This window comes from Crocodylus porosus, unplaced genomic scaffold, assembly GCF_001723895.1.
Source record: "Crocodylus porosus isolate Cpor-Errol unplaced genomic scaffold, CroPor_comp1, whole genome shotgun sequence".
Lineage (NCBI taxonomy): Eukaryota > Metazoa > Chordata > Crocodylia > Crocodylidae > Crocodylus > Crocodylus porosus.
Window position 1 is genome coordinate 21,698,372 of NW_017728910.1, and position 71,570 is coordinate 21,769,941.

At 44.0% G+C, this 71,570-nt stretch overlaps 2 protein-coding genes across 3 annotated transcripts in view; both read right to left on the reverse strand.

The window, feature by feature from the left end:
- Window positions 1-16,582: 16,582 nt before the first annotated feature.
- On the reverse strand, window positions 16,583-46,364 carry LOC109308479 (T-kininogen 2-like). Of its 2 annotated transcripts, XM_019532793.1 has the most exons (11): window positions 46,072-46,364; window positions 38,345-38,455; window positions 35,788-35,872; window positions 32,485-32,657; window positions 28,455-28,562; window positions 27,082-27,163; window positions 24,595-24,764; window positions 20,829-20,936; window positions 19,762-19,848; window positions 17,730-17,940; window positions 16,583-17,687 (listed from the first exon to the last, which is right to left on the reverse strand). In XM_019532793.1, exons 1-11 carry the CDS (start codon window positions 46,264-46,266, stop codon window positions 17,119-17,121), a joined length of 1,899 nt encoding a protein of 632 aa, XP_019388338.1. In that variant the 5' UTR covers window positions 46,267-46,364; the 3' UTR covers window positions 16,583-17,118. The 2 variants fall into 2 exon arrangements, with proteins under 2 accessions (XP_019388338.1, XP_019388337.1); XM_019532792.1 differs by having other exon boundaries at window positions 16,583-17,940.
- Window positions 46,365-53,784: 7,420 nt separating this feature from the next.
- The window catches only part of LOC109308480 (T-kininogen 2-like), a 21,263-nt gene continuing 3,477 nt past the window's right edge, over window positions 53,785-71,570 (reverse strand). Inside the window, exons 2-11 of the mRNA XM_019532794.1 lie at window positions 70,450-70,560; window positions 68,929-69,013; window positions 64,439-64,587; window positions 63,451-63,558; window positions 61,484-61,566; window positions 60,064-60,068; window positions 59,398-59,543; window positions 57,919-58,026; window positions 56,880-56,966; window positions 53,785-54,967 (exon numbers count right to left, since the gene is read on the reverse strand). Of these exons, the coding sequence (XP_019388339.1) occupies window positions 54,461-54,967; window positions 56,880-56,966; window positions 57,919-58,026; window positions 59,398-59,543; window positions 60,064-60,068; window positions 61,484-61,566; window positions 63,451-63,558; window positions 64,439-64,587; window positions 68,929-69,013; window positions 70,450-70,560 (1,389 nt within the window). The 3' untranslated portion in view covers window positions 53,785-54,460. The remainder of the gene's footprint in view (window positions 54,968-56,879; window positions 56,967-57,918; window positions 58,027-59,397; window positions 59,544-60,063; window positions 60,069-61,483; window positions 61,567-63,450; window positions 63,559-64,438; window positions 64,588-68,928; window positions 69,014-70,449; window positions 70,561-71,570) is intronic.

Consider the following 71,570-nt stretch of genomic DNA (forward strand, 5'->3'; position numbering starts at 1 on the left):
TCTCCCAGTTTCCGGTATACACCCATTCTATACTTATAAATTGCCAGTCAAGAATGGGGGGTGGGGAGGACGAAGCCCTGTGTTCACCCCACCTTTTCCCCGCTTCTGCCTCTGCCACCTGGGGTTTGGACCTGCTTCCCCCCCTCCCCCACCATGTCAGGCCTTTAGTTGAAGAGGGGGTACCAGCAGTGTACCATGTGGGCTACATAGGAATCCATAGTTTTAAAACATTCTGACCTGTTGTAGTCTTTTGGAGTTCTTTTCAATAAAAAAAAAATGCTCAATTATCTTTTTGTAGGCAAAAAGCAAATGAAAACTAAGAAGTGGCATTTTTTAGGAATGCCTTAAATCTACCAAGGGATGCCTTGAGGCTGAAAAGGTTGAGAATCGCTGCTCCAGCAGGGCATATTAACCTTCCACAAGGAGTATTCTGCAAAGTTTATAGAACTTAATTTCAATAAATGTTAACAATACCAGCATCAATAACTGTAAATGAACTATACAATCAGAACTAAAATAAGCATCACATTCAGGGCAAGTCCAAAACCTTACGGGATCTTAGTCTTCTTTTGGGCTTTAAATTTTCAAGCAACATGTGATCTGATAGCTTCATCAGGTACTTGAAGATCAGAACACCAGAGGCCTTTTCCTGTCCCTGTTACTGGCATAGTATAAGGTAATGGATGAGCAATTTCAACTCTGTGCCCTACTTTCACCTGTCTGTTCAGTATGGATAATGATCTTCAAACTTCACAAGGATTCCTTAGATTGCCATCCTGGTCAGACAGGGCAAGTGTTTGTATCCATGTATGTAAAGAACCTGTCCCAGTGGAACACCCGGTTCTGTCTGGGGCCTTTAACTACTACCACAATCTAAACATCAGTTAATGAAGGGATATTTATAAAAGCCTCTGTGATCCTTGGATGGAAGAGGCTATCTAAGGCTTTTCTAGCTATCCAGTTAGTGACATATATGAGTGACATGATTTGGGGCCATAGAGCCATGGGGGTTTCACTTAGGCTGTCAGAGCTGTCTTCATGAAACTATTCAAGTGCACTGTTTTGGGTTCTTTTTTGAGTGTTATTGGTTCCCTCCTAACAATGTCTGTGTAGACCAGTCTTTTTTTCCCCATTTGTCTGTGCATCCAGATATGCCAGAAGGCCATTGGTGCAGTCTTCTGTGCATGGCATATAGGTTCATTGGCCCCACTTGTTCACTGCCAAATTGGGTATAAAAGGCTATAAGGTACAAGGCTTTAGAGGTTTCCTCCACCTAGGGAATAGAGTCTTTAGTTTTCCCAGAATGGACCAATACAAACAAAGGTATGCTGGACGTGGATGCATGAACATGGCTGACACATGGTTGTGTTGAGGGAAAGAAAACCTGCTATTTGGACACACCTATGTTTTTTGTAAATGATTAAAATGTAACTGCCATTTTCTGGGTCAGACCATAGGTCTTCTGTGTCACACAGTGGCAGAGAGTGGATGTTGAAAGGGAGAGTGAACTGGGAATGATCAGGGTTTTTTTCCCCCACTGTTCCTCTCTTACTTGCACCCTCCAGTATTTAAGGTCCAGGAAGTTCTAATTCAGAAGCTGTATCTCTACCTCCCATGCTCAATAGGTACCAATGCCCCATTCCTCCAAGAATTCACCCACCCCTTTTTGAATCTGGCTAAACTGTCAGCTTCCATCACATCTAGTGGCACTAGCACAAACTGTTTACCAAGACACAGTAAAAGGGCACGGCGTTACTCAAATCAGCTGTTTAGCGGCTCAGTTTTAGACCACAGTCTCATCACCCAATAATTTGTAGCTTTGGGTTGTCAGTTTTAATCTACTTGTATCTCACATATTTCTCTAATGAGGAAAACAAAACTGAAAAAAGCTTTTGTATAAGCCCCAGATGCTGCTATGCAAACGGGCAGTTCTTTTCTCATTACAGTGTGCAACATGTTATGCCCAAACTGCTTCTAGTGGTGCAGGCAGTCACATTAACTTAGCTAGGGGTAACAGTGGCAATGTTAACACTAACCCAGGGCATGCACTTTAGCACAGCATGTCACAGCAGTCAGCAGTAACCAGAAGCCTTTGTTCTTTACACAGCAGGAACTACAACTGACAGTTCACATCGGATTACGGAAATGCATTGATTTCTGTCTCTCTGGTGTGTTATGAAAAATAATTTGATTCTAATTTAGTTGCACTTTTGAAACCAGCGGAAAGGAAAATATACAGACCATTCAGTCCAGTTTTTCCCCTTCTCTGACAGTTGTGTGCTTCTTTTGAAAGCTTCTGATAATGTGTTTCAGAGTCTCATGTAGTGTTTTATATGCAGTCAAATTTGGCATTGATTTTCACTCCATTCTGTGACTCATTGTAAAAGAGAATGGCCTTCTGGATGTTGAATAACCCTAGTCAGGGTATAGTTCTTTTTATTTCTGTGCTTTCTTCCTCTCTTCTTGGATTATCATTTCCAAATATATTCTGATGCATGATTTACTTTGGTCTGAAGCTGCAGCACCACTGTGTGGAATCATCCCTTTTCTTTCACCAGAAATTTCATTAAAAAAAAATCTCTGGTCTAATATGTCAGGTTGAATAAAGGCATGTTTAACATATGCACAAAATATGGCATTTTAAATTTCTTTCAGGATTTCACTGTGTCCATGGTATTGTATCCCATGATGATAGGATTCCCCTTTTTTTACATATGTCTGGTCAGTCTGGAAACCTAAGTGTCACAAATAAAGATGGTTATGCCTTATTCTGCAGCATGCAAGGTTTTTTCTGATTTTATTTAGTATCTTCAATGCAGTTGACACTCACTTACATGGGAGATACAGCACCAATTTCCTGAATTCACATCAAAATTGTATTCTGGGCAAGCAAGCGATGTCTCTGCTGAATGAAGGAAACAGAAGTAAGAAATACAGGGGACTGCTGCCTCTGAGCTGCTGTTGCCATACTGCTGCTGCTGTGGAAAAAGCTGCAGCATGGATTTCTTTTGCTGTCAGAGGTAAGAAGAGGGCACAATGAAGACAGAGGAGGAGGGGAAGAATGTCTGCGTCCTTGCTGTCTAAAAAAGGAAATTCAGTTTCAGTGTTTGCAAGGCAGAAATGGTGGTGCAGAAGAACAAAGCTATCTCACTTGCTTAGAGAAACAGGAATGATAAGCAAGCAAGCATACTCTCTTACTTTTTGGAGAAAACACTGCAAAATGAGGGAGAAGACCTGCTTTATCATTTAGAAACCATTGACCGCTGCTTCAGAGATAGTTGCTTGTTTGACACTCCTGTAGCATAAATATTGTCCTCTGGTGAGCAAAGGCAGCTATGAAAGAAATTCAGTATGGCGGGTTAACAGCAGAACATTGTCACCACAATTACCCAGTATAATTTTGAACACATTAATGCTAGCTAAGTATATTAAGCTGATTTAATTATCATTGTTTACTTTGGGGGGGGAATGGAGAGGGTATGTGAATGCCTTTCAGGGGAGGCAATTTTTATAATACAGTTATTATGATAGATCATTCTTTGGAGATGCCTCAAATTAGATATGCGATGAATGGAAAACAATCACAGAAATAGCTTTATGCTAAATATTAACTACTAAAAATACTTCTGTCAGCTGTTGAGGATCAAGAAGTGGCTTCAGGCTTGCAGAGGGCAGAATCCTGCAGAATGGCTGAGTCTTGCAGATTACGGTCCTCAGTGAGTCTACGGAGGTAGCTGTAGAGTGAGCTGTTGCTGCTGAATTTAGTATGTATGCTTAGCTGTTGTGCCGTACATTGCTCTTCCTTGCTGTCTTCTCTTTGTGTCTGGCTTATTGTTAACTATTTCTGAGATGCAATGAAGGCAGGGGCAGCCATATGTCTTCTGCAAGAGATCCTAAAGAGATCCGACATGAGAATTGGTAAGGTCCATTAACAAGAAAGGACATTAAAAGGAGCAACTCCAACTTTTTTAGAGAATATTCCAGGTGCAATGGCATTGTTTGTCTTCTTTTTTCATTTGCAGTCACATGTTGATAATTATATCATTCAACCACCTGACTGCTACACTGTCAAGAATGGCCAGGTGTTACAGGTCCTCTCTGCAAGCTTCTGAATTTTCAGTTCTCCACCACATTTGACAATCTGCACTGTTGCCTTGCAGTCACACAACAGACTGGGCCAGACAGAATTTCTGCTTTGTAGACACCACTCTGGCCATCTTAGTCAGCAGCCTGTTCAACCTGATCCGGGTTTTGTCATTCAGATTGCAGACTAGCGGATATAAATCATGAGTTCTGAATTCTGTCAGCAATCCAGAGCCACTGATCTTCTGCGAGGACATAGCTGTTGGCTCTGATCGCTTGTCTTTTAGCCATGAATGGTACCAGACCTCCTGTATTAGTCATGAGCAGCTGCCACAAAGGGATGTTGAGAACTCAGCTGAAAGATGCCAGTGTGAACTGCATAGTTGGGTTGGACCACTCTTTTTCTGAGAGGTTTACAGCTTATCTGCACTTATTGGAACCATTGTCAGCAAGCTATTTTCATTTCTGAATGGTTCTCCACGCAGTTTCAAGGGTGATGGCATCTGGTCAGTGCTTTGGAGCGGCTATTTGAGTTATCATGCAGGAGGAGATATTAATGTGCGTCTGAGGCAGCCCATAGTGATGCGAGAATCTCTACATGTTTCCAAGTCAATATGATGTGTTTATCATCCTCTGTCACAGACTGCTGCACAGCACTGCTCTGCATATTTGTCCCTAGACTGAACTTTGTAGGACAGATTCCTCTGCACTCAGGAAGGTTCCTGTGAATTTCCACATCAAGCCATCAGGAGAGGGGATCATTCCCTTCGTATGTTCTAATGAGGCCACAAGGTTAGTCCAGGATCTACTTTGGCTCCTAGATATGTAACAGCTAGTAACTCTACGTAAGATACTCTACTGGTTGGTGGCAGGTTATAAGCATATGCATTAACATGGAGTAGAACTAAACAGATCCTTGCAGTAGTTTATTAAATAGATGCCCCAACCAGCTAATTTTGTTTCCGGCATGTAAGATAAAACTCTGATCCATTACTACAGTACATCCATAAGGAACCTCACTATATATCAGCTTACAGGCAGCATCCTGCAAAAACATAGTGATCAGCCCCATGTGCAAAACTATGTACTATGCATTGCAATCAGAAGCTGTGCCAGGTCCGCTTTGCTGCCCTTCTCAAAGGTATCTTTGATGTCTCGTGTGAGGTGGAGGACTTGAGCACAAGTACACTGTCCTTATCTAAAGCCATATTGAATAAAAGTTGGTTGTGGTTTGATTAACCTCACCCATGTATTGGATCCAATCTCTGCAGAGCTTGTATGGAACACAGTGGGAGAGATGGGTCAGTTCCCCCAAGCACAGGGACAATGCCACAGTAGTGATCAAAAAAGGCACTGTGGAGCAAGCATGTGTGTTGCTAACCTGGGGGTGGAGATTGCAGTGCTGTGTGGTCTAGCTATTATGGCTGTGGAACGGCCAGTTGGCATCTGTAGGGGAGCTGCTGTAAGTTAGAAAAGCTTCTATGGCTGCTCTGACTAATGGAGGGGGCTGAGCTAGTGCCCAGCACATCCCAAACCCTGGCAGCTACACAAGCAGCTTAAAGGCGGCTTTGCACATTGACTCCTGCTACCCAGGCAATGCAGCACAGCACAGAATTTGACTCTGTATCTCTCTGTATATTGAGTGACACCAAATGTGAAATGATCAGTAGTAAAATAGCATATGGCACTGACATTTAAGTTCTGTTTTAGGTTTTAAATACAAAGCACTACTGAGATGAAAGGGGGTTGTATACATTTGTCCCTGCAGACTAGAGGGACCGTGCTGCCTGGTTACATTTGGAATTTTTCCTTTGTAGCCTCAAAAGTTAACAATAGAAATATGCCATGGTTTGTTGTTAGCATTTGTTTGCAGTGAAAGCTTAAATATACCATGTGCTGAAGGGTTCTCAATGGGATTTCAAAAACTTGTTGGTGTTCTCTGGATTGTGCACTGCAGATGGTGTAGTCTCTCCAAAGAGCCTGACTGCCTCTTTACAAATAATTACCTGTTTCTCCACAACTGTCTCAGACTCAGTCAGTTCAGGCTTCATTTTGAGAAGTGCTGAGCATCAACAGTTGCCACTTGAAACTAATCAGAGTGGTCTTTCAGCACAACTTAAAATCGAGGTCTTATTAGTTCCTGAACAAGATTTTATAGTTTAGCTGCTAAAGCAATCCTGGCTGTGTTCTCCCTGGACACAGCCTATAACCCAATTTTTTCATGAGGTAAGCATTTGGTAAACGTAGCAATACCTTTTATAGTCCTAAGAAATGGGGCAACCCCAGTATGTCCTTTAAATTTTGTCAAGGCTACTGATTTTTTTAAGCTAATACCAAACTAGAGGAGCAATTGGTATGTGTGGCTGTAGGGCAATCAAACTACAGTAGATTTGTTGCTGTTTTGTGGCTTTTTACAGGGTAAACCTCTTCCATTAGAAATGAACAATAGTGGATGTACTTTTGATGACACCCAGGGGTTAAAATCCGAAACAAAAAAGCACCCCTTAATTTTTTGTGTGTTTTTTTCAAGACAGTGTGCTATAACTACTTTGGCCAGACACTTTGTTTAACTGTATTACATTTCTCGCTATTCAGAACCTGTCCCAATAAGGTATTTTGGTGCAGATGCACATTACAAGTGAGCTGTTCCAAAATGTTGCTGATTGGGAAGAAGTTCACAAATGTGGGACAGGATACAGACACACATAACAACTGAACCCTTCTCAGATGCTAGTGACAGGCAGCTTTAAATTGGTGTAACAGGCTCATATGTCTGTCCTGCTTCAGGTCTCAACTACATTTAAACCAGTCTAAGTGTTACCTATGTCCATGCCCATTATGTAGTAATTTATGCATTTTGTTAAACAGTCCCCTCTAGGTCAAAGCAGTTTATCAGGTATGGACATGCAAGTCTGTGAAATTGGTTTAAAGCTGCCTAGAATGGTTCAGAAGTGTGCCTGGAAAATCAAGTACTATTTTGAACCAGGTCACCGTTATGTGTGAACACCCAGTGGCACTCCAGGCATCCCACATAGCATCCTTCCTCTCTTCCCCCTCCCCACTGCAACTGGACATTTTGATACACAGCCAAAACTCTACAGCCCCCTTTTCCTCTGTTACTGACACTTTTTTCCCAGTGAACTTAGTGTATTGCCTTGTTCAGTAAAAGCTATCTTTCTAACAAACAGCTGTGTCCTCACTCCCTGCTCCACCACACCTTCTCTTCAAACCCTGCTTCTCATCCTTGGGAACCCAAAAATGCAGATCCAAGCACTTCCCTCCACTCTCTCCTTCCCCAAGTCACACAAGCACACTGCAGGCTTGGGTCACTTGCAGGCTATTGAAATTTACTGAATTCATTTTTAGGAGAGAAGAAGAAGCAGAAATATGAAAATGCCCCCAGCCGGAGGTCACCCACCCCCTGAGATTTCCGAGTAGTACTTCCCCTCTGTCTCCCTACCTTCTGCCACGCTCAGTGCCAGGCATGTTGGGCTGGGTGCTCATACCTGTTGTGGTCTTTGTCTTCTCACCACCAGGTGTCAGAGCCACAGCACTTCACACAATTGTGAAACAGTTCCCGATCAGTGACACTTGGGTACAGCACAATTATTATGTGTGTCTACATAAGTGCCGCTGCCACCCCTGGCTTGGCCAGCTTTGTTTTCCCTTGATTTTTCTGTTAACACACAACTGCTATCTGTTCCAAACTGGCATTGTTTTTTTTGATAACCAAGAGATTCCTTTAAGGCAGGGGTCTCAAACTTATTAGACCCAAGGTACCCCTTGTTAGACTGACGGGTGTCCTTAAAAAATGTCAGCTCCTAGTTTGCACTTGATTTTTGACTACAGCAGGGGTCAGCAGCCCCTAGCACACAAGCCAGAGGATGGCACACAAGGCCATTTTGCTTGGCATGCCACAGCAAGCTCGGGCTCTGGGCAGCTGCTGCTAGCCACGGAGCCTGGGCTGCTCACAGCAGGCAGTAGGGAGGCTGCAAACAGTTAAACCAGGCTCTGGAGCCCCAGCCAGGGTCAGTGGTGGCAGTGGCTGCACGAATACCTCAGGGCATGTGGGTGGGAGAAGGTGCCAGGGCTGCCTCAGCCCCTCACCCGCTGTCCACCCAGAGGCATGCATGCACTTGCCACCAGCAATGAGGATCAGGCCCTTTGCAGCTCCCCACACTGTCTGCCTTTGGCATGCTAAGTCCAGGTGTGGGTCAAGGCTGGGCTGTTTTTGGCACTCCAGCAGTGACTTGGTCATTAATTCATTTACGGCAACACTTCACAAAAAAAAGTGGTTTTGGTTACAAGTTCTTCAAGTCTTTTTTGGCATGGATTTTGTCTACTCAGTCCTGAGGCTCTGGACTTTGAACAAAAATGTACAGACTAAGCAGGCTTCTCTTTTTAAAGGGCCCTACAATTTCATGTCTGACCTTCAACTCACAGGTCAGCTTTATCACACTCAGCATGAGTGAGTGAAGAATTAGTGCTAATCAACCTTTGCGGATAGGAGAGGAAAAAGGGGAGCACCTGGTAGGCTGATCTCCATCGCCTCACAACTGATAAGAGTTGCCTTCCTTTGAAGCTGCTGTTCAGTCTTTCACTGAGCAGCAATAACATCGGTACTGATCATGACAACATACCTTATCCAGTTAGGAAAAGCCTTACTCTTAACACCTTAAAGTGACCTTTCTCTTATTTTAAAAGAGTGGCACTCAACATTTTAGCCCTGTAGGCCAGATAAGTGGCATGGGGCTGGTCCATGGACTGAATCAGACCCCGCATACCAGGACTGGGCCCTGCAGGACCCCCACCTGGTCCCACGTGTACTGATTGGGCTCTAGCACCTGGCACTGTCTCCACCCAATCCTGCATGCCCAGATTGGGCTCCAGGGGCCCCACACCACCTCTGCCTGGTTCTGCATGCAGGCCACAGCTCACAGAGTTCCCCATGAATCCATAAGGGCCCCAGAAGCTAGCTGACATGGCACTGGGGGCCAGATCTATTCCACAGGCTTGGGGTTGAGCATCCCTATCCTAACACATTAGAATAATCCTGTTAGATGATTAGATATTAGAATCAGTGGTAAGCTCAGTTTTTAATAAAATACCTTTTTCTTTAGGCACAAGTGCTGTATAATTGAGAATGAACAGAATGGGAATCAAGGGTTCTGAATGGCCTATATGAATAACCAGATACTGGCATGAAAAAACATCTCTTTCCAAAATGTATTTAGAGTATTTGAGATGGCGGAGCACCTGTCACTGAGGGCTGGCGTGTCTCTGCAGTACAGGGGTGTCTTGTTCCTTGGTAGCTTTTTAAACTCAATTTTGTCACAGAGAGCTGTGATTCCTGAATGAGGGGTAGGCATCAAACTTGATTTGTGATTCATAGATGTTGTTGGGGGCTGGAAGGAAGCTCTCGAGGTCATCAGGTCCTGCCCCCCACCGCTTGGGCAGGAAAAACTGCTGGGGTCAAGTGACCCCAGCAAGGTGAGTGTCCAGAGGTTTTTTGAAGATCTGCAGAGTAGGTGATTGTACCACCTCTGGGGGGAGTCTATTCCAGACCCTGGATGCTTGAGTTGTAAAGAAATTTTTCCTTATGTCTAATCTAAAGTGGTCTTCTAGTAATTTATGACCGTTAGTCCTAGCTATCCCCTGGGGAGCCCTGGTGAACAGATGTTCTCCCAGTCCCTGATGTGCACCCCTTATATACTTATAGGCTGCCACCAAGTGCCCCCTGAGTCTTGTCTTCTCCAGGCTCAGCAGACCCAGTTCTCTCAGCCTCTCATCATATGGCCTACTCTCCATAACTCTAACCACATGCGCAGCCCTCCTTTGGACTCTCAAGCTTCTCCACATCTTTTCTGAAGTGTGGTGCCCAGAACTGGGCACAGTACTCCAGCTGCGTTCTCACTAAGGCCGAGTAAAGCGGGAGGATGACATCCTTAGTCTTGTTTGAGATGCATCAGTAGATCCATGCCCATGTTTTGTTTGCTTTCCTGGCTAGTTACGGCATCACATTGGTGGCTTATATTCATTGTATGGTCTATAAAGACTCCCAAGTCTCTTTTGGTTGTGATGCCAGTAAGTGTAGCACTGCTGAACCTGTAAACACGTTGTGGGTTGTTTCTCCCCAGGTGGAGCACCTAACACTTCTTGGTGTTGATCATTAGATTTTGATCCACCCACCTTGCAAGCCTGTCCAAGCCAACTTGTATCCCCAGCCTATCCTCCACCATGACCACAGTCCTCCATAATTTCGTGTCATCTTCAAACTTTGCCGGTCTATTTTTAACACACGAATCCAAATCATTAGGACTCAAACATCTTCCAAGGTCCCTTCCAGCCCTAATGCCTATGAAATCTATGTTAAAAAGCACTGGTTTGAGTACTGAACCCTGAGGGATGCCATTGGTCACTGAGCACTATGTTGACTGAGTTCTATATATTATTACTCTCTGGGTCCTGCCTTGGAGCCAGTTTCCTAGCCACCAGACTGTTGGGTTATCGAGGCCACAGTTCTCCAATTTTACCATGAGCATGTTGTGGGAGACCAAGTCAAAGGCTTTTTTGAAATCCAAGTATATGATGTCAACCTCATTTCCCTTATCCAGGTGGCGTGTTACCTGATCATAGAAGGAAATGCAGTTGGTCAAGCATGACCTGCCTGGAATGAAGCCACGTTGCTTATCTATTAGAATGTTGCTTTCTTTTAGCCTATTGTTAATGGATTCTATGATAATTTTTCCAGGGAGTCAGGTCAAACTGATTGACCTGTAATTCCCTGGATCTTCCTTCCTTCCTTCCTTGTAGATAGGCACCACATTGGCCCTCTGCTAGCCTTCTGGTACTTCTCCCAAGTGCCATGAGTTCTCAAAGTTTTGCCATAGGTAGTGCAATGATGGCCAATTCTTTCAGCACACTTGGGTGCAGTTCTGCTGACTTGTAGATATCCAGCCTCTCTAAATGTACCTGGGAGGGGGACTAGAACAGGTACTTAGCAATGTGATTTCTATGAGATTCCACTTGGGTGGAATGTGAGAATGTTGTCCCAAGTCAGAGAACAATTCAGAATCCTATCCAGCACTGGGTTAAAGCATTTTTTCAAGGGGCAACTAGAATAGATATTCTGCCTCATTACTGGAATGAAAAATACAAGAGGAGAAGAGAGAGAGCATTTTTAATCCAGATAGCACCAAAATGGCCATGGCATACTCCTGGTTCTCAGAACCAGCAGATTTCATGAGTTCTTCTAGCGCCCTTTCACACAGTGGAGACGCTTGAAAAAAGGAGTATGTTCAGCTGCGCTGGTCACTAGTTTAAACCACAACTGGGGTACAGACTAACTCTTAATATTTGTATTTGTAAAACACCTATAACATTTACACCCAAGATAGGGTACTTTGTACATACTGGGTGCATCTACACATGCAATTAATATGTATGAATAAACTGTGGATCAAATTGCACTGCAGTAAAATACTTCTGGGTGCAACATCTACACGTGCACCCACGTCAGGAGCAAATTGAGCCCAGGAGGAGCAGGTTAGGCCAGGGCTGCTCCTGCCCTCCTCTGGACTCCTGCAGTAGCCAGAGAAAGCTCCAGACTCTGGCTACAGCTGCCTGGGTGCCAGCCTCAAGCTGGCAGGGTGAATGGGGGTCTGGCCCAGGCTGTCAGGGGGCACCAGGGTCAGCCAAGTTGGTAGGGAGTACAGGGACAGAGGGGGGTCAGGCCTGATTCCCTGGGCTTGAGGGAGAGGGGCGAGTTGGCACAAGCTCTGGGGGCAGCTTCTGGCTAGCGTTGGGTACAGGGGGTCAGGCCTGGGCTCTGGGGGTGGGTAACATGGGGCTTAGCTCTGGGCTCTGGGATGCAAGCTGACTGGAGGCACAGGGGTCAGACCTGAGCTCTGGATGCCTCTGTCAGGTGGCCTTCTGGTGCCTGGGTGGACTAGGATGCTCCTGAGTTAGCATCTATAAGTGTGGTGCTGCACAGTAAAAAACCTTCCTATTTACTATTTATAAGTACTATCCATCTGCAGAGTTTATTAATCTACTGCACCCTCATAGCTGTGTATATGTAGATGTGAAACATGTACTACACAGCTAATTAGGCTACTGTACAGGAAACTGCATATGTGTAAGTAGTTGGGCAGGCTTTCCTTGCAGATTGAAAGAGCTTCAGCACTTAGTAAGGAGATGCACAGGTGTGGAGCATTCATCTGCATAAACACACACTATAACACACTGCAGAGGACAGCGCTGAATGTTAAGCTTACTGACTTAACCTTAACCAAAGCCCTAAAATAGGAAACTGTAGAATCAGTTCAGAAAAACTGCCATCTGCTGGCCAAGTGAGAGACACACTCCTTCAAGGATTAAGTCCTTGTTTCATAGCTACAGCTTTACCAAACAAAATTCAGTAGTAGTGGCTTGTAACCCAGTGGAGCTTCCCATCAAACAGAATAGTTTTTTGGAATATTTGTTTGTTTGTTTTGCACTGGAGAATGCTGTTTCACTTTAACTGAAATTTTCCTTGAGATATGTTGTTTTCAGTGGAATTTCATTTTGAAGAAAGACTGAAATGTTTCTCTTTGAAGATGACAAAGCTTATTTCCAAATCTTTGGCATGGAAAACTTAAATTATTTTGGTTTCAAAACAATTCTTTGTTTTCAAATTAGTTACAAAAACAAAAACAAAAAGTCTAAATTGAAATGATTTTTTGTAATTGACCAAAACCAATGGTTTTTGACATTTTGTTTCATGGTAGATTTTGAAATTCCATGTTTTAATTGTTCTGTTTCAGAACAAAAACAAAATTTTAAATTGGGGAAATAGAGAAATTCTGGTCTGTCCAGTGTATCAACACAAATTAAGTTTGCACAACCTGAGTATAAATATTTTCTAACTTTAAGGTACTTGGCTTTTCTTAAGATTCTTTTAATGTAGCTTTTTAATTTACATTCTTACATTTTTCAAAAGCTCTAACAATGCATGAATGAAAAAATCATCTTATACTGTTTTATAGCTCCCTACTGCTGCATGGATCATCAATATGGTTGAGATCTTTAGATCCACAGTGCAGTGTCCTACTATCTGTATTAATATAGTATCTCAGCGTTGCTTGAACTTGTGTGTTTATGTCATACCACTGCTTCCCTTGCCACTAACTGCTGCTGATTCTTTCTGCTGCAATTCCCCTTGCTGGGAAGGGAAATCCTCTTGGCTCGGAACAGAAGTTACACACCAAACAGTTTAAGTGATCAGAAACCACTTTAAACCTGTAACAGAACAGATGTTCAGTGCACTTAAACCACTTTCAAAATGGTTGAAACTGGTTTAAGATAAACCTGGTTGGATGTAGTATCAGACTGAACAGATTTAGATCAAACTAGTTTATGGAACTTCTGTCCCAGACACCTTCCTAGTTCAAGTTAACTCACAGTCTCTCAGCATCGCAGGATGCTTTACAGCCCTGGGCTGGGCTGTGCTGTGCTGTGCTGTCTGCTCCAGTGGAGAAGGGTTGGTCCTGCTTCTCTGCTCCATAGCCAGAGTGCTATCATTGCTTTGGATGGCTTAGAAGGGGTTAGGGGGAACCGGGCTCTGGATCCCAGTTGGGTTCTGCCTGAATGGAAGAAGCAGGTCCTCCCAGGCTTTTTCCCCATTCTCCACTCAAGCAGAGAGCGGGTGGGTGTGGCCAGGCCCTGGCCCCAGCTGGCACACTGAGGCGGGGGAGGGAGGGTGGTTAAACCCCCTCCCTAGACAGCACTCGCCTTGCACAGGACCCCCACCCCAGGCAGACCCCATCTGGGGTCCTGTACGGTTCAGAGTGGGGGTTTAAAACCCACCCCATCATACTTAGCAGGCTTCCCAGTGCCTGGCCATGTGCCTCCCCCCACTCCAGCAGGGAGAGGGTGAAAAACCTTGGCTTCTCTCCCAGCTTCCCTCCCTTCCCTTTGGCAGTGGCTGGCTGCATGCTGTAGTGTCCCCCAGATCCCCGGCTGAGCCACTTCTGGCATGTGGCTGCAAAAGTGAATGTCTGTTCACCTGCTTCTCTGTTGAATCTATGCAGCTTAGACTGACCTGCAAAAATGCAATCACTTTAGCCTTGGGCTTTCTGACTGTCTGTACTTAGCTCTTGTAGTTACAGGCCCTTTTACCTTGGCCTTTCAGACTTAACTCTGTTACCATTTGCTCCTTTTCCCATCCCAGTCTACTGTGACTATTGCCTCAGCTCCTAATCCTTTTTCCATCTGCACCTTTTTCTTTCTGTCTGCTCCTTCCTCTTGCCTCAGGCCCATGTTCTTCAACCCCCATTTCTATCCTTTCCATTTCTGTGGCTTCTGTCCCTCTTCCTAGTTTCTGATCTTACTCCCTCACCTTCCATGATATTATTCTCCCTCTCCATTGGCAAGATCCTACTGTCTTCTCATTCTGTGCCTTTTCCAGTCTAATTCCAATGTTCTTCATCTGCCTAAACCTGTTCTTCCCCGTGCTGAATATGCACCAGCAAGGGGAGCATAGTGATCAAGAGACACAAGAGACACCCTCGCCTTCCTCTTGATTCTGTTGCAAGTGAAACAGTAGCCCCAGGAGCTGGGAAGATTAATTACCAGCAATGTCCTATTCAACTTAGGAACACCCTGGGCTCAAGGCTGTATCTAGAGGGGGTTTACTGATGTAGTTGCACTTCTTAATTCCTGCTTTACCTAACATTTCAAGCCAACTGCCTGCCAGTGGCCTGAAGAAAGGCATTCGTGCCCAAAAGTTTGCAAAAACATTTTTTTCCAACTATTTAGTTGATCTAATAAAAGATACCATATTCACCCAAAAAACCTTGCCTGACTATGTCCTTAGACCAACACCAGCACAACTACAACTAACAAACCTGGCAGTGGCAGCGGCATTGCTGTTCAGGCAGCAGTGAGAGCATCAGTTGAATCTATGGATCATTAAAATCTACCTGATTCTTTCTAAACTCTTCATTCACAGGTTTAGTGACTCTCTCTCCTTAAACAGGTCTTGATGTTCCACTAATGAAGCTAGCCTTTCTTCTGCAGTGCTGCTGTCTGTTGGCTGCTCTTGGTAATAAAGATCCTATTTCATGGCCCTGCAGACTGCTTTTAGCTCATTCCCATGAAGTTATAGTTTTTTGCTTCAAAGTTAAACTGAATAATACAGCCCTAGGCCACTAGTGTATTCATAAATTTTTCAGTTTCTTTTTACCTGGAGAAAAATAGGTACTGTCACATGAGATGAGGCACCATCTGTTCCAGTTTTCCAAATCTTAGATCTGTCCTTGTTTGGGCTGGGATTTTCATAGATTTCATAGATATTAGGGCTATAAGGGACCTCGGAAGATCATCGAGTCCAGCCCCCCCGCCCAAAGGGCAGGAAGTTAGCTGGGGTCATAGGATCCCAGCAAGATAAGCATCCAATTTGCTCTTGAAAGTGTTCAATGTAGGTGCTTGAACCACCTCCAATGGCAGACTGTTCCAGATCTTGGGGGTTCGGACAGTAAAGAAATTCTTCTTTATGTCCAGCCTGAAACGGTCTTGCAGCAGTTTATGACCATTCGACCTCGGCACCCCTTGGGGCGCTCTAGTGAACAAACGTTCCCCCAGATCCTGGTGGTCACCCCTGATAAACTTATAGGTGGCCATCAGATCACCCCTGAACCTACGCTTTTCCAGGCTAAAGAGCCCCATGGCTCTCAGCCTGTCCTCATAAGGTCTGCTTTCCTGACCTCTGATCATGTGCGTGGTTCTTCTCTGGACTCTCTCAAGCTTGGTATATGCTTAGCAGAGATGAAATCTTAGGGAATGTAGCTGGTAACCGCTAGCCAACCTCTCCTAAATACATGAAAACTGTAATTATTCAGAGTCTTCTTTCTTGGACAGGTTTTAGTGGATTTTCATGATAGTGGTGCATGGGGACCAGAGGCATCCAGCCAAATCTCAAATCCCTGAACCAAACCATGGGAATGTTAAAACCTTGCAAAAGAGGTGTAAGAATTTTTAACATGGTAAAACAATGTGTTTTCCTTAATATTATAGTTGCAAATAAGTGGATCATTTTAGCTCAAACCCTCAAAAAATATTCTGGCTTTGGTAGATACCCAGAATAGAAAATTTCTGCTGAGCTACAAGCAGTGGTTTGCAACAGAAAACAGGGACTTATGAAGGAACGTGTCAGACAACCTTAAGCATCCCATACTGTCCATAAGCCTGTTCTCGGCTCTGTTGTACATGTGAACCTCTTCCACAGGAAAAGCTGTCATTTGCTGTGATTATTTTGTATAGCAAATATTCTACATACTGGAAATAGTTATGCTGCTCTGGAAATGCATTCTGGCTGAAACTTGCTTAAGAGATGATGTTTTATCTGGGATTCTGTGACCTCTCCCTCCAATGTCTCCTCCAAGAAAGCACCTACTGTATATGGAAAGAATTGGAGAGTATGTTAATAGGACTAAAGAAATTCACAAGTAAAACATTTATGTTTTATTGTTTTTTAATTGTCAGTCCAGCGGATGATTTTAAATACCCAAGGGAGGGGTCTTACCCTGTTTCACAGTGTGACCTCCTTTTCATCACCCTACAGATATCTTTTGACTAGGTTCCCACAGATAATTCCCAGAATTCTTTGTACTCTCATAGTATTTTAAACCTAGCACATTGGGAGTGAGTGTAATAGTTTTGGCATATGAGAAAAAGGACTCACAAATAATTGAATCAATTGACTTTACTGAAAGATTGGAGAGAGGGGCCCTCAGTTTCCTCTCTGCTTGTTCTACATCAGTATCACACAGTTTTCAGTGGATTCACTCCTAATCAACACCTTTGTAAGGGTTGAATCAGGTACTGAGAGTTGCCTTGCGCTCTATTATGTTCCTAGGTTTTGCTAATGACTTTCTTGAGTATTGTATGTAACAGCATGGGAACCATTCTTCAAAGAAATGTATTGGCTTCCAAAGAAAATAACTGTATAATTTTCTATTTCTGGGCTGAAAAAAAATGGATTGCAGACTGTTCAAATTAAAGGGATAAAGCATCCACAAGGTCAAAATCATCCACATCAGTATTGATAGGTGAGGGTTTTTCTGATGCTGGATTGAGGTTTTCAAATGGATGAGGTAAAAGATCCTCATTTGTAAATAATTTAGTCTTTTCAGAAGGATTTGTGAGTTGCATAATTGATTTCCATGGCTTTCCAGGACACTTGGGAACAGGGGGTTCTGGGAGATCTGGAAGCTCATCAAATAAAGAAATATCAGGAGCAATTTCAGCAGTTCCAGGGCTAATAGGTTCCTCAGGGATATCAGGGGTAGAAGCGTCATTTGTTGGACCCACCATAACCCCAGGAGTAGTTAATGCATCTGACTGCATTAGACCAGGTGTAGTAGGAAACTGTGAATTTTCTGATGTCCTGTCTATGCTTGGTGACTGGCTTTCCCTTTGGCAAGGGACCTTTTCCTCTGATTCTTCAGAGGACTTGTCCTTGGAGTCTTTATGTTTGTCCTTCTGATGTTTTTTATGCCCTTGCCCAATACCATGCCCTCTTCCACGCCCCTTCCCATGCCCAGGTCTATGCTTAAACCGATGCCTATGTCCATGCCCATGCCCTACTCTACGGTCACACCCATCTCCTTGCCCATGTCCATGCCCATGCCCTACTCTACGGTACCCATCTCCTTGTCCATCCTCATTTTCTAGTCCTGGCCCAAGATTTTCTCTCAGTCCTTTGTCAGGGTCTGTTCCTTCTTCTGCAGTTTGTAAAGAGGATGTCACTGGATAAATTTCATGCAGCATAAGTGATCGGAACGGGGTAAATCCTGGAGGCCTTCTTGCTAGGATAGTCTAAAAGGAAATGGAAGATATTTAGACAAAGAAATGACATTACTTTAATGATCAGCACATGGTATACTATTTGGAACGAAATTTTGCCATTCCATTTTGAGGTTTCAATGTAAAAGTTTAAACAAAAATGTTTAAAGAGCTGGTGGAAAGAGGGAGTTTCCTGGATTGCCTAAACTATTGCCATTAGTTTCAGATATTTTAAGAACCAGCTAACTATAGCTGAGGTAAAAATGTGAGCCAGTTAATAAAAATGATTTATCAGGTCTTTTGGGCTAAGTTAGATAATCTTATCCATCTATGATCTGAATGGAAATAATATAACTATATAGAATATTCTTCCAGCAATATTCCAAAAATTTTGGGAGATTATATGTAAAGGAATCAAACCATCTATCACTGACATTTAGCTGCTTTTAGCATGGAAAAGTTCAGTACAGATGAGAGCCAATGCTTTTTGTAAGTGTGTATATTAGTTCTCATTTGTGAACAATTTTGGAACTAAAGTGCTCTTGGCATAGTCATAAGATACCATATCAAAAAGAAAAAACAATGTGCTAATTTATGTCCAAGGCTAGTTTCAATAGAGGCATGAAACAAAAACCTGACTTATTTTTTTTTGTGAAGCACTACTTGATGAATTTTGAGTTGCCAGATTGGAAATATATATGTTTTGAACCAGTGGGAAATAATAAGCATTGGTTAATGTCTACACAAAAACCCCTTGTGTTTAGTAACAGATGATCAACACAGAGCCTTGCTTCATATAGCAATACAGAATGCCCTTTATAAGAATGCCTTCTCATCTAATCAACAGAGACCGATTGCTCTTCCTACATCAAATGTCTAACATGGTTTGGTTCCTGCTCATTAGAACACCTGAGCCTTATTTAGCCACTGTTCGAGGAAACCTAGGGTGAAAACATGTTTGACTTCTAATGGCAGGTGCAATATAGTCTGTAGCATAAACATGATCCAAGTGGTCATTTTCACCCAATACATGTGACCTGGACGTTATGAAGTTACTAAGCCCAGTGAAAGTGTTGAAAACGGATCCATTCATTAAGCAGGTCTGTTAGATTTTCTGTTTTGGATTGGGTACCAGTAAACATCCTGGCCTCACAATTATAAAAAAAAATCAAAATGATTTGATATCCTTCTCTGAACCCAGATACAGGGGCTGGTAATGGTTGGATGGGGGAATCTGGAAACTGCTTCTTCAGACAAACAAGCTGTCTGCTTCCCTGCTAATAAGCACAAATTAGAGACATTTTGGAAATTTTTGAACTTGTGGAGTATAATGTTGTCTCCCATTGTCAAACATAATCAGTAAAGAAGTCCAGTGGGGGTTGACAATCCTTAGCACCTCACGAATTTGAGCTTGACAGTAAAAGCTAAGGACCAGGCATCATATCAGTAAAACAGTGTCTACATATTCTGCTGCTTTTTCTGCTCTTTCTCATGTAGCCCAGGATATCATACATGGCTTTAGTTCAGCCTACGTGTCACAAAGCCACCAGGGTCACAGGGCGAGGAAGGTTCATGACATTACTAATATGACAACACGTAGCATTTCCCTCTTATCGCTTTAGAACAAATCAGACCTAATCTGAGAACTGGATGGATAGAGGAGGGCAAATATTTTTCCACAGCACAGGGCGTGTTTATATGTGTGCCCCACTGAGCATTTGTCACTGGGCAGTCAAGTAGTACCCGTTGCTACTGTGATGTGGCATCTCATGTAGATGAGCCCCCCACTCCCCCGCTACTTACTCTGCTGCAAGTAGGCTGAAATGAAAGAATTACTTTATTTAGGATTCATACCGGGATCACTTCACTGCAGTTAACCTGAGGGATGATTTCCTGCTTCCATGGCACCACATATATATTTGCTATGCATTGTAAAGTTATCTGTGAGCAAACCAAAAATGGAACATGAGGTTTTAAAACAACAAAGTATCACAAAGAAACAGAATTTTGTGTATGTAATGATACAGCTTTTTAATGATACTTTTAAACATAATGATTAGAGATTGTATATGTATATCTATAAATGTAGTTGTTGTAACTATGGAGGTTCCTCTCCTGGAAATCATCCCCAATTTAGTTTTACTTAGCTTTAGGAAGCTTGCATGGATGTTACAGTTTAACTTATGACAATTATTCTTAGCACTTTTAATTTCCAGTTCTATACAATATTATGTAGTTAATCCTCTCAACAGCTCTGAGAGGTAAGAAAGTATTGGTGATGTTATCTTTACGTAAAATGGGAAAATTGAGGTAGACAGGGATTAAGGCCAAAAGTTTTAAATGTGTCCATTGATATTGTGGAGCTGGCTTTGCAGCTCCTTGCAGCAGCATTTTTCAGTTGGAGAAATGAGCACTATGCAGCTTGGAAGGAAAGAGAAAGGAAATAAAATTTCCCTGCCTACCAGCCCCTCCTGCCTCCAGCACCATTTTCATCAGCGCCTCCTTCCAGCAAATCCTCTCAGGATCATATGCATTCACTCCAACATCACCAGCCTTTCTTTCCACCCAGCCATGCTCTCCTTTGTGTCCAATCTATTGGAATCATACCCTCAGGAACACAATACTCTCATATCTGGGCCCTCCCACACCCTCTCTGCTCCTTCCCACCTTCCAGTTGGATTCACAACTGGGGAAACGGCCCCAAAATGTCCCATCAACTTTGCACCATGTACAGAGACTGTGGCATGAGGATTGGCTGATATTTAGTGAGTTGGTTGGCTAGCCAAAGAGGCAACTGAACCTAGAAACACAATTATGTTGCTTTACATGAGTTTATCATATACATCCTCTGGTGTTATTCTGTTTGGTGAATTAGGAAACAGGTGTTGGATGTGGTAGCCCATAGCATCCTAATTACTTACCTTAGGAATTACAATTTCACAGTCTTCATTTAGTTTCTCCGCTTCTGACTTGGAGCAGTTTGTCTTCCCAATGAGAAATTCTATCTCATAATTTTTTCCAGCAACCACCTGAAAAATCAGTCAGAAGTTTTTCTTCAATAAATATGCCTTTTTTGGTAAGGGATTCACCAAACCAAAAAACCAATGCTCTAAATAGAAGCAACTGACCTGCAGGGTTGTGAGCATTAAAAATGTTGTATTCTACATACATTTCTGATTGACTCGTTTTTGTACGCTGTTCTACCTGCTAATATTATTATAGTATTGCAACTGGAAGAGAAAGAACATAAAGGACAAAATGACATAAGGCCCACAAGTCTTGTGTTTTCCTCAGTGCCTGCAGTAATTTCACTAATAACAAAGAAAATCATTAGAGACATCTCAGGGGAGATCCAAATATGATGTAAAGAGACCTTGATTTGGATAAAATGAAGAGTCATTTTTAATCTGTCAGTGGAAAACAAATATAGCATCAGTAGAACTGCTTGCCAAAGACATTAAAGAGCTAAACTGTAATGATGAAGCAATGCACCTGGTACATGTTGCTGTTAGAGTATTACACAGCGGGCTCATCTACACAAGACTACATTGCCGTAGTGATGAACTACGCTGACATAGCTCGTCGTTATGGTGATGTAGTGTTGGCAGGCACTAACTGTGATGCCGCCACTACTGTAATAATAATAATATTAATAGTAATAATATTAATATGTAATAATAATAATAGTAGCTCATTGCTACTGCACAGTAGTGTCAAAAATGAGCTTGCACCCCCCAGACTGCCCTATACCAAGTGCAGTCAGGGGCATGTGTAGATGTGCCTAGTATTTCTTATGGCAGTAAAATGGGTAGTAAGTAATGATGTAGAGAAAACAAGAGGCAGGGTGAAATTCTGGCTTTAGTGAAGGCAATGGGGTTCTTCTTTTCATTTCTCTAGTTTCAGGTTGTCAACCGTGATACTTTTCTTGAAAGCGTTTATATAATTGTAGTCATAGCTTGAAAAGGGACTATGCAGACAGTAGGAACAGGACAGAAGAAAGAAGCACGGGGAAGAGCAGCAAGATAACTTGATTTGCTATGTAGGGTGGACAAAAACACTTCCTCCCTGCTGCTCCTCACGACTGTGAAGAGCTCCTGATACACATTTGGAAAGCTACCTTCTCCTCCTCCTTTAAATCCCTTTTCTGTACTGCCTACAGAAATCTTGGTAATAGTTAACTGGTGATCATGCTACCTGCAATTGTGTCATTGTTTCTTCATGCTTCCCTAATTGCTCTCTGGTGTCCCTTGCCTTGTATTTAGACCATAAACTCTTTGGGGTTGGTAGTGTATTTTTCACTGTATTTATACAGTGCTGCTGCTGTTTACCCACCTCTGTTAGCTGGCTAGCTTTGTTGTGGGCTTCACAGAAGAAGTGGGCTCTGGATATTAATCCAACACCCACCAAAGTCAATGAAAACCCTTCTGTGAATTTAGTGACAGTTGGACCACACCAATGAGGAGGGATGTCAGTAGGAAGATACAGAGGGCAGCCCAGGAATGGTGGCTTACAGGCATGGGGCAATATAAAAGAAGGCATGTTGCAGAAAGGCAAATAAGCAGGATGTTGTAGCTGTGTCACAGAGCTCTCAGGTGCCCTGCAACTGAGAGCAGAAACGGCCCAGGAGAGACCTCCAGTGGCGGGAAGGGGGAAGCTCAGCTGCCAGTCACCAGGACTGAGCAGGTGCTGGTTGCCCTAGCAACCAGGGAAACCTAGAGACAGGAAGGGGCGGAGCTTAGCCCTTCTTAAGCCCAGGCAGAAGGCCAGAAGGGTAGTTTTCCTCCAGCAGCCAAGGGAGGAGGAACTCAGCCAGCACAAAGGGGAGAACTCTGATAGTGGGAACATAGAATCATAGAAGTAGGGTCAGAAGGGACCTTGTAGATCCCCTGGTTCCTGCTGGGGGTTGATGCACGCTCTCTCTCTGGTAGGGATGGATTCTTATTTTTGACCAGAATGGTCTAGCTTTTATGTTTTAGCCCAGGGGCTTTGTGTTCTTGTGTTTATTGTTTTGACCGGAGGACCGGGTGAGGCTATTAGGGGTTGGAGGAGGCCTCATAGGGACTCCACAGTAGCGTGGAGGTTCCTGGCACTGGAGAGGGCACAGCATTGTTTGGGGTGCGTGGGCCCCAGCCCTGGAGCTAGGGGGCAGGGAGGAGCCCTGGAGCCAAGGGGGGGAGCAGGGAGGAGCCCCGGAGTTGGCACAGGCGAGAAGTCCCAAAATGGGCAGTGCGGGACAGGCTAGATGGCGCCGGTAGGGGCACGGGCTGTGAGATGAGCTAGAGGGCGCCAGTGAGGGTTCAGGTTGAGGGATAAGCCAGAGAATGTCCATGCAGCACAGAGAGTAGGACAGACCTGAACAACACCAGATATATCTGCGAGGCTTGGGCTGTGTTATAAGGGGAGGAAAGGAGCTGCAGATAGTGCCTCAGGCACTGAGACAGAAAATAGGCAGCCTCCCGTTTGATTAAGATCTTCCAATCAAGCAAATAACAACAAGGCATGGCAGGCAAGAAGGCGGGCGGTTGACCCTTGATCAGTGTTGCGAGACCATGAATAGACGGCCCCAGGGAGGCACAACTGTCACAAGCTGGTAGAATTTGGATAAGTGGAAAAGATGGAGATTTTATTTGTTTTAATTCTATGTAGTGTCTAAATTAATTTGTTTTGTCTTTTTTCCCAATTAGGTGGGTATTTTTACCTTGAAAATGAGTCTCATCACTCAAGGTTTTAATCAGTGCATCTTGCTGCAAACAGGAAGTGTTTGTCAACTGAAAGCTTCAGCAGTGAGTATTAAGATCACAGCTCCCAGTACTGAAATGATAACTTCAGTAATGATAAGTATTTGAAAATTGAAGTATTTGTTAAAACACCACTGAAGGAAAGGAATCTATTAGAGGGGTTAACAGAGGTTTGTATTCCTCTATAAGGCATTTAGCAAAGGAAAATATATAATGAATATTCAGTATTTCCTGACAGTGAGACCTGTTGGAGTCTGAGATAGGAATGGTTTGTTTATACAGTGCCGCAACTATGCATTCTCATATATAGACAAGTTAAAGATAAGGATCATATTTGGATACAGCAGAATGATTGAAATTCTGTTCTGAGATTTACAGTGGTGTGAATCTACAGTAATTCTATTCCATTTCTGTGAAGTTACTAAGGTGTGCTATTAAGTGCAGAATTTGGATGCAAGTAATCAGATTATCAAAGAAATCAGGAGAAAATCCATTTCTGAGCTCGCTAAAACCATTTTCAGATAAGGCGTTGGAGAATATAACAGGATAGAATGCTGAGCCTGAAGGATGCACTGAATAATCTTACCTACTTTCCATCATGGACAACCATGTAATGTTGAAAAAGGTTTGCTAAAGAAGGACATATCAGATCCTTGAATCTGTACCTATCCTTAGGATTCTGGGTCCAGGTCATATTGAAACGGTATTTAAGGAATGTCTTTTTTTTTTTTAACTTCTTTTTGGATACAACCTAAGATGGTTGCAATTTTGCAAGTACAGGTGATAGTGGTTCAAACAGTAGGACAAGTGTAGCAACTACTAGGATTCCAAAACTGAGCCTTGATTCAGCTCTGACTTGTAGATATACCACATCCTAGGACCATCTCTACAACATAAGGAGGGATGATGTTAAATAAAACTGAATTAAGAAGGAAGGTCAAATTCCAACCTGGACTGTGGTGTGGAGTACATGTTCAACTTTATAGTAGAAATCACCATCACTCTCTGAATTGTACTTCTCCATGGAAGCCTTGAGTATTTCCTTCAGTTCTGGACTGTCATTTGGGATGTGCTTTGGACAGCCAGGACAGATCTGTGGAGGAGGTACAGTTTCCTCAACTGAAAGAAACATTGAGTTACATATAAATCTAAAGAGGAAAAGATTCAGTGTGTATTAGGCCTGGAGAACCATCTATCTGGAAACCCACGGTGTCTGAGCAGAATGTGTTTGACCTTGACAGACTGAACCTAAATATTTTGAGCTTAATATGGGAGGTGTATGTGTTGCTATATCCTTGATGTATTTGAGAGAGAGGTGTATTCAGCATTTAAGGCTACGTTGGGCTTTTGATCAATAATCTGCTTCTCCTAAAAGTGAGAGAGATATACATAAAGTGAGGCCAGTGGAGAAGGCAGATACAGACTCATCTGCAACTGGATAAGGGTCTGGATTAGAGGATTTGAGACAACTTCAAGCCTTGAGGTCTCTGAGTGCACATTATAAGGCATGAACAACTGTATTTTTCAGACTATCAGTAGTATTCTTTGGAGTAAAACACAGCTAGGGGTATGTTCACATTGTACTCCGTGACTGCAGAGGAAAGTAGCTATTTCAGAATCAGGTTGAGGTGGGAAATTATACCCCTGAAAAGGTTTCCAAGGAATCAAATTTAAGAATAAATCTGAGGACATGAAATACAAATGGTGACAGCACTAGACATCTGTGGACAGGCTCTGGGAAGACACCAGCTAGGATGGCCGTGGCTGTGTAGTTTAAGGGGATATACGTACAAAACCTAGTTGTGACCATGTTGTACTATCTTTTTTGGACACATCTGTATCTTTGTGAAGGCCCTACATGGTGGACTTCTCTGTCATGTGGGAGCGTGGACTGGAGCTCCTGGGAAAATCTAGATTTTCTGGAAGCATATCTGAAAAATTGCATAGTGAAAATGAATGGTGTGACATTAATGTCTGTTAAAAGGCCCTCTTCTGCCTGTGATGGTATAAAGGAGTAAGCAAGTTTATTCTACCTGTAAATAAAGTTTAAGTTAAAAAATGTGCTGTCGAGATTGCCCTGCAAACCTTTATAGTGGGTTTGACTCTGAGATTATCCAGGTGATCGCTGTGGCAGAAAGCCACTTTGGTTTCTCCCCAAAATCTCTGCTCTGCGACAATGTGATCAAGATGGGCCAGCACAGAGGATTCACACTTCAGCCTGTCTCTTTAGGTAACCTGAGCTGGCTGCATTCCTGAGAGAGGGGGGAAACCTGCTCCCTCTGCCTACGTGACTGGCATCAGTTACCTGGGTGAGGGGTTTCTACCTGGTGAGCTGGAATCTGCCCAGTGACAGATGATGTATTTCAAATTGGTTGGCTGACAGCCAACTGGGTCTGACCTCCACTGGACCAGGTGAATGAGGTCACGGGGGCTATATAAGTTAGGATGGGCTAGGAGGTGGCCTCTCTTCGGCCATGAGGTGAAGCAGCAGCCATGCGGGGGACACAGAGAAGCCTCACCATCTGAAACTAGCTCTCTCTCACCCCAAAACTCATGAGCAAGGAACTGCCTGCCTCCAAAGGGAAACTTCACCTGCCTTTGGAAGATGCTTGTGAGTAAGCTACTCAATCTGATTAGATATTTAGCTGGCAGTAACCCAGATGCGTAATCAAAAGGCTACCTCAGCCACACTGTTTGCTCTTTAGGATTTCTAAGATATTGCTCAATCCTGTACCCTAGTTTACCCTACCCCTTGTAATCAATAAAGTTCTCCTTTTTGACTGGTGTGGGAGACTTATTGAGAGGTGGGTCTAAATTATGCCTAAGAGACCCCTTAGGTCTGCAGACTAAGGGAGACTTTACTTTTCGCCCCCTGACTTGGGGAAGTGCCCTAAGTGCCTGTACTGGGTTGAGTACCGGTTGGACTATTAGACCTGTGTTTCCCTGAGGACACAGGGCCAAGACAGTCCCTTCTCGGGGTGGTGGCGGTGACATTACCCCCAGACTAGCAAGTGTGCTCTGGGAGAGGGGTCGGCTGAGCATAAGGCGCTCCTAGGGAGGCATTCGGAGCCTGGAAGGTGGTCGGGCACAGGGAGGTGGGCAGCTCAACGCAGGAGCGCCCCCTACTGGCCCGCCACAATCCCTGTATGGAGCCCAGTGGCCAGCCCAACATGCCATAGTAGACAGAGATGGTGGACAGATCAGAGGTAATAACTTTCCCTGCCGCTCCTACATACTTGTAGGAAATGAGAAGATTGTGCATTAATATTTCCTGGTGAGAAGGGAAAAGACTTTTGATATTTCTTTTCTTTCCCAGCAGCATTTCTCCTCTCATTATTTTCTCAATCCCTTTACATTTTGATTACACAGTAAATTGTAATTGTAACATATCAGCTGGAGTTTCAACACTTTCCAGATTATGGTAATTTTCACATACCTGGAGACTTGCATTGCTGTGTAACATCAACAAGTGTGTTGCTGAGATCCACAAAAGCCTTGGCTACACAGTGACCTACATGCTGAGTTAAAAAAAAAACAAAAAACAGCTTTTAAGAATCCTAAACTCATATGTAAATGTCCCACGGCTCCTCGTCATAAGAAGAAAAAACCCCTAAACCCTGGGCCGTGCAGAAAGAGAGTGATTGAAGGGGTGATCATGGCTCTCATCACAATAGTGTTACTACATTGTTCTCACCACATTTTCTCTTGAGCTGTATTGGTGGGCATAAAGACAGGGTTCAAGCCCAGCAGTTTCTGATCAGGAAAAATAAGATGCCCTGCAGATATGTTGACAAGACCTTCTGATCCTTACCAAGGGCCATACATGGTCAGCTCATAAGGTTGTTTAACAGCCAAGGAGCTAAGGGGTTGTTATACAAGCCATGTGATCAGTCTTACAGTTGTGGTAGTTTGGCTGAATTCATGAATCATTTGACAGAGTAGGAAATGGAGGCTCAAGCAGATTAAGTGATGAGCTTCAGGTTAACTAGCAAGTCTCTCAGATAGTCCAGCAGTCACTCCCTTGTCAATTCAGAACAGTGTGGTCTCATCCCTTCTCCTTTCAGACAGCACTTCTGAAGGGGGTAGCAACATCCCATGAGGAATTTGTGAACAGCAATCAGAGCCATTCTGCAGTGACATTTATCCGCTACGCATAGATTTTGCGTACATATAAGTAGCTTTTGGTAGCCTGCTCATTACTGTCCACAATATGATTTTAGAAATGGTAGGGATGGAGAGGTCATTTTTGCTCAGGAATGCTTGCATTAGTCAGTACAGATATGCCTGTGTGCAAGCCAGCTGGTAACTCAGTGCTACATAGGAGAAATATGTGTATTTATTTATTATTTCCTTCAGGGCTTTCCTGCTTAGACTGCAGTGCAAAAAAATGGGAATTTGGCTACTTACTTTCCTTAGGAACTATCTGCCTCAGGCTACTTAGAGTTTGCCATTTTAATGACTACCTTACTGCTTTCCCATGCAGAGTTCTTGGCCAGGATCTCCTTGAATAAAGCTTTATTGTTTTGATGAGACTTTTCTGGTTGCCTAGGTGAATCTAAAGACATGTCAAGAGCCCTGATTCAGCAAACCACTTAAATGTGCCCCTTCCTATCAGTACCATCCATATGATGGCTAGATGGGTCATAAATCCAGCGCCAACACCATAAGCACGTGTTTAACTTTAAGCCTATGCTGAAGTTCCAGTTACCTAAAGCTGAGCAAGCATTTAACTGTTTTGCTGAATTAGAATCTTTGTCATCATTATTATTTCCCAACATGTTCATTCAGCTATACGTAAAGATTACTTACGCCTCCAAAAATGGGCTTGCACTTTGGACTTAAATCCTGAAATTCTTCCTTGGAGCAATTTGTCTCTTTGACCATATATTCAACTGCATAGTTCCATCCAGCTACCACCTGGAACAGATATTCAGGAGACATCTCAAATGATTCAGTAAGTCTCGAGAAATAAAACTTTTAAAGTCACCAAATGGACAGCAAGATAACAACATTTTTGTAGGACCTTCCTTCCAAGGCTTTCAATCATGCTGAAGGTTGTAAGCCACATCACACCTCAGTACAGCAGGAAAATATTATCCTTGTTTGCAGAATAGTCTCAGGGGCCAGCTGTGAAATTTGTGTCCATATCCACGTTCACATTTCAAACCTCTTGTCCCATAGCATGAGGTTTCTTGTATTTCCTCCAAAACATCTGTTCCTGGCTTGTGGCTTGCACTAACTAGAACCATGGGGTTGGAAGGAATTTAAGGGTCATCTAGTCCAATCCTTTGTACAGATGCAATGATAGTGCATCAGGGTGGACAAAGTCGTCTACTGCTTTGACTCAGTGTGTCAGTCCCTGTGTACAGCATTTCAAGGTAGGGGTAGTCATAAGAATTGCCATTTACTGGGTCAGACCATAGATCCATCTTGCCTATTACCCTGTGTTACAGTGGCAGAGAGTGGATGCTGAAAAGGAGAGTGAATTGGGTATGTCTGGGGTTTTTCCTACTGTTCCTCTCACTTTTAGCCTCCAGTGTAGAAGGTCCAGGAAGTTCTGATTCAGAGGCTGTATTTCTAACTCTTGTGATCAATAGCTACTAATGCCCTTTCCTCCAAGAATCTGTCCAATCCCATTTTGAATCCAGCTAAACTGTCAGCTTCCACAGCATGTGATGGCAATGAGGTCCATACTTCAATTACACACTGGGTGCATCTACATATGTGCTTTACTATGGAGTGGACTAATTAGCTTTGCAGTAAAGCATCACCATCTACATGTGTGCAGTATAATGGCATTGTAAATTAATTAACTCCAGTACTGTCCCTGACAGCACTATTGTACAATGGAGTAATTACGTGCACTGAAATGCATGTGTAGATGGTGACAGGGGCTGGGTAGGGCACAAGGGTGCTAAAATGTGGGAGCTGCCTGCTGCCTAGCCCCACACTTTAGCACCCTCCTGCCCTAGCCAGCCCTTCTGCTGTCCGCCACTGCCACCTGGATCTGACCCCCTGTTCATCCTGCCAGGCTGGGCTGCTCCACCCCAGATTCACATAAGTTTAGGGCTGGAAGGGACTGTGTGACATCATTGGGTCCATCCCCTCTGCTCTGGGCAGGAAAGATTTCTGGGGTCAAATAACCCCAGCAAGGTGTGCATCCAGTCCCCTTTCAAAGATCTCCATGGTAAGTGCCTGCATCACCCCGCTGGGAGTCCATTCCAGAGTCTGGGCACACAAATCATGAAGAAGTTTTTCCTTGTATCCAGTCTGAAACCTTCTTCTAGAATTTTATGACCATTTCTCCTGGTTTTCCCCTGGGGTCTTTGGTGAATAGTTGTTCATCTAGCCTTTGATGCTCACCCCCGATATATTTGTAAGCTGCCACCAAATCTCCCCAAAGTCTTCGCTTTTCTAGGCTGGAGAGTACCATATCTGTCAGCCTTTCTTCGTATGGCTTGCTCTTTAGGCCTCTAATAATGTGTGGCTCTTCTCTGGATTCTCTTAAGCTTCTTCACGTCCTTCCTGAAGTGTAGCGCCCAGAATTGGATGCAGTGCCCAGGCTGAAAGGGCTGCTGCCCTGGGTACATGTGTAGACACTGTGCCTGGGAGCAGCTGAAGCAAATTGCCAGAGTTCATTTTGTCATGTTAATTGCACATGTAGATACTCCCACTGTGTGAAAAAGAACTTCCTTTTGTTAGTTTTAAGCTTACTATCTCCTAGTTTCATTTTATGACCCCTAGCTCTTGTATTGTTAGAGAGTAAATACATCTCTATTCAGTGGCAGATTAAGATTTATTGGAGCCTTGGATTCCAGCAGGGGGGAGGGGGCCTTTCCCCATCTAGTGCTGCTGCTGCCAAGGGGGGGTGGGCCTCCATGCCTTGCAGGCACAGATGGCATAGGGGGAGCTATAGCCACCCTAAAGTTCACCTTAACTTCCCCATAGCCACTCCTTCCAGCGCCCTCACCACCCGCCCACCTGCCACACACAGGTGAGCCCGCAAAGGTCCGGCACTCCCAGCAGAGGCAGTTTCAGCCTCTTCCTGGTGGGGGAGCTCGGCTTGGAGTGGGGCAGGGTCAGCTGCATGGGGTGGGTGGGCAGAAGCAGTGGTGGTGCTGGCAGGGTGGCTACAGGGGGCTAAGATGAATTTTGAGGTGGCTATAGCCCCCACAACTCCTCGGCCCAGCCAAGCCCAGCCCTGACCCAGCCCCACCACACTGGGAAGAGGCTGGGTGGACCTGGCCAATTAGGGGCACCCGGGTTCCTGTGGGAAACAGTGGGTTTCCCCTCCCAGGCGGGCAGTATTCCAGCCTGCAAGGGGCTGCTTGGGGCTGCCAGGAGCAAGATAAAGGGGGCACCATGTGCACGTGGCCTGGAACACAGTGGGTAGTGTGGCCTAATTTACATACATCCTGCACATCTGACTTTCTGCAGGCTAGATCTGGGAATGGAAAGGCTGATTTGAAAATCCATGCCTAAACTAGTGCCAGGAAGCAAGACTGCAGCATTACTCAGTGGCTACCCATGTTCCCAACCCATGGAACAGAGTAGTATCTACAGCCTCTCTGTAACACAAACCTGATCCAAAGTCTAATGAAGTCCATGCGCACAATCCTGCTGCCTTCAGAGGGCTCTGGATTAGGATTAAAACAAGCATATCATGTATTCCTTCTTTGGTTCATCCTGGTGGAGTCCTCTGGATGGTCTGTACAGGCCTGATGTGAAGACCCTCCAGGGCTCAGAGGTGATGTGGCAGTTTCCTTTCCAGGGGCTCCATTACAGCTCCTGGAACAGTTTTCCTACAAGGTTTAAGTGTTGTGTGTGTCTCCACTCAGAGGACCAGTGGAGTTAATAAAAGCGGAGGGAATGGATTTTTCTTAATACACCTGATTTGATTCCAGATGCGGAGATGAAGCTAGCACATGACTAGAAGGCACAAAGACAAAAGCATACAGATATACAAAGAAAAGGGATACACACTTGTTTCAGGCATGTAATACTTAAACTTAGATAAGTAACTCTTTCAGATTGATTTGAGATTGGAGCCTGCACTTCCAGTCTACCCAGAATTCCCACAAAATACAGAATTCAGGTCTAACAGACAAGTTCTGTGTGGCTTTTTTCCCACTTTTCTGCTTTAACTTTGTCTAGACCTTAAAACAGGGCTGGTAAACCTGCAGCGTACATGCAACAAGTGGCACAGGCTGTCTCTGTGTGTGGCACGTGGCAGATGAGGGAGGTGACAAGCAGCACAGTGGCAGATAGAGCAGCAGATGGGGCAGGAAGCACAGGGAAGGAATCAGAAAGCAGATCAGCAGATTGTGTAGGTGAAAGGGATTGGAGTAGCACTTGGGGAGGGTGCGGGGCTAATGTGTGGCAAAAAAGGTAGCCTCTTACTGCCACAAAACATATCAATTGCTGACAGTATGCACTGGCAACAAGAACAGCTGAACTAATATTGAACACTGTTCAAACACACCATACTTACTAACAGTCCAGAGAACATAGAAGCTCTGAAAATCAGGTATTCAGATAAACCTATAACGAGGGTGCTGACAATAAGGTTATAATTGCACTATAAGATCTGATTTTTGGTTGACCTTTGCACAAGCATCAGCCAATATTCAAGAGTATTTTTCCCCCTCAAATTGAACCTGAAAACATGGATTTGGTTTATATGCAGGGTTGACTTATAATTACAACAATACAGTATAATTTTTATAGCACACAACTTAGGACTGTGAAGTATAACATAAAAATGTAATAAAAAAGAAGTGCATAGGCAGCGCCAAAGTACTACATGCCCTAAAATGAAAGAAAATTCCAGTGTACAAACCTGTCTCTTGGCTGTTATTATTTCACCAACTTCATACAGGAAGGATTTCTGACTTTCTTTATTGAAGATTCGAATGGCATATCTCAGAATGGGTAGCAGATCTAAGCTGTTGCCTGGTATGGGATGGTAGCAGCCAAGACATGGAGCATGAGAAAGAGGCACTCTTCCTGCAGCTGGAAAACAAATCAACCAAAAAAATCATGGGTTTTGCTCAATGAAGCAGCTTCACTTACTGGGGTAGTTCTGAAGGGTTGTATCCATGATAGTGAATAATACATGACAGGAGTAAGGGTTCTTTGGTTATATATTTTGTTGGATCAACTGCACAGTTGGAAAGATGTTAGACAAGCTTTTGGGCACAAAGTGCTCTTTCTAAAGCCTTGACCTGGAAAATGGCACTTTGTCCTGAAAGCATGTCTAATATCTCTCCCAGTTGACCCAATAAAAGATAGCACCAAACCCCCTTGCATTTACTAGGCACAAGTGAGCTCTTAGAACCAGAGAGAACTGGAAGGGCCCACAAGAGACCACCTAGTCCAATGCTTTGCTCCAGGCCTGTGTCTAAACTATCCCAGCCAAGTATCTGTCTAAACTGCCTTTAACAGCTTCCGAGGATGGAGATTCCACAACCTCTGTAGGTAATTTATTTCAGTATTTAATTATCCTCACAGTTAGAAAGTTCTTCCAACTGTACAACCTAAATCTCCCATCTTGCCCATTATTACTTGTCCTGCCCAAAAGAGGATAAAAAAGTAGGTTTCACCCCCTGCCATTTATACCAACCCTTTTATAGCTGAAGATGGTTATCAAAATTTCCTTTGATTTAAGGAGTGAGAATCTTCACTCCTTTCAAATGGACGGCAAAATACAGATCCAGACTACAAGTGCTTACAGCCTAGATCTAAATTCGTTGTATTTGCTAAAACCCAAACTTATGGTTCAGTACAGCAACATTGCGATCCAAATCTGGAGTCACATACATTTCTGGAGTCTAGGAATCTAAGATTTAGTTTTAGGCTCTTCTCTATTTTAAAAGAAAATATAACACATAGCTCTGAAGATGTGTGAGAAACGATGTCATTTATCAGCAGTGGATAAGAGAATGGCAAAAGCCACTGGGTACCACAGCTAGAATTGCAATAAAGTGAAATTTCCCTGAGGTCTGGTTTTACAGGATAATCTATGGAGATCTTATACACTCCACCAGGCATTAACATTTCAACTGGCAGCTTTTCTGGTGGGCCACCATGATGCAGAGCTCCTGTATAGGTTTACATTCAGGTGCTCAGCAGACAGATTGTGTGAACTGCCTCTAACTCACATAGGCAGCCAAGCGTTTAGCAGTTTTCAGTAAAATCAACTTTCAAGCACTGTCAAATTGGGCTGGTTTTGACTAAGCAACCTAGATGGAGGAGGCTCTAGACTGTGTTCCCTACCACTAATCCTATTACCCCTCTTTCCTGCCTGATAATGATGGGCTGGATTTTCATACATTAATTTCATAGTTCACTGCATAAATTAATTTCATAATTCAGTGAACTTGAGAATCAAAGTGAGTATTAGATCTCTATGGAATTGAAGTAGTGTTTGTGGGCCTGATCCCCACCTGATGTAATCTGGCTAGAAGTGGAACAATTTAAGGACACGGTAGAACTGTTCCTGTATTAATGGCTGAACAATATGGTACTCACATGTGAGAGACTGAGCTGTGAAATCATTCACCAGGCTGAACCCATTGCTATTGACCTCTTTCCACAGGAATCTTTGGATGAGATTCTGCTCTTAATGCCCATGTGGATTAACTCCAGCACACATGTTATAGTTACTTATGCTTTATGTAAGAGTAGCAGAGCAGAATCTGACCCTTCAGATTCTTGCCCACTAGTGGCATGGCAAAGCGGTTGTATTCATCACAAAAAAGCCTCCACACTCCTGTTTGCAGTGAGCAGTCAGAAACCAGATAGAGCAAGACACGGAGTGCATCCTGTTCTAAAGAGGCTATGGTTTTAATTCTTTTCATGAGCTGTGAACCAACTTGTACATTTTTTCCTCAAGTTGGTAAAAGAGCTCTGCTTCTCATGCTGCCTGGCTAAGATATTGAATTCAAATTTATATTTTTATTTTTCCAAGTGACGACTCAAATGCATACCTCACTTGACTTCTCTGTGGAACACACCTACCTCTCATTATGGAATACACATACTTCTCATTAACTTTACTGGCACCTAGATGTCACCATTGCCCTGCAAATGCATCTGAAATCAAATAGGATTTAGTTGGCAGTAAAACCTGGAGATTGTCTATCCTGCAATCACTGTACACACTGAAGCTAGTTTTAAACTAGCTGGCATGGGTATTGCTAGCAGTATAGCCACAGTCCCATGGGGCTCAGGGTAAGCTGCAAAACATGTATGTACTTGGCAGGGTAGCCTACTCTGAGCTCTGTGCTGCTGCTGCTGCATTGTTAGTAGTCCCTAAAGTTTATTAGCTGCAATTACAGCCATGACTGCAGTGTCAACATCCCTCTGGATACTTAAAGAACCCCAGCTCTGATGCATTCAAGCCTGGTAACTTTTTTCCGATAAGGGCATGTATTCCAGAGGCATTCTGTGGATATCCATCCGGATGTGTAGATTATAAGCAGACAGTGTAATGCCAATCAAGCGGACTAATCAAAGCCCTTTGAAAAGGCCTTTTTCAGATGATTTCACCATCTTTAGATGATTCCACCATTGTCAGACATTTATGCTGGAGGATACATTTTTTCATTTTTTTTCTCTCTGTGAAGCCTCTTTTTGTGGCAAGTTTCAGTAAAATGAGCACAGCCCTTTATGAACTGGAAGACAATGAAAAACTACAATTTTGTCATGCAACAAAAATTCTTGTCATTTCAGTACTCGTGGAATAAACTTAAAATTTGACAACAGGGAAGCCAATCCCTAGGTCATAGATGTGCCTTTAGTCCAGTGAAAATCCTTTTTGATTTGGTAGAGATCTAAGGGTTTCAGAGGTATGTTGGTCAGATGCTTTTGGTTTCTTTACACAAAACCAATTTTTTTACTAATAATCTGCTGGTGTACCATTGACACGGCAAATACATGCATAAGAAGGAAGAGCGGAATTTAATTTTTAATGTATGGTGGCCCATGATAAATGATTTAAGAGGTTCTGAATAGAATGATGCAATGCTCCTTTCTTTAAAATTACCAAAAAATCTCAATATAGGTTCTCTTGTCACCTCTTGTTCTTTTTTGGTTTGTTTTACTCTTTACTTATCTAAAGTCCCCCTGAACTGTAACATACCTGGGATGATTTTACATTCCTGTGAAACATTACTGATTTTCTGAGCCTTGTCAACGTAAACTTCAGCTGTACAGTCTCCTGTTTCCTGCAAACACAGATGACACCATTTGGTTTTAATCTACCTGATGCAGAAATCCAGTTAGCACCACATATTCTGCTGTGAAATATTCCTGAGGTATTTTGTTGAAACAGAATACAGTCAGGAAGTGTAACCAGTGCTTAGTGGATAAGAGGAATACAGGCTGACATGAGCAATCATGGTTGTTCATGAAGGAGTTTCAATTTTACTGTCTAAATTAGTCCAAGATTTTGCTGTGGAAGGGGCGGATTGGTTGATCACGGGAAAGTGGGAGCTGGTCTAAGCAGGTAGTATGAAAGGTATCTTTTGTTCTATGATTAACAAAAGTCATTGGAATCTCTACTATTATACTGAAACTCTCTTTCTTAATAAGCTAATGCACCTGGAATGCATGCAGGGAACACATTTCAATAAATAAAGGATATGTCATTTGCAAACTTAAACAGGGGCTAAAGCTGCCCCCTGCTAGCACAGAACCTGGATCTCATGGGGCAGCTGGGCTCACAGCACTTCACGGTGATTCAGGTGGGACCCAAGCTTCTTGGAGTAGGGTCCAAATATGAATCAAAGAGGTACTGAGGTGTACTGAATCCTACGGCTGCAAGTCTCCATTGGAGGGAAGCTTGAGATTCTTTGTAGTGTCACCAGACCCTCCTTGTGAATTTTCTGCTCCTTTTCTACCCAGGGGTGGTTTTTACTGGTACAGGAATCAATTTGCTCTGATAAGCTGGGATCCTGGTTTTCTCTGATTTAAAAAATATCCCCAATTTTCAGTTTTAAAAAGTACTTCCTGATCTAGTGCCGGGGATGGGAAGTCAGCCCAGCTGGGCTGATTTCCCCTCCCCAGCCCGATGGTTGCGCTGGGGAGGGGAAGTCAGCCCAGCTGGACTCAGTTCGTTTCCCCAGCATGATTGTTGTGCTGGGGAGGTGAACTCAGCCCAGCTGGACTGACTTCCCATCCCCAGTGCTATGGCTGAAATGTTTTGACTTTAGAAATGTTTTGACTAGCTTCATTTTGTTTTGAGGCTGTTTCGAAGCCCTTTGTTTCATTTTGATTTTTCTGTTTCAACCTCAAAATGAGTCGAAACAGTGTCGAGATTAAATGGCCGGAGAAATTTCGCACGGCCTTACTCAGCAGGTCTGGCCCTCGAAGGCATCCATTGAGCTTGGCAATGAAAACACTGTTAGATTATGTTTGACTCCTTTCAGCCCTCCAAAGGCAACTCCACTAACAGAATGAGTAGCTTCTATTCCTTTTCAGGTGCCACAAACAGAAACATTCACTTAATGCCCAGCATTTCCATCTGTGCAATCTCAATGAAGGCAACACAGGTTGTACAGATTTCACAGAGGGCAGAACTCAGTTTGCTGAATCTTTTTTCTATCAGTAGTGGCATGTAAAGAGAAAGCTCATGACTTGACTTACAGGCTAGGGACTGACATTACACATAAACAGATTTAAGTGATCAGAAACGGGTTTAAACGTGAAACAGAACAGATTTTCAGTGTACATAAACCAATTTGAGAAAACCTGGTTGAATGGAGTATCAGACTTAACTGATTTAGGTCAAACCGGTTGATGCAATGTTTGTCCCAGACCCCTTGCTGGTTTAAGATAAACCAGACACCACCAGCATTCTGGCATGCTCTCTGCACTGGGTGGGGATCTCTGTTTCACAACAGGGTTGGCCCCTCCCCTCTGTTCCCTGGCTGCAGCTCCAGTAGTCTCTGCAGATGTCTGCCTGGCTTCTGCTCCCCACACCCCTCCCCACTCTCTGCTAAGCAGGCATTCCCCCGTCCCTCACAAATATCTGTCAGCATTAGCTAGCAGCCCACATGCTGATTACCTCTGAGCTGTGGCACTCGGGACAAAGGCAGAATTAACAGATAACTAGTAATGTCTCTCTGTTGTTGTCTTAATGGGGTTATAATCACAGACTTAGGGGTGATAAACATCCCCTGCTGGGCCGTTCAGGAAAGTGGGGAATCCTCCCTAATCAGAGCATCCTGCCTGAGTCTGGCCATGCCCCCCTCAGCTCAGCACTGTAGAAGGAAAGGGGGGGGCTGCTCTAGCGCCCCCCAGTTCTAGCCTGAGCCACTGCAGCCATGTGCCTGCATTTCTTGGATGCCTATCTGGTTACAAAACTGATTTAGCCTAGCCACGTTAGACTAACCTGCAAAGACTGAATCAATTCAGGCTCAGGCTTTTTGAACGTCTGTCCCTAGCCCCACACACTAACTTGGGTTTGTAGGGCTGGCAGGTAGCAATAAGTGTGAGGGAACCCGGCTTCATCTTTTTATTTTTTACTTGCAGGAGCACATCTTTTCTGCCAGCCTATTCAAACACAACCCCACAATGCCATTGGCACAGTCGCTTTTCAAAGCAGAACTGCACACTTTCCCCAGGAGACTGGTAACTGGTGGATTACATTGCTATTTCCAGAAAAAGAATTTTGAAAGAAGAGGGCAGCCACTTACAGCTTCCACAGATTCTCTGTAATCACAGTCTTGCCAGGCTTTGCCTTCCCCAATGGTACAAGTGCTCTCTCTTATTTGATACTTCACAAAGAACTGTGCGCCAGGACCTGCCTGGGAAAAAAACAACAACATGAAGTTATCATTTGCACTCTAATAAGACAGCAGAGCATTGGAGGCAATAAGCATTTCAAAGAGTTAAGGTTAACTTACCCGTGTACAGCAAGGAGGTATAAATGGGCTTCAAATTAGCTACTGGTCTCCACTGAGCTGATCTCTAAAATCTTTCTGACCCAGTAATTTACCCTGCCAAATACAGACTTTGTTCTAGTTAGCCATTGCTGAGGCTGTTCAAAACACTGTCTCTCCGATGGAGGAAGGTTGAAAGAGAAACAGTTATGTTTTCAATACTTCTTTGTAGTCTGTGCACTCTGATTAAGAAAATGTGGGCTGCTATTTCAACGGTCTGCAGGTCTGTCATTGCAGACTGTGCTTGAGTCGGACTTTATCAGTGAAGCAGAGCTGAGCAAGTTCGGCAGAAGGATGAGAAACTTTCCCCGGTAAACCCTGGCAGCAGCGGCAGGCTGCAGAGATTGGTGCTGATAATATAGTAATAGATACTTCTCTCTATGCCCCAAACTCAGTCGCAAATCAGTGATCTTACATGGCAATCAGAGGCACTGCAACATGTTAAAACATGAGATAAAGCTTATGGGTGAGATGTTCAACCAAGCTTATCACTGGTTTTAGCATTCCCAAACGGTGGGTTGCGGCCCCAAATGGGGTATCAGCAGATGGGATAATGATAAATGTGGCCCCTGAGATTTCTGCACCCACAGTGGGTTGTGGGGCTGCAGCCAGGTTGGACCAGCTCTGGGCAGCAGCTGCCTCTGCAGCCCAGCAGACAGGACCCATTGTGTAGGGAGTGTGGCACCACCCTATCTGCCAAGGTGAGGCATGGCAGTGGTAGCAGTGCGGAGTTGTGCCCATGCTGCTGCCAGGAGAGCAGGGGGCGCCTCACTTGGCAGCCATGGTGGTGCTCCCTCCCTCCTGTGCTGTGTCCTGCCCGCTGGGACGTGGCACCCCTGGGGGTGGGCAGCAGAGTGGGGACTCCCAAGCCTTTATTAAGTATCCTGTATCCTCCCCCCATGGACTCCACTCCGGCAGTGCTACCTGCAAGGGAAGGGGCTGGGGAAGGGCGGGGGAAGCCAGGCTCTGTACTCTGCTCTGGCTGCAGCAGCTACCACCTCCCACGGGTGGCAGCCAGGGCTTGGGTGCTGCTGCTGGAGGGGCAGGGCACTATGGACCCTGGTCCTAGCGCACCTGGCAAGCTGGGGGGCTGTGGGTGGGGAGTCAGCGGCACTGGCAGGGCCAGGGAGCTTTGGGTGGGAGTGAGGGGCACCTGGGGCTGTGGGAGGCTTCAGGTTGGGGGTGAGGGGCCATGCTGAAGAAATGGGGTCATAAACGGGGTCGAGCTGAGGAAAAGTTTGGGAAGCACTGCTCGAGAGATTCTGTGGCCACTTCACAAAAGCTGAGTCTGCCCCTGCAGGTGATTACATTCGTCTTCCTTCAAGTCCTGCAGCCTCAAACTGGCAGTAGACCCCCAGGTCTGCCACGCTGAAGCCAAAGTGGCTGATAGTGGAGTGATGTTGGATTTGCACTGAGGGAGCTGAGAGGAGAATTTGGCCCAATGCTCTCTCTTATTTCTGCTATATTTTGTCTTGCATTATGAGAAAGTTGCTGCAGATCCTTGGGCTGTGGAATACCTAGCAACAGTTTTCTAAAACTGTACTGCTGATGTACATTGACTGTTAAGGAGCAAATGGACTTTTCTGGATCCTCCATTGGTTTAATTTTTATGTCAGAGTTCTCTCAGCAGCATGGGCGAGGAGCAGGGAAAATCATCTTCTGGACTGCTTGCTGCTACTGCCGTTGCTTAGCATAGTGTCAGCTCTCTTGTGCTCAGGGTTCTTCAGAGTGGATCCTGGTGTCTCGTTCACTTTCCCCTGCCCCATACACATGTATTGGGAGCAGGGCTGTGCCTGCTTTGGCATCGGCTCCCAGGCACAGGGGGAGCATCATTCTGCTTACCCTGCTTACTTCCTGCCCCCCAGATACATTGCTTTGTGTGGTACTGTCCTGCTTGGCTCCTATGACCTGGCAGGGGCAGCACAGAAGTTCCCCCAGTGCCACAAAGACTCCTGGTGAAGGTGGTATCCTGGCACCCCTTCACAGTCAGCACCCAGGATGGGTACCTCCCTCCCCTTATTATGCTACTGAATTCTCTCTTGCCAACCTTGGTAGCCCCCTCCCTTATTTTTCTTTCTACACCCTCAATACCACACTTGGACCAGGTAACACTTCAGTTCTACTTCCCATATTTTAGCCATTAAGTCAGTGTGTCTAGAGAAGGAAAGACAAGCAGCAACTGCAATAAAAATGTATATTTTAAAATAAAGTGCATATTTAAACTAAAATATAGTGAATATTAGAGCCATGCAAAATGGAAGCATTTTGTTTCAACCAGCTTTTCGATGTTTTGACAGAACAGTGTGTCATTTCAACTTTTGTTTGGAGTCAAAACAGCTGTTGCGTTTTGTTCTGTCGAAACGTTTTGACATTTTGACCCTGTTTTGACGTTTTGCCCATAGGATATAATGGGGAAGGTCAAAACAGGCTATAACTTTGTCATTTCTAGACAGATTTGGATAAAACTTGCAGTAATGGTAACACCTTCTGAAGGCATGATCCATGCTCAGTTTCAAGAAGATATGTGCAGGGGGTCGGAGAAACTGCACCCCAAACTCTTGAGAGCAAAAGTCATATTGCTTCTTTGTGTTAAGCTACAGCAGGTTAAAAACTGCAGGGGTGGTAGCCCCTGGTGAGCAAGAAAGCCTGCCACATTTCAAGGAGATAGGTACAGGGGGTTCAGAGAAACTGCACCCCAAAATCCTGAAAGAAATACTTGTGTCACGTGTAAGTGTTAAGGCACAGTGATGTCAAAACTGCAGGCATTCTAGCCCCTGCTGAGGCCGCAAAGCCTCCCAAATTTCAAGGTGATAGGTGAAGGGGTTGGGGGGGGGGAACTGCACCTCAAGCTGCGGACAAACAAAACTTGTGACATGGGTGCTTGTGCAACTGTGTCTGTCTTGGGGCACTGGAGGGGTGCGGGGCGACTACTGCAGGCCTGGCTGCTAAGCTACTGTGTTATCAGTTACCAGTCAATCATGATTCACTCAGGGACCAGCTCAATACACAGTACCTAGCTACAATATAACTTAACGAGCATGGCTTAACACCGACAAAAGCACAGACTAAGGAGAGGAATGAATCAACAGAGACAATCAATTGCCCCATGACAGACACAGTCAGTTGCACAAGCACCCATGTCACCAGTTTTGTCTGTCAGCAGCTACAGGGGCAGGGCCCCAGAACCCAGAAGCCCTGCACCGATCTCCTCGACATCTGGCAGGCATTGTGGCTGCATCAGGGGCTAGGAGGCCTGCAGCTTTCACCCTGGTGAACCTTAACACACACTGTGTCACCCATGTCATGAGTTTTGCCTGTCAGCAGCTTGAGGTGCAGTTTCCCCAGACCCCTGCACCAATCTCTTTGAAACATGGCAGGCTTTGTGGCCTCAGCAGGGGCCACACCCCTGCAGTTTTGATCATGCTGTGGCTTAAGACATACACATGACATGAGTTTTACTTTCAGGATTTTGGGATGCAGTTTCTAAGAACCCCCTGTACCTATCTCTTTGAAACTTGGCAGGCTTTGTGGCCTCAGCAGGGCCTAGCACTCCTGCAGTTTTGACTCCAGTGTAGCTTAACACGTACATGTGACATGAGTTTGGCTCTCAAGATTTTGGGGTGCAATTTCTCCGAACCCCCTGCGCCTATCTCCTTGAAACTTGGCAGGCTTTATGACCTCAGAAGGGGCTACCATATTTACAAGATTTATCCAAATGTGGCAGAAATGACAAAGTAATAGGTTGTTTTGACCTTCCCCATTATAGCCTGTGGGAGAAACATCGAAACAGCATCAAAACCACAAAATGTTTCGACTTGCCTCGTTTCGTTTCAAGGCTGTTTTGACCATATCTGTTTGATTCTGATTGTGCTGTTTTGACCTTGAAACAGGTCTGTAGCAGGACACTAAGGTGCCTGCTACTCTCAGAGCAGAGGCAGGAACCCAGGTGCCAGTTGCCGTGACAACTGGTTAAGGAGGGAATTGGCCGCACCTGCACCTGGTCAGCTGACCGGAAGGGGCGGGGCCTGGCTCCCATATGAATCCCAGGCCTGAGGCTAGGAGGGCAGTTCCCTGCTGGCAGCCAAGGGGGAAGGGAGCTCTGCCAGAGCAAGTAGAGGGGAGAGGCCTGGCTGCACGAGCAGCTCCTGATGCTGTTATGGGCTGGAGTATTCCCTGGTAGGGATTGAATGTTTTAGCCAGGCGGCTTGGATTTTTGATATAACCCAGGGACTTGTGCTTTGTGTTTCGCTTTTACCAGAGGTTTGGGTGAGGCTATTAGGGGTTGGAGGAGGCCTCATAGGGGACCCAAAGTGGCGTGGGAGCCAGTGAGAAGCCCCAGAGCATGGGGGCCAGCAAGACACCTCAGAGCATGGGGGCCAGTGAGAAGTCCCAGAGAGAGGGGCCAGTGAGAAGTCCCAGAGAGTGGGGGCAGCGGAGCACCAAGAAGGTGCGGAATGAGACAGCGCAAGACAGGGCTGTGGAAAGCTCAGGGAAGACAAGGGGAGGGCCAGATTACAACAAGGTCCGGATCAAACCACATCAATATCATCTGCAAGGCTTGGGCTGCGGTGTAGGGGAGGAAAAGGAGCCACAGATAGTGCCCCCTGGCACCAGGGCAAATAAATGGGCAGCCTCCTGCTAATTACCATCCATTAATTAATTAAGATCAAGGTGTGGCAGGTGAGAAGGCAGGCGGTTGGCCCATCACAGGAGGGCGGGATTACCGATAGACGGACTCCAGAAGAGGCACTCCTGTCACAATGTTGAAACAGCATCGAAGCAAAACCAGTGGCAAAATTTTGCACAGCCCTAGTAAATATTATCTTGTCCCTGGGGCATGAAAAAGGAAACAGGTTCACTTAGTAGGGTGACAAGATGGGTCAGTAGTAAGTTGGGAACAGAGTATCATGTTGCTCCTCAAATGGATCAATTGATTTAAAGCGAGCTAGGTAGTCCATCCATATATGAGACCTCTTCTTCTGTGGAGAAGAATTAAGACTATTTGTGGGCCAGATATTGAAGTCTTACATTAGTGAGTAGTTTCTAGCACACTTGAAGTTGCCGGCAGTATAATTGCTCAACAGTAAAAGTGTGAGGCTTCACATTTTGGCCCATATTTATTAGAACTCGAGGAGGAAGGGTCGATATCAACCTGGAAAGGTGTGGGTAGTGGAGTCCCACAAGGCTCAGTCCATGGACCAGTGCTATTCAATGTCTTCCTCAGTGACTTGGATGAGGGTGTGGAGAGCACCCTGTCCAAGTTCGCAGATGTTACCAAATTATGGAGCAAAGCTAACACATCAGAAGGTAGGGAACAGATCCAGTCACATCTGCACAGGTTGGAAAAATGGGCAGAACGAAATAGGATGCAGTTCAACAAAGACAAGTGCAAAGTGCTGCACGTAGGCAAAAAGAACCACCAACACACTTTGAGGCCAGGGGATGACCTTGTCAGCAGTACAGCAGTGGAAAGGGATCTTGAAGTCATAGTTGACTCCAAGATGAACACGAGTCAGCAGTGTGCTGAAGTGATCAATGAGGCTAACTGCACTTTATCATGCATTAGCAGATGCATGATGAACAGGTCCAGGGTGGTGATGCTTCCCCTTTTATGCGGCACCGGTCACAGCGTAGTTGTAGTCTGTGGCGGGCCAGTAGGGGGTGCTCCTGGGTTGACCCGCCCACCTCCCTGCGCCTGACCACCTTCCAGGCTCCGAATGCCTCCCTAGGGGCGCCTTACGTCTGGTTGACGCCCTTCCTTTAGCACACTCGCTAGCCTGGAGGTAATGTAGCTGCCACCACCCAGAGAAGGGACTGTCTCATGGCCCTGTCTCCTTGGGGAAACACAGGCCTAAAGTCCTATGGGTACTCGACCCAGTACAGGCACTTGGGGCACTTCCACCAGTCGGGGGGCAAAAATGAAAGTCTCCCTTAGTCCACAGACCTAAGGGGTCTCTTAGGCATAATTTAGACCCACCCCTCAATAAGTCTCCCACGCCGGTCACAAAGGAGAACAGGAGAACTTTACTGATTACAGGGGTAGGGTGAAAATAGGGTACAAGATTGAGCAATATCCTAGAAATCTTAAAGAGCAAACAGTGTGGCTGAGGTAGCCTTGTGATCATGCATCTGAGTTACTGCCAGCTAGATATCTAATCAGATCTACAGTAGCTTACTCACAAGCATCTGCCAAAGGCAGGTGAAGTTTCGCTCTGGAGGCAGGCTGTTTCTAGCTCGTGACTTTTGGGGGAGAGAGCCAATTTCATATGGTAAAGCTTCTCTGAGTCCCGCGCATGGCTGCTGCCCCCTCCTCCTGGGCAATCTTAACTTATATAGCCCCTCTGACCTCATTCACCTGGTCCAGTGGAGGCCAGCTCTGGTTGGCTGTCAGCCAACCAATTTGAAATACATCACTAGTTGCTGGGCAGACTCCAGCCCACCAGGTAGATGCCCCTCACCCAGGTAGCTGATACCAGTCACGTAGGCAGAGGGAGCAGGTTTCCCCCCTCCCTCAGGAATGTAGCCAGCTCAGGTTACCTAAAGAGATAGGGTAAGAGTGTGTCTCCTCTGCTGGGCCCATCCTAATCACATTGTCACAGCACAGAGATTTTGGGGAGAAACAAAGGTGGCTTTTTGCCACAGAGTCTGCGTCTGGTTTTGGGCATGGCACTTCAAGAGAGAGATGGAGAATCTTGAGAGGGTCCAGAGGAAGGGCACTCATCTGGTTAGAGGCCTGCAGGCTAGGCCCTACAAGGAGAGGCTGAGGGACCTAAATCTCTTCAGCCTTTGCAAGAGAAGGCTGAGAAGTGATCTTGCAACTGCCTATGAATTCATCAGGGGAGGGCAGCCGGGAATAGGAAATGCTGCATTTACTAGAGCGCTGCCTGGAGTAACTAGGAACAATGGCCACAAATTGAGGGAGAGCAGATTTAAGTTGGATATTAGAAAGAACTTCTTCACAGTAAGGGTTGCCAGAATCTGGAATGGGCTTCGAAAGGGGTGGTGCTGTCCCCTACCTGGGGGGTCTTCATGAGGAGACTGGAGAAATCCCTGGCTGGGGTCGTGTGACCCCAGCGCTCTTTCCTGCCCAGGGCAGGGGGTCAGACTCGATGGCCTACTGAGGTCCCTTCCAACCCAAACATCTATGAATCTGTGAATCTATGACAGGAAGCCTCTTCTCTGCCTTTATTCATGTGTTATTTTATTTAGAGTACTTTACTCTAAAATCCATTCCTTTCATTTCATTGCAGAAGGCAGCTATCATAGACAAAATCCTACTTCATCGGATGCTATGAATGGACCTGAAGAAAGTAAGGGTTCTAAACAGAAGAGAATTAAACTACAAAAGAAAGATATATATTTGATTTCACTACAACTGCCTGCAAAGCAAGATGCTACCTGTGCTCAGGGAGGTGGGCTGACTTTGGCATAGACAAGTAAGTGAATACATTCCACAATGTTTCTTTGCAAAGTGTACTTACAGTTCGCTGGGCGTCCATCACCATGTACAAAGCGAACTGGTTGCCATCCGCTTTGTCATCATTATATTTTCTGAGGGCTATATCCACAGCTTCGAAGACTTCAGGATGGTCACAGTCTACATTCTCAGGGGGAAGTGGGCTGGCTTTGCTTGAGAAAGAACTGCAGCAGAGCAGTAGCACAATGAAAAATTTCATATCTGAGCATAAACTTGGGGGACTCTTTCAAAAGACGAACGCAATAGAATGCCTGTTAGAGATTTAGTAACCTCTTCCTCTATTTTTCAGAGGCTTGAGGCAAGCAATCAGAGTGGGCTTGCTGATAGGCTGGTGGATTCCCATCATATCCTATTTACAGTGCAAATAGCCCCTGGGTTTATCCAAACAAAGTTTGTGCAGTCATCAGAATGACCCCAAGGTTGTCCACCTGCCATCAAGATAATAGGATAAGCCTTGGCAGCTGGTGTAACAAGGTCAGCATCAACAGTATGAGCCCTCGAGCCCACAAAAAGCCTTAGAAACCTTGGTAGGCCTCTAGGTCCTGGTTAATTTTTCACATCTAACCACCCACTCAGAATGAATCAGAACAGGAGGCCTAAAGAGAAAGACCTAAGCAGGCCACAGTGTTTCACTGAGACAATGAAGTGCTGGTGCTAGACAGTGACACCATGATTGTAAACGAGTTGTTTAATAGTCAAAATGCAAAAGTTCCAGAAAATCAGCGTATGTTGCAAAAATGTCTGCAGAAACGTTATCAGTGAACATCTAGCTCTGATGGCTCTTTAGAGTTCCTTAATCTGTAATTGAAACTGCTAATATGCCAACCCTTACAACTTAGTGGAATGTGCAGCTGGTGATAAACTAATTAATGCTCATCTCTACACAATACAGTCGATAAGCGTTAGTCAGTAATTTGGGAAACTGAGGCCCAGTGAGGTGATGCGTCTGTCCTTGATGCCACTCAGTGAAACTGTGGTGGAGCCAGCATTAGAAATAGCTGCTAATACTCATGCCAACTGCCAAACAACCTGATCTCTGAGCCCTGAACTCATTATGAATGGCTAGGCTCCAGGATTCTACTTGCAGTCCTATCATATATTTTAGTTAGAGTCCTCTGTTAGTAACACATAAAGAAGAACTATGGGAAAAGAAAGCCATTAAGGTACCAAAGTCAAGCACTAATATTTGAGGGATGCCAGAATTAAAATTGGCTATCCAGCCTTAGTTCAGCCCCTTGTATGTGCGCAGTCCGAGACGGTCTTTAATTATACAGCCATGTGCCAGTCCATGGGAACCCTGCCTCGGAAAGGACTGTGCTCGGTAAGCAGGCAGCTATTTAATATTTTGCTTCCTCCTTGTAGAGTGTGGGCCCCATGCTGTATTTACTGCATACTGCTCTGAAAACAAAACAACTCATTTCCTCATGGGACTTTTTATGGTGTTCAACAGCCTTTACAAGCATTCAACAAACTTTACCCCTGTTAGATGAAAGGGGTTTTATTGTTATCTCCTTTTTATACAGGTGGGGAACTGAGATGCAAAGATGCTAAGGGTGCTTACAGGTATGGAAAAAAAGAAAACAGTGCTTTGCTTTCAGCTTAGCACGCACTGAGCACAACACATGCCCAGAAGAGGAATTGAGTCATTTAGACCCAACTCACCTTACATCCGTATAGCTCATGGACTTAAGTGGGGCTTTTTGGCACTTTTATCTAACAGCTGGTTCAATCAGCTGTTAGATTAAAGCAGGAAAAAGCCCCCTAAATCGTGTGAGCTATACAGATGCTGAGGAGCTGTGTCAAACGGATGGGATTTCTCTTCTGGAAAAGCTCTAGGTTTTTTTCCCCCCATATCTGTCAGCAGCCTAATGTCAAAAGTGAGCACTAATTTTGAGTGCCTAATTTGAGACACCTATGATACACTATTTAGCATGCTTAGCATTATGTAGCATAGTTTCCACCATTGATTCCCGCTGCAGTTGTGAGCACTCATCATTTCTACAAAGCAGACCCAAAGGTTTCCGTTTGGGCAACTAGAAAATAAGAGCACACAACAATGAGACGTGGAAGAGTTCACAGAATGGGTCTCGGTTGCCCCTTCTACAGCAGAGGGAGAATTGCACCAGTCACTGCCATCTGTTATATCTTCCTTGTCTCTCTCTTTATTTCCAACTTTCCATCTCTGCCTTATGTATCGTAGCTCCAATCCAGCGTTTAACAGTGAGGTGGCCTAGGATTGGATACTGAATGAGGGGTACATTTTATGGTATAATTCAGGTCAATATTCCGTATATAGTGAGGTAACATGGGAGGCAGAGAGTAGCTGGACTGTGGAAACTTCCTCTGAAGGGTTATTTCTGAAGACCTGGAAACAGTGACAAGCTGCTTGAAATGGGCTGCTCTCCATTGTGCTGTCTTGGATAGAGCTTTGTCAGTGACAGGAACAATGGGAGAAGTGAAGCAGAGCAGCCATGAGTGCTCCTACTTACCTCTTGAATTTAGCTGAGGGTAGGACTAGACTGTGTGGTTGCTAAGCCCCTGGTAGCCAAACAGTTCTTTCCTGAGCCTCATTCTGTCCTCAGTAGAGTGAAATCTTTGAAACAAATGGGCTGTCCAAGTGGCAAATATTTTCCGCATCTTATTTTCTCTGAACAATTTTTCAAATGTGAATGGAGTGCTGGATTGGGCACAATATGGACAGTTGAAGTGCAAGGTTCTCTCACACTGCTGTGCAATAGTTCTTTGACTCTATCTAGAAATAAAATGATACTGGAAGGCCTTTTTTATCATATCTATTCAAAACTTCCTGTGGTTGTTAACAAGGCTCCAAATTACAGCCATAGAATTGTGTAACAGGAAGCGGGCTAAGTTCACCAAGCTTGTTTCATACAAGTCCCTGAACAGTCATTGCTTGGTCAGTCATCACAGTTCAGCTTTATCAGCCTTGACATAAAAGAGTGCAGAATTAGTGCTAATAGACCTTTATGGATAGCAGAGCAAAAAGGGGAGCACCTGGTAAGCTGATTTCCTTGTCTTCATACTTGGTGAGAGTTGCCTTGCTTTGCAGCTGCTCTTCAGTCTTTCATTGTGCAGTGCTGATCATGGTAACATGCCTTACCCAATTAGGAAAAGTTTCACTCTTTCCAGTTTAAAGCCACCTTCGTCTTATTTTAACACACTGGGCGTTGCCAGATGTTCAGGCCCACACTCTAGTTCATGGTATTTTACATAAAGTGCCATGAGTTGGAGCGGCACCCTTGTCCCAATAGACATTCTCCTGTAGGGTTCAGGTGAGGAAGAATTGAGCTCCACTTTGCAGAGGAGAGGAGCCTGCCTGCAGCCTCTCTCCCCTAGCCCTGCCCCCCACCCTCACAGCTCTGGTGCTGTCTGCAGGAAGGGAGGGGCAGTGAGCTGCGGGCTGGGATTTGCCCAGTCTGTGCTAGAGGGAAGAGGAGTGGGGGGCCTCTGTGAGGCAGGGGGACTCCAATCCACCTGCCCCCACCCCCAACCCCACTCAGGCCAGATAAACCCCAATCCACAGCTTGCTCTCCATCCCTTTTCCCTCCTCGCTTCCTGCAGGGCAGGGCAGGGCAGGGCAGGGCAGGGCTGCCTCAGCTCAGCCCCAATCACGCAATGGATTGACCCTAGGAAATGGAAGTTCCCTAAGGTGCTCCAAAGTGAAGTGTCTTCATCTCATCTCTCATTTAATGAGGGTTAATATGTCTCGCGATCAGCGACTTTTCAAGCTCTCTGCAACTGTTCTTGTGTGTCATGATGTGGCTGTAGAGTGCTTTGAAGGGGCCAATTGCATGATGAACGTAAGTGGCGCTCAACCTTTTAGCCTTGAAGTTCAGGTAAGGGATACGGGGGTGGTCCATGGGCTAGATTAGACCCCTCATACCAGGACTGGGTCCCACAACAGCTTTTCCTGGTCTGATAAGTACGGATTGGACCCTGGGGGCCTCCACTGCGTCCACCCAGTCCTGCATGCTGTGACAGGGCTGCAGTGGCCCTGCACCACCTCTGCCTTGTCCTGTATGCAGGACCATGGCTCACAGGGTTCCCTGTGGCATGGGGGACTGGATTTAGCCTCCAGGCCAGGGGTTGAGTATTCGTGGTCTAACACATTAGAATCATCCTGTTAGGTGATTAAACATTAAAGACAGTAGTAAGCTCAGTTTTTAATAAAACACCTTTTACTTTAGGCACAAGTGCTGAATAATTGAGAATGAACAGAATGGGAATCAAGGGTTCTGAATGGCCTATATGAATAACCAGATGTTGGCATGAAAATACATCTGTTTCCAAAATGTAAAGTTAGAGTATTTGAGGAGGCTGAGCACCTGTCATGGGGTGCTGATGTCTGTCTGCAGTACAGAGGTGTCTTGTTCTTTGGTAACTTTTTAAACGCAGGTTCTCACAGAGAGCTGTGATTCCTGAATGAGGGGAAGGCATCAAACGGAGTTTGTGATTCATGGGAGGGGACTGGAACAGGTACTTGGCAACGTGATTTCTATTTGGTGCAACGTGGGAATGTTATCCCAAGTCAAAGAGGAATTCCAAATTGTATCCAGCACTAGGGTTAAGGTATTGTTCGAGGAGCAACTAAAATAGATATTCTGCCTTCTTGCTGGAACGAGAAATACAAGAGGAGAAGAGAGAGAGCACATTCAGTCCAGCTAGCACCAAAATGGCCATGGCATACTCCTGGTTTTGAGAACCAGCAGTTTTCATGAGGTCTTCCTGGTGCCTTTCTCACAGTGGAGGTGCTTGAATAGAGGAATGTGTTCAGCTGTGCTGGTCCAATATAAATCACCACTGGTGTGGGGACTAACTCTCAGTGTTTGTACTTATAAAATGCTGGTGACCTCTACACCCAGGCTGGGTGCTTTGCACAGACTAAGTAACTGGGCAGGTTTTTGTTGCAGCTTGAAAGAGCTTCAGCACTAAGAAAGGAGATGCACAGGTGTGGTGCATTCGTGTGCATAAACACACTGCAGAGGACAGTGCTGAATGTTAAGCTTACTGACTTTTTACCTATAACCAAAGCCCTAAAATAGGAACTTGTAGAATCAGCTCAGAAAAACTGCCATCTGCTGGTCAAGTGAGAGACACACTCCTTCAAGCAGTCCTTGTCGTATAGCTACAGCTTTACCGAACAAGATTCAGTGTAATAGCTTGTGACCCAATAGAGCTTCTCATCAAATGATCTGAAGCAGGATGTTTTTTGATGGAATATTTGATTGGTTGGTTTGAAAATGCTGTTTCACTTCACCTGACATTGTCCTTGAGAATATTTAGTATAATTTCATTTTGAAGAAGAACAGAGAGGTTTCATTCTGAAGATAGCAAAACGTGTTTCTAAGCCTTTGGAAAACTTCACTTGTTTTGGTGTCAAGACAATTCTTTCTTTTCAGATTGGTTAAATAATAAATTACAATCAAAAAGTCTAAATTGAAATAATTTCTTGTAGGTGACCAACACCAATGGTTTTTGACATTTTGTTTCACTGTAAATTTTGAAATTCTATGTTTTGTTCTGATTCAGAATGAAAAAAATGTTTAAATTGGGGAAATAGAGAAAGTATGGCCCACCCAGTGTACCACCATAAATTAACCTTGTACAACCTGAATACAGGTATTTTCTAACTTTGAGGTACTTGGGTTTTCTTAAGACACTTTTATTGTAGCTTTTTAATTTACATTCTTAATGTTTTTAAAAACTCAAACTCAAAATGAATGAAAAAGTCATCTTATGGTGTTGAAGAGCCCCCCTGCTGCATGGATCATCAATACGGTTGAGATCTGTAGATCCACAGTGCAGTGTCCTACCATCTGTATTAATATAGTATCTCAGTGTTGCCTGAACTTGTGTGTTTATATTGTACCACAGCGCAATCAGGCATTTTCACTTTTTCAAGTGGTGCTTCTGCTTCCTTTGCCACTAATTGCTGCAATCACCCTTGCTGGGGAGGGAGATCCTCTTGTGGATAAAAGGCCATTTGCGTTGGTCTCTCTGACTTAATTCTGTTCCCTTCAGCTCCTTTTTCTTTCCACAGTTCTTGCCCCTTTCCAGTCCATGGTGGCTATTGCCTCAGCTCCTGCCCCTTTCTTCCATCTGCACCCATTTCCACGTGTCTGTTCGTCTCTTTGGTCTCTGACCCATGTCCCCCAACCCTTATTTGTGTCCTTTCCGCTTCCATGGCGTCTGTCCCTCTTCCTAGTTTTTGTCCCTCACTCCCTGCCCTTCCATGATATTATTTTCCCTCCCCGTTGACAAGCTCCTGCTCCTGTCTTCCCACACTTGGTGTCTTTTCCAACCTAATCCCAATGTTGTTCATTGGCCTATATCTGTTCTTCTCCCTTCTGCACATGCATCAGCAACAAGAGCATAGTGAGAACAGGACAGACCCTCTTCTTGCTCTTGATGCTGTTGCTGGTGACACAGTAGCTCCAGCAGGTGGGAGGAACGATTACCAGCAATGTCCTAATCAACTTTTGCAACCCTGAGCTAAGGGGTGGCTCAAGGGAGGCGGGGCTGTGCACTGACGCAGTTGCAGTTCATTAATTCGTGCTCCACCTAGAATTTAAAACCAATTGCCTGGCAGTGGCAGCAGCATTGCTGTTCATGCAGCAGTGAGAGCATCAGTTGTATCCATGGCACATTAAAATCTACCTGATTCCTTCTAAATTCTTCATTCACAGGTGTTAATGACCCTCTCTCCTTTATAAAGGTCTTGATGTTCCACTAATCAAGCTAGACTTTATTCTGTAGTTCTGTTGTCTGTCAGGTGCTCTTGGTAACATAGCTCCTATTTTGTAGCCCTGCCAACTGTTCTTAGCTCATTCCAATTAAGTAATATTTGTTCTTTGCTTCAAAGATGAACAGAATGGTACGGCCCTAGTTCCCTAGCATATTAATAAAGTTTTCAGCTTCTTTTTACCTGGAGAAAAATAGATACTGTGTAACAGGATGATGCACCATCTGTACCACTTTTCCAAATTCTAGATCTGCGCGTGTCTGGGCTGGGACATGCTCAGCAGAGATGAACTCTTAGAGAATATAGCTGTTAACCACTAACCAACCTGTCCTAAGTGCATGCAAACTCCAGTTATTCAGAGACGTCTTTCTTGGCCAGATTTCATGAGTGTGCTGCATGGACACAGGAGGAAGCCCCCAGCCAACTCCCAAATCCCTGAATCAAACCATGGGAATGTTAAGGCTTTGCAAAGGAGGCGTATAAATTTTTAACATGGAAAAATAATGTGTTTTCCTTAATATTATATATGCAAATAAATTGAATATTTTAGTTAAAAACTTCAGAAAATATTTTGGGTTTGGTAGTCACCCAGAATAGACAATTTCTGCTGAACTACAAGCTATGGTTTGTAACAGAAAACAGGGTCTTATGTCAGAAGGTGTCAGATATCTTAAGCATCCCATACTGTCCATAAGCCTGTTCTCAGACCTGTGGTACCTGTGAACATCTCCCACAGGAAAAGCTGTTATTTGCTGTGATTATACTGTACAGCAAATATTCTACATAGCGGAAATAGTTATGCTGCTCAGGAAATGCGTTCCAGCTGGGACTTGCTTAATGATGATATTTTATCTGGGATTCTGTGACCTCTCCCTCCAACGTCTCATCCAAGAAAGCAACTACTGTATATGGTAAAGAATTGGAGAGTATGTTAATAGGAATAAAGAAATTCACAAGTAAAACATTTATATTTTATTGTTTTTCAATTGTCAGTCCAGCGGATGATTTTAAATACCCAAGGGAGGGGTCTTGCCCTGTTTCACAGTGTGACCTCTTTTTCATCACCCTACAGCTATCCTTTGACTAGGTTCCCTCAGATAATTCCCAGAATTCTTTGTACCAGTCCCCACAGTATTTTAAACTTAGCACAATGGGCGTGAGTGTAATACTTTTGGCATCTGAGAAAAAGAACTCACAAATACCTAAATCAGTTCACTTCACTGGAAGACTGAAGAAAGAAACCCACTGTTTCCTCTCACTGTTGCTTGTTCTACATCAGTGTCACAGATTTCAGTGGACTCACTCCTAATGAACACCCTTGTGAGGGGTGAATCAGGTACTGAGAATTGTCTTGTGCTCTGTTCTCAGGATTTGCTAGTGACCTTCTTGAGTATTGTATGTAACTATAGAAACTATTCTTCTAAGAAATGTTTTGGCTTCCAAAGAAAATAGTTGTATAATTTTCTATCTCTGGCCTGAAAAAATGGATCACAGACTGTTCAAATTAAAAGGATAAAGCACCCATAAGGTCAAAATCATCCACATCAGTATTGATAGGTAAAGGTTTTTCTGATTCTGAATTGGGCTTTTCTGATGCATGAGGTTAAAGATCCTCATTTGTAAATAATCTGGGCTATTCAGGAGGATTTGTGAGTTGCATAATTGATTTCCATGGCTTTCCAGGACACTTGGGAACAGGGGGTTCTGGGAGATCTGGAAGCTTATCTAATAAAGAAATATCAGAAGCAATTTCAACAGGGCTAACTGGTTCTGCAGGGATAACAGGGGTAGAAAAATCATCTCCTGGACCCACCATAACCACAGGAGTAGTTAATACATCTGACTGCAATAGACCTTGGCCTACGCTTGGTGGTTGGCTTTCACTTGGGCAATGGACCTTTTCCTCTGATTCTTCAGAAGACTTGTCTTTGGAGTCTTTATGTTTGTCCTTCTTATGATGTTTTTTATGCCGGCACCCAATTTCATGCTCTCTTCCATGCCTCTCTCCATGCTTAGGTCCATGCCCAACCCCACGTGCATGCCTAGCCCGTTGTCCATCCTCATTTTCTTGTGCAGGCCCAATTTCATGCTCCTTAGCCGCTCGGAGAGGGGTGAATCCATTAGAATATCTGATGCCAACCTAAAAGGAAATGCTAGATATTTAGACAAAGAGATTACAGTAATTTAATGATTAGCACATGGTACACCGTTTGGAACAAAATCGTGCTATTCCGTTTGAGGTTGCAGTGTAAACGTTTAAATAAAAATGTTTAAAGCGCCTGTGGAGAGAGGGAGTTTTCTGGGTTGCCTGAGCTCGGTACATTAGTTTCAAATATTTGATAAGGAGCAAACTATAGCTGAGGTGTAATGTGAACCAGTTAACAAAAATGTTTTATCTGGACTAAGTTAGATAATCTTATCCATCTATGATCTGAATGGAAATAATTTAACTATATATAACCATTCTTCCAGAAATATTCAAAATTGTTGGGAGATTATAAGTAAAGAAATTGCTTCATCTGTCACTGATGTTTAGCTGCTTCTAGCATGGAAAAGGACATTGTGGCATAGCCCACTCAGATGAGAGTTGATGCTATTTGTAAGTATGTATATTAGTTCTCATTTGTGAACAATTTTGAAACTAAAGTGCCCTTTGCATAGTCATAAGATATCATATCAAGGAGAAAAAACAATGTGGTAATTTATGTCAGACACTAGTTTCGATACAGGCACAAAGCAAATACCTGGCTCATTTTATTTTGTGAAGCACTACATAATGAATTCTTAGTCGCCAGATTTAAAATATATATTTGGAACCAGTGGGAAATGATTAACATAGGTTAATGTCTACACCCCCCACTCCACCATGCGTTTAAGAATAGGTGATCAACGCAGAGCTTTGTTTCGTGCAGTAATATAGAACATCGTTTATAAGAATGCCTTCTCATCTAACCAACAGAGACTGATTGCTCTTCCTACATCAAATGTCTAACATGGTTTGGCTTCTGCTCATTAGAACACCTGAACCTTATTTAGCCACTGTATGAGGAAACCTAGGGTGAAACCACATTTGAAATCCAATGGCAGGTGTACTATGGTTAGTAGCACAGATATGATCCAAGTGGTCATGGTCAGTTAGTACACATATCCCAGATATGGGTCTGGTATGGTGCAATGGGGGGTTGTGGAAACTGCTGCTTCAGAAAAAACAACTGTCTGCTCCCCTGATAATAAACACAGATTAGCAGTCATTTTTGAGATTTCTGAACTCCTGAGACACATCCACACAAGCCTGTACATGTGGTATGCAGCTCTGGATATCTGTTTTTAGTGGTGCAAACCACACGTGGCGAATGTGACTTCGCGTACCATGCTGAAAATTTGCAGCACAGTGTCAATATTTGATACTGGCATGTCCTTGTCCTGGTATCGTAAAAGTAAAGGGCCGTACAAAGCGGCGTGGAGCACACAGCAGTAGCATGTGTCACCAGAAAAGGAACTTGGCTGTCCACAGCTATGCTCTGGTGGCCAGCTAGATTCTATGCAGCTGGATTGGTGCTGCGGGGGTTGATAATCCTCCGCACCTCATGAATTTGACTTTGATAGTAAAAGCAAAGGAGCAGGCATCCAATCACCAAAACAGTGTCTACGTATTCTGCTGCTTTCTTCTGCATCTTCTGTTCTTTCTCATGTAGCCCAGGATCTCATACATTGCCTTAGCTCAGTGTATGTGTCACAAAGCCACCAGGGTCACAGGGTGAAAGGACGGTTCATGACATTACTAACGTGACAACAAGTAAACATTTCCCTCCTGTCACTTTAGAACAAATCAGAGGTAATCTGAGAACTGAATGGATAGAGGAGAGCAAATATTTTTCCACAACACAGGGTGCATTTACATGTGTGCCCCACTGTGCATTTGTCACTGGGCAATCATGTAGTACTCATGGCTACGGTGGCATAGCATCTCATGTAGATGAGCCTCCTCCCCCTTTACTTACTGTGCTTCAAATAGGCTGAAATGGAAGAATAAATTTATTTAGGATTCGTACCATGACCGCTTCAGTGCAGTTAACCTGAGGGAAGATTTCCTGCTTCCACGGCACCACATATATATTTGCTGTGCAGTCTAAAGATATCTGTGACCAAAGCAAAAAGGAAACATGAGGTTTTAAAACAATAAAGTATCACAAAGAAACAGAATTTTGTGTGTGTAATGATACAGTTTTTTAATGACACTTTTAAACACAATGAATAGGGAATGTATATGTACATCTATAAAATGTAGTTGTTCTAACTATGGAGGTTCCTCTACTGGAAAACATCCCCATTTAGTTTTATTTAGCTTTAGGAAGCTTATATGGATCATACAGTTGAACACACAACAATAATTTGTAGCACTTTTAATGTACAGTGCTTTACAAGATCAGGTAGTTAATCCTCCCAAAAGCTCTGAGATGTAGGGAAGTATCAATGTTGTTATCCCTATGTAAGAAGGGTAAATTGAGGTAGACAGGGATTAAGGGCAAAAGCTGGGTTTGCAGCTCCTTGCAGTCACATTTTTCAATTGGAGAAATGAGCACTATGCAGCTGGGAAGAAAGGAGAAAGGGAATAAAATTCCCCTGCCCACCAGCCCCTCCTGCCTTGGAGCACCATTTCCAGCAGTGCCTCCTTCCACCAAATCCTCTCAGCATCAAATGCATTCACTTCAGCACCACCAGCCGATTTTTCCACCCAGCCATGCTCTCCTTTGTGTCTAGTCCATTGGGCTCATGCCCTCAGGAACACAATACTCCAGTATCTGGGCCTTCCCACACCCTGTCTGCTCCTTCCCACCTTCCAGCTGGATTCACAACTGAGGAAATGGCCCCAAATTGTCCCATCAACTTTGCACCATGTACAGAGACTGTGGCATGAGGGATGGCTGATATTTAGTGAGTTGGTTGGCTAGTGGAAGAGGCAACTGAACCTAGAACCACAATAGTGTTGTTTTACATGAGTTTACGATATACATCCTCCGGTGTTATTCTGTCTGGTGAATTAGGAAACAGGTGCTGGATGCGGTAGCCTGTAGCATCCTGATTACTTACTTTAGAAATTACAGCTTCACAGTCTTCATTTAGTTTCTCCACTTCTGACTTGGAGCAGTTCGTCTCCCGAATACCAAAATGTATCTCATATTTTTTTCCAGCAACTATCTGAAAAATCAGTCAGAAGGTTTCCTCAGTAAATATGCATTTTTTTCTCATACAGGAATCACAGAAAATAAAAATGGTATTCTAAAAAGAAGCAACTGACCCAAAGAATTGTGAGCGTGAAAAATGTCATAATCTACATCCATTTCTGATTGACTCATTTTTTATACTCCATTTGACCTGCTAATATTATAGTATTGCAACTGGAGGAAAAAAGAACATAAATGGCAAAATGACATAAGGCTCAGGAATGGTGGCTTACAGGCATGGGGCAATATAAAAGAAGGCATGTTGCAGAAAGGCAAATAAGCAGGAAGTTGTAGCTGGTACAATTTGGGGAAGTAGAGAAGATGGGGATTTTTTTGTTTTAATCCTGTGCAGCGTATAAACTGATTTGTTTTGGCTTTTTCCCAATTATGTGAGTATTTTTACTTTGAATATGAGTCTCATCACTCAGGATTTTAGTCAATGTATCTTGCTACAAACAAAGAAGCGTGTGTCAATTGAAAGCTGCAGCAGTGAGTATTAAGGTCCCATCTCCCAGTACTGAAATGATAACTGCTTATAATATAAGTATTTGAATTTTTCAAATTCACTAAAGGAAAAGAATTGAGTAGAGGGGTTAGAAGAGGTTTGCATTGCTCTATAAGGCATTTAGCACAGGATAAATTGTGGTGAATATTCATTATTTCCTGACAATGAGACCTGTTTAGGTCTACAATAGGAACTATTTATTTATACAGTGCCATAAGTGTGCATTCTCATTTATTGACAAGTTGAAGATACGGATCAAATTTGGTTACAAATTTGGATTCTGCTCTGCAATTTATAGTGGTGTGAATCTACAGTAACGCTACTTTTGTGACGTTACTATGGTATGTTACCAAAAGCAGAATTTGGAAGTAAGTACTTAGATTATCAAAGAAATAAGGAGGAAATCTATTTTTGAGCCTGTGAAAACTATTGTCAAACAAGGCATCAGAGACTATTATAGGATAGAATGCTGAGCCTGGAGGATTCACTGAATAATCTTACCTAATACCTTACTTTGCATCTTGGACAGCTATAAAATGTTGAAAAGGGTTTGGTAAAGAAAGATGGGGGAAAAAAGCAGATCTCTGAACCTGTATCTATCCATAGGATTTTGGGTCCCTGCCATATTGAAATGGTATTGAAGGAATGATTTTTTTTACTCCCTTTTGGATACAAAGTAAGATGATTGAAATTTTGAGAGTACAGGTGAAATGGTGGTTCAAACTGAGCCTTGATTCAGCTCTTACTTGTAGATGTACCACATCCTAAGCCCATCTCTACAAGATAAGGAGGGATGAGATTAAATGAAACTGAATTTAAAAAGGAAGGTTAAATTCCAACCTGGACTGTGGCATGAAATACGTTTTCAATTTTATAGTAGAAATCAGAAGTGCTCTCTGAATTGTATTTCTCCATGGAAGCCTTCAGTACTTCCTCCAGTTCTGGACTGTCAACTTGGATTGGAACTGGACAGCCTGCACAGACTGGTTTTCTTTCTGCAGTTCCCTCATCAGAAAGAAACATTGGGTTACAAATAAATCCAAAGAATAAAACAAGATGCAGTGTGTATTAGGGCTCGGGAGCCATCTGTTTGGAAATCCATAGCTATCTGAATGGAATGTGTTTGAGCCTAAGAGTCTGAACCTAAATATTTGAGCTTCCGTAGGAGGCATGTATGTTGATGTACTGGAGAAAAATGTAAATTTAACAGTTAAGGCTAGATAGGGTATTTGATCAATAATCTGCTTCTGGAAGTGAGAGTTGTGTATACAAAGTATATTTGGTAGACAAGACACAAACAGACTCATCTGTAAATAGGTGAGTGCTGGATTAAAGGAAATGAGACAACATCCAGCCTTGAAATCTCTGAGTGCACATTATAAGGCATGAGCAACTGTATTTTTGAGAATATCATAAGCATTATTTGAAGAAGAATGTGTCTGGGGGTATGTCCACATTGCATTCAGTAACTGTAGAGTAAAGTAGCTATTGCTGAATCAGGTAGAGGTGGGAACTTTTACCCCCTGAAAAGTTTGTAAGCTATCAAACTTAAAAATAAAATTAAGGACATGAAATACAAATGGTGGCAACACTACACATTAGTGGGCAAGCTCTGGGAAGACACCAGCCTGGGATAGCTGTGGCTGTATAGTTTATGAAGGGGATATTCATAGAAAATCCAGTTTTGACCATGTTGTTCCATGTATCTTTTTGGACACATCTGTATCTTTGTGTAGGCCCTACATGGTGGACTTCTCTGCCATGTGGGAGAGTGGACTGGAGCTTCTTGGAAAATCTAGATTTTCTGGAAGCATATCTGAAAAATCACTTAGTGAAGATGAATGGTGTGACATTAATGTCTGTTGAAAGATCCTCTTCTGGCAGTGATGGGAGAAAGGAGTAAGCAAGTTGATTCTACCTTTAAGTAAAGTTTAGGGGTACTTGTACACATGGCGCCATTACCATGTACATGGGATGACAGTGTCACTGTGTGGCTTAATGGTGTCACCCTGTATACATGCAAGAGTTTTGGGGGCTTACAATGAGTTTGCAATGTTGCTAATAGCAACAACACAGTTGTTAGCTTGCCCTCTGGTTGCAAGAGGGACAGGCAGGATCCGCAGAAAATAAAGATAAGGCTCCTTGCTGCTTCTGCCTTCGGCAGTCTCCTGCCGCTGGCAGGACACTTGGGGCCACCTGGGAATGGGCTGGCTTGCCCCTGGGGCAGTGTGGGAAGATGGCAGGATGGTGGTTGGGTTTGGTTGAAGCTGGAGAAGGCTTCGGGGCCAGTGCACAGGGTGCTGGTAGCCCTGGTGGGCTGCTTGCTGGCCGGGTGCTGCCCCAGCTTGGAGGCGCCTGATCCAACATGTCCCTGAGCCTGCCCGGGCTTCCAACACTCCATGCACCATCCCCACCACCTTCTCCGGTCACCAGTCACTGTAATGTGGTGGAAAAATTGAAACCGTGTTCAAAAACACTGTTTCAGTTTAGGGGGCATAAAAGAAAACCTTGAGGACTAAACCTCTGTCATGTGTACAAGCGGAATAGATGAAAAATCGTTAGGTGAAAAATCATGCTGTTGAAGCTGCTCTGCAGACCTTTATATTGGGTTTAACTCTAAGATCCCAAGCCATTCCTGTTTTGAGCCCAGTGGCCAGCCCAACATACCATAGTAGACAGAAGGTGGTGGACAGATCAGAGATAACAACTTTCCCTGCTGTTTTACCTACTTTTAGGAAATGAGAAAATGTTGTATTAATATTTCCCGGTGGGAGGGGAAAAGACCTTTGATTTTTTTTTCTTTCCCAGCAGCATTTCTCCTCTCATTATTTTCTCAGTGACTTTACTTTTGATTACACATTCATTTGTAATTGTCACACATCAGCTGGAGTTTCACCACTTTCCAGATGATGGTAATCTCCACATACCTGGAACCATGCATTTTTCTGCGATGTTTGCAATTGTGTTGCTGAGGTCCACAAAAGCCTTGGCTTCACAGTGACCTTCAGGCTGCATTTCAAAAAGAAACAACAGTTCTTAAGAATACTGAACTCATGTAAATGTCCCAGTTCCCCTGCTTATAGGGGAAAAAAGACTTTGAGCTCGATTGGATAGTTATGAATGCTACTGACTGCCTTTGGCTTCTCTGAGAGTGTAAGGTGATTAATCCTTTGAGAACCAAGTCTTTGGGCTGTTCCCTGAGCTGTTGCCTCTTGTGGTTCGGAGCACACAGTAGTAGAATTTGCACTAGAAGATAACGATTCAAATGCATTAGTTTGAGGCTAGTACAGCTGCAGATACGTTGACAAGACCTGACAATCTCTAACAAATGCTACACAGAACCATAGACTCACAGAACATGAAGGTTGGAAGGGACCTCTGGAGCTCACATGTAGTCCAACCCCCTGCTCAAAGCAGGACCAGCCCCAACTAGATCATCCCAGCCAAGGCTTTGTCTAGCTGGGTCTTAAAACAAACTTCAAGGTCCACCACTTCTCAGTCCCAGTGTTTTACTGCCCTATTATTCTACTCCCCTGTATGTGGTCAGCTCATAAAGTTACTTAACAGTTGGGTAGCTAAACAGTTGTGACCTAGTACTACCAGCCATGTGATCGGTCTTACAGTTCTGGGAACTTTGCTGAATTCATGAATCCTTTGAGAGAGTTGGAAATGGAGGTTCAAACAGATGAAGTGATGAGCTTAAGGTTAACTAGCAAGTCTGTAATGCCAGGACATGGACCCAGATAGTCCAACAGTCACTTCCTTATCAATTCAGAACAGAGTGGTCTCATCCCTTTTCCTTCCAGACAACACTTCTGAAGAGGCACGTCCCCTTAATAACTTGTGAACAGCAATCAGAGAGATGTTTTGCAGTGACACTTATCTGCCACACATAAATTTTGCTGACATATAAGTAGCTTTTGGTAGCCTGCTCATTACTGTCCATTACAGTCCACAACATGAGTTTGGCAATGGTAGGGATGAAGAGGTCATTTTTCCTCGAGAATGCTTAGAATCATAGAAAAATAAGTTTGCCAGAGACCTCAACCCCCTGCTCCAAGTAGGACCATCCCCAACTAGATCATTCCAGCCAGGGCCTTGTCGTGATGGGCCTTAAAAACCTCCAAGGGTGGAGAGCCTACCACCTCTCTAGGTAATCCATCGCAGTGTTCACCACCCTCCCAGTGAGAAAGTTTTTCCTAATATCCAACCTAAACCACCCTTGCTGAGACTTCAGGCCATTGTTCCTTGTCCTGTCATCTGCCACCACTGGGAATGGTCTCACTCCATCCTCTTTGGAAGCACCCTTCAGCTAATTAAAGGCTGCTATCAAATCCTCCATTGGTCTTCTCTTCTGCAGACTAAATAAGCCCCACTTGCATAAGCCACTCTCCCATTGGAAAAGCTTCTGTGCAAGCCAGCTGGTAATTCCGTGCAGCATAGCTGAAATATGTATTTATTTATTAGTTCCAGCAAACCTTTCCTACTCAGATGCTATGCAGAAGAATGGGAATTTGGCTACTTACTTTCCTTAGGAGCTAGCTGCCTGAAACTATGTAAAGCATTTGCCATTTTAGTGATGACTTTACTGCTTTCCCAGGCAGAGTACTTGGCCGGGATCTCGTTTAAAATAAAGCTTTATTGGTTTAATGAGACTTGTCTGGTCGCCTACATGAACCTGCAGACTTTTCAAGAGCCCTGATTCAGCATAGCACTCAAACATGCCACTTACTGTTCAGTACCATCAACGAGCACGTGTTTAACTTTAAGCCTATGCTGAAGTCCCAGTGACCTAAAGTGGAGCAAACATTTAACTATTCTGCAGAATCAGAATCTTTCTCGTCGTTATTATTTCCTAACATGTATATTCAGCTATATGTGAAGATTACTTACAGCTCCAGAAACGGGCTTGCAATCTGGATGTAAATCGTGATATTTATCCTTTGAGCAATTTGTCTCTTTGATCTTATATTCAACTTCATAGTTTGTTCCAGCTACCACCTAGAACAGATTTTCAGGAGATTCTCAAATGATTCAGTAAGTCTTTGAGAAATAAAATTTATTTAATAAAGTCACCAAATGGACAGCAAGGTCATAACATTTTTGCAGGGCCTTCAATCCAAAGCTTTCAATCATGCTGCAGTTTGTAAGCCAGATCGCATCCCAGCACAGCAGGAAAATATGATCCTTGTTTTGCACAGGGAAGGAAGCAGAAAGCAGACCAGCAGATTATCCTGGCGAGAGGGATTGGAGTGGCACTTGGGGAGGGTGCAGGGCTAATTTGTTGCATGCCTGCCAAACAAGTTGTCCCTCACTGCCATAAAACACATCAGTCACTGACAGTATGCGTTGGCAAGAGGAACAGCTGAAGTAATACTGAATATTGCTCAAAGACAAACCATACTTAATAACAGCCTAGAGTCCATAGCTAGAAGCAGTGACAGTCAGGTGTTCAACAATGTGTGCCTCAGTTTCCCCTTCTATAGAAGTGAAAAACGCTATATAGTTTGGATTATAAGTCTACCTTTCCCCCACCAGAAGAGGCATAAAAATTGCCCTTGACTTCTGTGTAGGATGAACCTAAAACCTGCCTGCTGACAATCGGCCTTTCATTGCACTGTAATATCTGATTTTTGGTTGACCTTAAAAACATCAACCAATATTCAAGAGATTTTTTTTCCCTAAAATTAAATCTGAAAACATGGGTTTTGCTTATATGCAAGATTGACTTATAATTGGAACAATACAGTATTATTCGTACAGCACACATCTTATCACTGTGAAGTATAACATAAAAATGTAATAAAAACAAGGAATATGTGCATAGGAGGAGCCAAAGTACTATCTTCTCTAAAATGAAGGAAAAATCCAATATACCAACCTGACTTGTGGCTTTAATTATTTCACCAACATCATAAAGGTAGTGTTTCTCACTTCTATTGTTGAAATTTTGAACAGCAAGCTTCAGAATGGGTAGCAAAATTGGACTGTCTCTATCCATGGGATGTTTGCATCCAGCACACACATGAGCTGGAAAACAAACCAACCAAAAAATTAATGAGATTTTTCTGAAAGAAACAGCTTCACTTATTGTTGTAGCCTTGATAGTGCAAGATGCATCTTAGAAGGAAGGGTTCTTTGCTTATATCATTTTTTGGATCAACCGCATAGTTGGGAGGAATATTAGACAAGCTTTTGGGTACTATGGACATTTATACATATGCTCCGGGATGGGGTGCTCTAATTCAAGCAGCTCTGAGAGCCGCTATCACGAAATCCCCTTGCTTCTCGCTGACTAGGCGTAAGTGAACTCTTAGTGCCACAGTGGGCTGGAAGAGGCCTCACAAGACTACCTTGTTTAACCCTCTGCCCAAGGCCTGTGTCTAAATTATCCCAGCCAAATGTCTGTCTATCCTGCTCCTAACAGCAGCCAAAGAGAGAGACCCACAACCTCTCTAGGTAATTTATTTCAGTATTTAATCACCTTCCCAGTTACAAAGGTCTTCCTACTGTACAACCTAAATCTCCCTCCTTGCCAATTATTATTTGTCATGCCCCCTGCGGATACAGATAATAGGTGATCACTCTCCTATTTATATCAATCCTTTTTATAGCTGAAGACAGTTATCAAAGTCTCGCTTGGTTTAAGGAGTGAGAATTTTTACTCCCTTCAAATAGACAGCAATACAGCAATACAGATCTAGATGCAAGTCCCTGGAGGGACATATAGACTTTCAGTTTTGGTTCAGTACAGCAAAATTGGGATCCACATCTGGAATCAGATACTAAGCCCTTCAGCCCTACATTTCTGAAGTCTTGGAATCTAAGATTTAGTTTTAGGCTTTTTCTTCTCTATTTTTAAGAAGAAATTATAACACATAGCTCTGATGATGTTTGAGAAAGGATATCATTTATCAGCAAGGGAGAAGAGAATGGCAAAAGCCACTGGCAGGGCCGGATTAACCCTTTAGTGGGCTCAAGGGCAAAAAAACCTGTGGACCCCTACTTCATACTGTATATTTCCATATATTCTATTCACTCAATAATTATAATATGTAAAATAAACACAACTTGGGTCCCTTTTTTCCTTAGCACCCTAGGCATGTGCCTAGTTTGTGTATGCATTAATCTGGCCCTAGCCACCAAATACCCCAGTTACAGTTGCAATAAAGAGAGATTTCCCTGAGGTCTGGTTTTACAGAACAGCTCACAATCTACGGAGAGCTTATATTCTCCACAAAGCATTAATATTTGAACTGGCAGCTTTTCTGGTGAGCCACCATGATGTAGAGCTCCCGTACAGTTTTACATTCAGCTGCTCAACAGACATATTGGCCAGGGACAGACATTACATATAAACTGGTTTAAGTGATCAGAAACTGGTTTAAACCTGTAACAGAACAGATGTTCGGCACACATAAACCAGCTTGAGAATGGGGGAAACTGGTCTGAGATAAACCTGGTTGAATGTAGTATCACAGATTCATAAATTCATACATGCTAGGGCTGGAAGGGACCTCAACAGATCATCAAGTCCAACCCCCTGCCTAGACAGGGAAGAGTGCTAGGGTCAGATGACCCCAGCCAGATGCTTATCCAGCCTTCTCTTAAAGACCCCCAAGGTAGGAGAGAGCACTACCTCCCTTGGAAGCCCAACCAGACTTAACTGATTTGGCTCAAACTGGGTTATGCAATGTCTGTCCCAGACCCCTTGCTGGTTTAAATGAAATCAGACTCCCCCCAGCATCCCGGCATGCTCTCTGGGCAGGGATCTCTGCTCTTCAGCACAGCTGGCCCTTCCCCTCTGCTCCCTGGCTGCAGCTCTGACAGTCTCTGCAGGCGTCTGCCTGGCTTCTGCTTCCCCACTCCCCTCACCAGTGCCTGCTAAGCAAGCATTCCCCCGTCCCTCACAGACACCTCTCAGCATTAGCTAGCAGACCACGTGCTGGCTGCTTCCGAGCTGATGCACATGGAACAAAGGCAGAATCACCAGACAGCTGGTAATGTGCCTCTGTTGTTTTCTTAATGGGGTGAGAAGCACAGACTTAGGGGTGATAAACATCCCCTGTTGGGTTGCTGAGGAGGAAGGAAGCACCCCCCCAATCAGAGCGTCCTGCAGGGGCGTGGCCACACCCCCCTCAGCTCAGCACTGTGGAAAGGAAGTGGGGGCTTCTAGCCTGAGCCACTGCAGGCATGTGCCTACATTTCTGGGATGTCTGTCTGGTTACAAAACTGATTTAGCCTAGCCAGGTTAGACTAACCTCCAGTGATTGAATCAATTGTCCCTAGCCATTGTGAGAGCTGCCTCTAACTTTTGCCCAGGCAGCCCAATGCTTATCAGTTTTCAGCAAAATCAACTTTCAGGCACCACCACGATGGGCTATTTTTGACTAAAAGCCTAAATGGAGGAGGCTCTAGACTGTGTTCCCTACCACTAACCCTGTTACCCCTGTTTTCTGCCTGATAATGATGGGTTGGATTTTCATACATTAATTTCATAGTTCAATGCATAAATTAATTTCATAACTCAGTGAACTTGAGAATCAAAGTGAGTATTAGATCTCTATGGAATTGAGGTAGTGTTTGTGGGCCTGATCCTCACCTGATGTAAACTGGCTACAGTGGAACAATTTAAGGACATGGTAGAACTGTTCCAGTACTAATGGCTGAACAATATGGTGCTCACATATGAGAGACTGAGCTGTGAAATCATTCACCAGGCTGAACCCATTGCTATTGACCTCTTTCCACAGGAATCTTTGGATGAGATTCTGCTCTTAATGCCAGTGTGGATTATTTCCAGCATGTACATGTTGTAGCTACTCCTGATTCACATCAGAGTAACAGAGCAGAATCTGACCCTTCAGATTCTTGTCGGCCAGTGGCATGGCAAAGCAGTTATATCCGTTACAAAAAACCAAGTTCCTATTTTCAGTGATCAGTCAGAAACCAGACAGATCAAGTCACAGAGTGCATTCTGTTCTAAAGAGGCTATGGTTTTAACTCTTTTCTTGAGCTGTGAACAAACTTGTATATTTTTCACTAGCTTGGTAAAAGAGCAGTGCTTCTCATGCTGCCTGGCTAAGATACTGAATTCAAATTTATATTTGTAGTTTTACAAGTGAAGATTTAAATGCATATCTCACATTACTCCTCTGTGTAATACACATACTTCTCATTAACTTTACTGGCACTAGATGTCACCATTGCCCTGCAAATGCATCTGAAATCAAATAAGATGTAGTTGGCAGTAAAACCTGGAGACTGTCTACCCTGCAGGCACTGCATACACTGAAGCTAGCTTTAAACTAGCCGGCTGGGGTACTGTTACCTGTATAGCCACAGGAACGTGGGAGTCAGGATAAGCTGCAAAACACATATGTGCTAGGCTGGGTAGCCTACTCTGAGCTCTGCGCTGCTGCAGCTGCATTGGTAGCAGTCCCTAAAGTATGCTAACTGCAATCACAGCCATGACTGCAGTGTGCCATGGCTCTGATGGGATGATTGAATTGCGGATGGTCCTGCCTTGAGCAGGAGGTTGGACTACGTGACCTCCTGAGGTCTTTTCCAACCCTAAATTTCTATGAGTCTATGTTTACATCCCTCTGGATACTTAAATAGAGAAGCCCAGCTCCGATGCATTCGAGCCTGGTAATGTCTTTCCAATAAAGGAATGTATTCCAGGGGCATTTCACGGATATCCATGCAGATGTGTAGATTATAAGCAAGCAGTGTAGTGCCAATCAAGTGGCCTAAGTATTTTCCTTTGAAAGGGTCATTTTCAGATTCCACCATCTTTTGATGATTCCACCACTGTCAGACTTTTACTCTGGAGGATAAATCTGTCCACTTTACTTTTTTCTCTGTGAAGCCTCTTTTTTGTGGCAAGTTTCAGTAAAATGAGTGCAGCCCTTTATATTTTGGAAGAAAGTGAGAAACTACAGTTTTCCCATGCAACAAAGCTTTTTGTTGTTTCAGTATTTGGGGGATCGAGACTTAAAATTTGATGAGAGGGAAGCAAATCCCTAGGTCATAGATGTGCCTTTGATCCAGTGAAAATCCTTTTTGATTTGGTAGAGACCTAAGGGTTTCAGAGGTACTTTGCTCAGGTGCTTTGGGTTTCTTTACACAAAACCAAATTTTACTAATAATCTATTGGTGTTTCATTGACTCAGCACTTACATGCATAAGAAGGTAGAGCAGAATTTCACTTTCTCCTTGCATGGTGGCCTATGATATATGATTAATGAGGTCCTGAATGGAGTGATGCAATGCTCCTTTCTTTAAAATTACCAGAAGATCTCAACGTACGCTCTTTTGTTTTTTGTTTTAGTCAGTACTTACCTAATGTCCCCCTGAACAGTCACGTACCTGGCCTGATTCTGCATTCCTGTGAAACATTACTTATTTTCTGGGTCTTGTCAATGTAAACTTCAGCAGTACATTCTCCTGATTCCTACAGACACAGATGACGCCATTTATTTTTAATTCACTTGATGCAGCAATCCAGTTAGAACCACACCTATTGGTGTGAAATATTCCTGAAGCATTTTGTTGAAACAGAATACAGTCAGGAAGTGTAACCAGTGCTTAGTGGATAAGAGGAATACAGGCTGACATGAGGAATCATGATTGTTCATGAAGGACTGTCGGGTTTACTGTCTAAATTAGTCCAAGATTTTGCTGTGGAAGGGGCGGGTTGGCTGATCACAGGAAAGCGGGAGCTGGGCTAAGCAGATAGTATGAAAGGTATCTTTTGTTTCATGATTAACAAATGTGGTTGGAATCTCTAATTTTATATTGCAACTCTTTCTTAATTAGCTAATGCACCTGGCGCCTGGAATGCATACATTTCAATAAACAAAGAATGCCTCATTTGCAAACTTAACTACCGGGGCTAAAGCTGCCCCCTGCTAGCACAGAATCTGGATCTCAGGGGGCAGCTGGGCGCACAGCACTTCATGGTGATTCAGGTGGGACCCGAGGTTTGTGGAGTAGGGGCCAAACAGGAATTATACAGGTACTGAGGTGTACTGAATCCTATGGCTGCCCTATTTACAGCCTGTCCCTGGGACGGGCTGGCTGCAAATCTCCATTGGAAGGAAGCTTGTGATTCTTTGAACTGCCATCAGGCCCTCCTCGTGAATTTTCTACCCCTCTCCTACTCAGGGTGGTTTTTACTGGTACAGACCTAGAGTCAATTTGCTCCAAGCTTTCCATACGTGCATGTGGTATCTATTGTGATAGTTGCCCCCAGTGTATACAGACTGCTCCAGCCTCTTGTACCATGCCTACTTACACTGCAGTTTTAGTTTGAAAATGTTTTGCATAAAAATAGCTCCTCCCTGCTCAGCAGGTCTGGCCCTTGAAGGCACCCATCGATTTGGTGATGAAAACACTTTTAGATTGCATTTGACTCCTGTCAGCCCTCCAAAGACAACTCCGCGAAGAGAATGAGGCAGCTTCTATTCCTTCTCAAGTGCCACAAATGAAAACATTCACTTAATGCCAAGCATTTCCATATGTGCAATCTCACTGAAGGCAACACAGGTTATACAGATTTAACACAGGGCACAACTCAGCCTGCTGAATCTTTTTTCTACCAGTAATGGCATGTAAAGAGAGAGCTCATGACTTGACTTCCACACACTAAGTTGGGTTTGTAGGGCTGGCAGGTAGCAATAAGTGTGAGGGGACCCAGCTACATCTTTTTACTTTTTACTTGCAGGAGCACATCTTTTCTGCCAGCCTAGTGAAACACAACCCCACAATGCCATTGGCACAGTCGCTTTTCAAAGCAGAACTGCACACTTTCCCCAGGAGACTGGTAACTGGTGGATTACATTGCTATTTCCAGAAAGAGAATTTTGAAAGAAGAGGGCAGCCACTTACAGCTTCCACAGATTCTCTGTAATCACAGTCTTGCCAGGCTTTGCCTTCCCCAATGGTACAAGTGCTCTCTCTTATTTGATACTTCACAAAGAACTGTGCGCCAGGACCTGCCTGGGAAAAAAATCAACAACATGAAGTCATCATTCGCACTCTAATAAGACAGCAGAGCATTGGAGGCAATGAGTATTTCAAAGAGCTAAGGTTAACTTACCCATGTACAGCAAGGAGGTATAAAATGGGCTTCAAATTAGCTACTGGTCTCCACTGAGCTGATCTCTAAAATCTTTCTGACCCAGTAATTTACCCTGCCAAATACAGACTTTGTTCTAGTTAGCCATTGCTGAGGCTGTTCAAAACACTGTCTCTCCGATGGAGGAAGGTTGAAAGAGAAACAGTTATGTTTTCAATACTCCTTTGTAGTCTGTGCACTCTGATTAAGAAAATGTGGGTTGCTAGTTCAATGGTCTGCAGGTCTGTCGTTGTGGACCGTGCTTGAGTCAGACTTTATCAGTTTAGCAGGGCTGAGCGAGTTCGGCAGAAGGATGAGAAACTGTCCCAGGAAAACCCTGGCAGAACGCAGACTGGCGCTGATAATATAGTAATAGATACTTCTCTCCATGCCCCAAACTCAGTAGCAAATCAGTGATCTCACATGGCAATTGGAGGCACTGCAACATGTAAGATGCAGCTTATGAGTGAGATGTTAAACCAAGCTTATTACTGGTTTTAGTCACTAGGGATTCGGTGGTAACCTCACCAAAGCTGAGTCTGCACCTGCAGGTGATTACATTTGTCTTCCTTCAAGTCCTTGCAGCCTTGAACTGGAGGTAGATCCCCAGGTCTGCCATGCTGAAGCCAAGTGGGTGATGGTGGAGTGATGCTGGATTTGTACTGAGAAAATTGAGAGGAGACTTTGGCCCAAGGCTTTCTCTTATTTCCTGTTGTATATTGTCAAGCATTGCAACAGACCTGCTGCAGCTCCCTGGGCCGTGGAATACCTACCAAAGGTTTTCTAAAAATATACTGGGCCGAATCATCTGCTGATGTAAACTAACTCTTAAGGAGCAAATGGACTTCTACGGATCCTCCAGTGGTTTAATTTTTAAGTCAGATTGCCCTTT

Bases quoted from the DNA above. Each gene is read 5' to 3' on its own strand.
- LOC109308479 (XM_019532792.1), bottom strand. From the start codon at position 46,266: ATGAAATTTTTCATTGTGCTACTGCTCTGCTGCAGTTCTTTCTCAAGC. The intron at 27,164-28,454 runs GTAAGTAATCTT...TTTTTAACTCAG, and splicing joins GCAAGCCCATTTTTGGAGGC to CATGTAGGTCACTGTGTAGC. The intron at 20,937-24,594 runs GTTGGAATTTGA...CTGATTTTTCAG, and splicing joins TACTCCACACCACAGTCCAG to GTGGTTGCTGGAAAAAATTA.